Genomic DNA, 72,089 nt, shown 5'->3' on the forward strand with positions numbered 1-72,089 from the left:
CCATCCTGTGCCCATCCTTATGTAGAGTTCATTTTCAGTGAAACACTTTTGATCCTGGAATGTGTTTCATGGGAGAAAATGTGGACTAGAACAACCACACACACACACACATCAAGGAAAGGAAACATATATCCAGAAAGATAAAAAAAACAACAACAACGTGTTCCTGAACATTTTTTAAAGGAGAGAAGTTCCTCTAAGATTTTTTTGAAATCCCTTTGGCTCAAAGCAAAAAGCTATGGTTGCTGCTATAGTCCTTCCACCAAAACAAGGAAATTTATCTCTTCCACGGGGTATATCAATATATCTATATCTAGACATGGGAATATCGAAGTACCTTCTTGTATTTTAATTTGTATCCTAAGTAAGAACAAAAGGGTGCTCCAGTCTTCGATTCTCTAAAGAGAACACAAATCTGGTTTAAAGCCAGAATTCAAGTAGTTGGGCTGTACCTCTAAAAAGCAGAACTGTAATTCTTTGTTTATTTCATTTTTAAGGAAACAATAAATAATGTCACCAAATTTCTTCTTGCTTTTAGTAAATGGTGACTACAGTACTTTATATACATTTTAGAGTCCATGTTATTACATTTTAGTTCTTTTCTATTGGCTTTAGAATTTCTATAGGATTTTATAGTGTGTTTTACTTGTTTTAGCGTTATTTTGTGTTATTTTGAAATGGCCTAAGGGCTAATCAATAAACATTTCCTTCCTAATAAATGGTGGAGTACTTATTTCATGCAAAATTCATATGTGTGTTTTGTTTTCTTTGGAGAAAAGAGTATTATCTGTGCATGCAAGATCATTTTTGCATAAAATAATATTTATATTCAGATAATATTGTGAGCATAGAAAATTACGTTTTCTGTCCAAAAACACACTGTGAAAATTTTGTACAAAATAATACACAAACTGTGAAAATTCTCATTAGTCCAGAATTTTCACTGTGAGGATTTTACAACAATTGAAGTCTTTTTTTCTTTTTACTATTTTTGAATATTTTAAAATACTTTCCCCATCAGGCAAGAAAAGTTAGACTATATATTACCCCCATAAATAAATTTTAATATAATGATATGGTCCTGGTTTCCGGAAGCTCCTATTCAAATAAAAATAAGAGGTTTCCCAATCTCAGACCATTACAATTTGACATCAAATAACTGGAGGGCATGTGATTATTTTCTTCCTAGGCTGCATCTGCACTGCAGGAATAATCCAGAGCCTTCTCTGTCAGAGAGCTCCAGTGCCACAAGAAACTACAAATCTCAGGGTCCCATAGCATTAAGCCATAGCAGTTAATGCAGTGTCAAACTGTATTATTTCTGTAGTAAAGATTCAGCCCTAGAGTTAGATTTTTATGGGTAGAGTGAATGAGAGTGGAAAATGTTAACAACAGGAATGTGTAGAACAGATATTTAGGAGGGAACTTTTTAATGGAAGCACATAAATCTATGTGCAAGTTATATAATATTTGCAAATGAAATGTTACATAACTGACTTTCCCTTGGACAAACACATTAAATGTATTAAAACTAATTACTGTATACACAGGCTCTTTTTAATGGTCTAATGGTTGTTTTTTATGTCAACATCTTCAGTGCCCATGTTTTATATTCCACCACTGCATTATGTAAGGAATTCAATGTCTTGCGAGATTATGTATAGTATTAACATGTGCTAGAAGCTAAGATACATTATGTTAAGATATATTATATATAAGGCTGGATACGTGTTCCTATGTTTTAATATATGGTAGAAGGATATATGATTGTAAATATCAACTGAAAGAGAAATCCAAATCTTATCTCATATGGCAAAATGGTTGAACTCTGATAAAATCATATTGTCAAAGTATCATCTATATAATCTCGTCATTTTCTGTTTTAATCAGTATAATAACAAATTGCCTTGAATAAACATTTGCATTAAAAACATGTTTTCCCCAAAACTACATTACCATCTTCTTCCAATTATCTTTTTAACATTGAATATATTTTAATGTTTTACTCATTTATAAGTATGTGGAGATTTCATTTTAAAGTTTCCACATTCACTCACATACACACAACCCATAAGCATTAGTGGCAAGCAACAATTTTCTGATTGTAGTCTGTACTAATGGGATAAATAGTTCAACATAATATATATCTTTCAGTAAGTAGCAGTCTAGTTGTCTTCCAGTTTTCTCATTAACCTTTTCATTTCATCCTTTTTCAAAAATGAACTCTTTAGCTCCATCTAGCACTTGTTGTTAGATGACTTGTCAAATATTTTTAATAAAGTGAATTTCTGTGCACAGACTGGCATGGCACACACATGACAGAGAGAGGGAGTCTGTACATATCCTTGCATAGTGTTATGGTTTCCAAGATAAACAAAAACAGATGTTGTTGTTTTTTAAAAACAACAACTACACCCTCCTTCACACATTGATACTTTGAACCTAAAAAGTACAATGTCTTCCACATTGATGAGCCTTCAAAAATTGATTAAAAGATAGAGGTATGTAAACAGGTTTAGACCTAAAAGAGAAAAGCAGTGGTGTGGCAGGTCTTCCCAACAGGTGTGTAAATCCTTGCTTATACTGTTCTCATGTATGGGAATTTTGTGGAATCAAATTTCAAGAAAAATTCCACCTGAACTTTAGCAAGAACTTTACTTTAAGAACTGTTGAACAGTGAAATAGACTGCCTTGGAAGATTGTTATTGATGTTGTTTGCCTTCAAGTCATTCCCGACTTATAGAGACTCTAAGACAAACCTTCCATTGGGTTTTTTTGGCAAGATTTGTTCAGAGGTTTGCCATTGCTTTCCCCTGAGGCTCAAAGAGTGTGATTTACCCAAGGTCAACCCGTGGGTTCCCATGGCTGAGCAAGTGTCACATCCTGGTCTCCAGAGTCACAGTCTGATACTCAAGCTACTACATCATACTGGCTCTCTGAGCCTCTCCTTTTTTTAGAAGTCTTTAAAAAAAGGTTAGGATGGATATCTTTTGGGAGTGCTCTAGTGGAGCAGGACACTGAACTACATGACCCATGTGGTCCCTTCTACCTCTATGATTCTAAGTTCCTCACAGAGGCTAGTAATTTCTTGGCAAACTGTCTCACGACAGCTACTTTCTTTGAGAAGAAGAAATTGTGCAAATATCCCCCCCCCCCCACACACACACATACATTTTCTTACTTCCCAACTTAATTCCAATGCTTCTTCAATTATGGAAACTTGTCAATGGTATAGCCATTTGTGCTTTGGACCCATGATGCAGATGATCCATACAGCATTGCTTTCAATATAATCCCCATTAAAAAATGTTTTCTCTGACCACCAATTCTGTGGTGTGTGTACACTCAGGAGGAACTGTTCACAGTGCTTTCCTGCCTTGGAGGAGCACATGCTTGTCCAGGGCTGGGTCTATAGTTTTGTGATAGCTGGCACATCTGCTTCTCACAATACCCCTGCCCCCCAGATCTCAGCTGAGATCTTAGCAAAGATCTCGTGGGATTAACTCAGTCTTGGAAGGCTTTGGCAGGCCTCATATAGACATGTCAGGTCCAAAGCTCAACAATTTTGGCTGGGTAGTTGTCACGCCAAGCCTGGAGGCATGCCCGGCTGAGAGAGGTGGAGGAAACTGACCCTCAGCCTGGTCCCAGTTCTGCCTTGACTGTGCCAGCAGAGACTGCTGCCAAAGAGGATGGTCAATTTGGTCATTGAGGAAGAGGAAGAGGCCAATTTACGCATGCCGTCTTACAGCCAGGGTAGAGCAGAAAGGTCAGGGCTGTCGATCTCAGAGGCTTTATACAAAATGCAATGCAATTAAGGAGCAGCTCTAAGGACCTTGCTTTGTTCACAGTGAACTGGACTTGTTTGACTCAGACTCTGTGTCTTGGTTGCAACTCTATCTGGTAACTATGGCCCAGTACAGACCACCCAAAAAGGGCAGTCTGCCAATGCCCTGGTTTGCTCCGTGAGGAAGCCGCAGCAGACAAACTGCACAGCTTCCTTGCAGAGCAAAAAGAACCGGCAAAAAGCGGGTTCTTTTTGCGGCGCCATAATGATGCCACAGTGTGCCAATGGCACATTCGCAATGTCATTATGGCACCGTGATGTGTGGACACTAGGTGTCTGTCGCGTCAAAATGGTGGCACCTATCTGTACAGGGCACCACCATTTTGACGTACGGAAGACGTGCTAGGGTTGTGGGGCATCTGTAAGCAACGCCCCAAGGCAACCCCAGCACGTCATCAAGACATGCCATGAGGCCTGTGTGTACCGGGCCTAAGACTGTTGCATTTGGCTGCTGATTGCAACCCACAGTCTCCCATAATTTATATAATTTATGGGTCACCAACAGGGGCCAGAAAGGATTTGTGGTTTGTTTTCTTGCCTTCCCTGGTATTTTCCCATCCCTGAATGTATTGATTTTGTGTGCTACTAGAAATGTAGGGTATTATTTTTCATTTGCTATTGTTGCTTTGTTCCTGGAGGGTAAGGGAGTGAGAGGAAATAGCTGGAAGGTCCATAAAGTGGCTATTCATGGCAGAAGCAGAAAGGCAGGCTGGGGTTGACATGCCTGGGAAACCATGGGATTTGGCCTACCTCAGATTGACTGACCATACTAGGCGGGGACTGGCAACTTCCTGCCCAGCACAATGCCCATTATAATCTGGGCTCCTTGCCTAAATTACAGTGGCATAGTGTTAAACTAATTTGCAGATGGGTTCTCCTCTTTCCCCCTGGTACAATGTGGAGTGATGTTATCCATGTCTCAGTTTTAATTTTGATGCACATCTAATTTTATACCAGATGTTCCTCATACTATAAATTATATCCAAGATCCTAATGTGGCATTGCATGCTATCTATTAATCTAGCGCAATGATTTCCAAGGTGGATATTACTGTCCCCTGGTGGCAGTGGAAATATCCAGGGAGGCAGTGAGAAAAAGGGGACAGCAGAAGGCTATTAGGAAGGTATCGGAACTAAGTAAGTTTTCGTTTGTATGTTTTTTTTAACAAATTGTATATTTGTTACAAACTCTCAGTGGCTCCCATGTGGCTTCCCTCGAGGGGCCCTAGAAGATGTCTTCCTGGACCCAGTAAAAGAACAAGGGGGAAAGAAGGAGTGAGCATTATTTTACTGCTTGGCATCTTGCAGCAAAATGACTTGGGCCAGGCCAGCTGGGTTTCTGCCTTCCTCTGCCCAACACAGAGTAGAGCCAGACATTCAGTTGTGGCCAGTAAAAGCCCCATAACTGCCGAAGTGCTCCATCCTCTCCCTATGTTTGCTCATGTCTCTTCAGTGGCTGAAGCAGCAACAAAATAAAATAAAATAAACAAAAAACCCAAAAACAAAAAAACAAAACCCAAACTCCAAACCATTCCTCTTGGGGTCTTTCCCTCTTCATGCAGGAAGGGAAGGACAGGGAGGTCAAGCCTCCTCCTGCAACCCCCCACTGCTGGGAGAACCAAGCATTTCTCTCACCTACAGCATGGGCCCTTTGCTCAGGGGTGCCCTGGTCAATCCATCATGCCACTGGCAACTTTCTTCCATTGGGATCTAAGACTTGTTTTTACTGCCTTCCAGCCTGATGTTGAAAAACTAATATCCCTGGACCAACCTCAACAATCCCATTGAAATGAAAAAGACAATTTTTTACAGATGAGATGTACATTTATTTTTTCATATTGATAAAAACATTAAATTGTATTACAAAGTTAAGTTTTGTTGGTAACATACATATATGTGTTTTGAATTTGCAGTAGAACAGTAGACCTAATACCAAGAAAAGGGCAAGGGAGGGGGTCAGGGTTTTCTCCCAAGATGAAAGGGGGCATTGACTGGAAAAAGGTTGAGGAGCTCTGATCTAGTGGTTTGAGTTTCACCACATTCACACAGAGAGGCAGCAGCATTGGAAGGAGAGGGTTGATTGCTCCATGCCACTTGTGTTTTGAATGCTTGACATCAGAAGTTGGAAAAGATCTACAGAGCTGGCAGCCATCTCTTCCCATCAGCACCACTGTCTTTCCTTTCTTTTCCTTGCTACCATCTTTTATTTCTTCTGTCTACCTTCATGGCTGCCTTCACTTCTGCAGCCTTAGTTATGCCAGCAGCAGAGCCAAGAGAACGCCAGTTTATGAATTCACATTATACACATGACTCCCACACATGCATATAATTACTTGAATAATTGAAAGGAAATCTGTGTTAAGTATTGGGGGAAAGTAAAGACAAAGAAAATGCTTATAATGTATGTCTTTGCTACATCTAGGTGTGGACTTTTCTTGCAAAAATATAACTAATGTTGCACAACTTCCTCTTAAACTTTTTCATGCCTCAACATTTGAAATAATTATTTTAAAGGAAGTCCAATTCCAAGAAGTGTAAATTAAAAAAAAATCCATCCAGGCTGATATCTGCTTCTTCACTTTTGGTATAGCTATATACCAATTTTTTTCCCCAAAAGCTTTTTGCATATATCTTCAGATTTATCCAACTGTCAGCTAAGACTTGTGTTGTTGCTTTTAAAATATTATAATGTGTGTGTGCATAGTTTTTCACATTCTGTACAAAACCTGTCAATTTTATACAAATGCATTTCTACACCATAAAAAACTGCAGAGCATCAACATTTCATTAGCAACCTTATATTCACTGATGAGTGGATGCAGCTCAGCACTACATTTCAATTTGTTTTTGCCCGTGATTTTTATGGGAACAAATTTTATATACTTTTTTATATAAACATGATCCATTTCCCCAGAATCTTTAGGAGTGCTTATTTAAAAAAATCTTAATGCATGCTAAATTGAATAAATTGTACTTGTGATTTTATATAAATTGGAGAAATAGTTTGTGCCCTTGTATTTCAGTGGGAAGCAAACTAGAATTGCCTATGAAGACTGAGTGACAGGTATGAAATGTGTGTAGATTGGGATTATGGGAGTAAATGAAATGGGGTGCTGTTGGAATAAAATGAGAAGACAGGTATGAGGTTTAAGACAGTTTGGGAATAGGGGGGCCCTTTTGCACTATATGATTATAATGCTATGATTCCACTTTAACTCACATGAAAACATCTATGGAAACCTGGGATTTGCAGATTAGCTAGGGGCATTTAGGATTCAATGGGACAAAGCAGACGGATGGGAAGGACCACACTGACCGCACAGCCCATTCTCAAAGTGGGTTGCAGCCACTTCCTCCAACCCACACTGCCAGGAGCCGGATTGTCCCAGCTCCTTTTTGCTGCTGTCCAAAGGACTGCAGTGTGGGATCTGAGTTTCTCCAGGCCACATTGGAAGCATGGATCATTTGAACACCAGGCTTCCAAAACAGACAGAAGCTGCTACTTTTGCCCCATCTGTTCTGGGCCATAGTTAAGGGATATGGCAATCATGTATGTCACTGTGCTGAGTTTGGAAAGGGATGGAATAAAATGTGACATCACCAACTGAATTTTGCCAAAAGATTATTTGTTATTCTTCAACTTCCCCATATGATTTTTAAATCAAATATTGTCTTTGAGGCAAAGGTAAGATGCTACTACTACTACTGCTACTACTAATAATAATAATTATAACATTAATCTATTTTATATGATCTTTATCTAAAGGGAAAGGCAGATAATCAATCAACCAGCATCATCAACTATTATTACTGCTGCTACTACTATTACTACTACACAGGCCAATTAGTGTGTGTGTGTGTGGGGGGGATGCTAGCCTTTGCCTGCAATTGGCCTGACATTCTGAATGTCCCACCAAGCAAAGAAATCACTTTCCAGGCCACCTCTCCAGATCCCCATTCTATTTCTCCATTGCAGACATAATTTTATGAGTTTTTTTTCTTTTACAATCTCTTGTTTCTGAAATCCATGAGATAGCAAGCAGGTTAAAATAATAAATTGATCCAATAAACAATCAAATAACTGCAATGAAGCCTCAAGGGCGGCTGGCACCTCATCTGCCCAGGCATCACCCTCTAAGTTTCGCTCTTTGTTTAAATCACCCTGTATCCTCTCAGGGGAGGGCAGCAAACAGCCTATCCTCATTCCAACTCCTCAGCTGTGGAGGAGGAGGATAGCCAATAAACCAGCCAGTTAATAGCTCTTCTTCCTTCCTCTACTGAGGCATGAGGTGTCTGGCAAACAGAGACAGTGCCACTCCATTTTGCAACCACCTAAACTAACTAATATATTGAAGAATTCTAACCAGCTGAAATAACAAATTAATTAAACTGTTTGAATAAATGCAGTATTATGGAGTACAGTCATGTTAATTTAACAAATCTATTTATTTATTTATTTATTTATTTATTTATTTATTTAGAAAAGCTCTGGGAATGCCTGGGATATTATTCATGGTGGGAGCACCACAGTAATTATTTACAAGATTGATCCCAACAGATCTGATGTTAAAAGAAAGAAAGAAAGAAAGAAAGAGAAACCAACCAGCGTATGGCACCAAGGAAATTTGTTGAGGTAATACTATGAAGTCACAGTGTTCTACATAAAAAAAAAATAGCCAATTTAATTTCCATTTAAAAAAATAAAAAAGAATTATATGGCTAAAAGGGTGGATGGATGGGAAGATTGTCCAAATTTACAATCTGAAGGGGGGAAAGTCTATTACTAAGAGAAGAACTGGTTGTAAGGGAGATAAATCTTACAAGTACAAACCTTGGTGCAATTCTACATGCCAGAAAATCCTCAAATGGAATCCAGACAGTAATATAAAAGGAAAGAGTCTGAAATCTAGCCCATTTCCTCATTAATATCACATTTATCACCAGTTTATTGTTTGTGATGAAACTCTTTGCAGGAGATAACCAAGGTACAAAAGTATAAGCAGATTATATGCATATAAAAGTATTTACAAATGCCATCCACAGTCCTGAAAACAACATTGATTCATACTTCTAAACAATTCAAAGGATTATTTCTAATACAAAGAAATACAGCAAGATGAAATAATTTAAAATTCAGCCCGATAGTTTTTCACAAACTCTCTTGATGTTTCCTTGTTGCAAGGGCAAAGCAAGCCATGTTATAAAAAAGCCTATTGTAAATATCTCTCAGTAAAAATATTAATTTTTTTTCTGCCACACAAGCTCATCCATCAAAACTGTCAAACAGTGAGACAAAAAGTTCTCTTTGGGAAAAATATACACTGGGCAATGGGGGAGATAGTGAAGATTGTGAGGTACTCCATAAGTCCAGCTCCATGCACACATTCTTTTCAGACAACAGGTTTTCTCAAATATCTGCCAGTGAGAACTGTTGATGACATAATCTCAAAATACCATTTGGTAAATGCTTTCTTTATCTGTGGAACAAATGTGAGTGAACCTGTAGTGACATTTGCACCCTATTGATTGCCAGGGTTTATTTGTCTAACATGGCTGGCTAGAAGGGTAATCCCTTTCTCTCACACCATCTATCAATAGTAGAAGACATACAAAAAGTGTCAGACCTAAATTCAAATGTTCATTTTAACTAGAGTATACTGTCCTGAACACAAGTGAAAAAGCAGCAAGAGAAGCAGGTGGTTGGTGTGTCAGAGCTGTCAAATAGTCAGTCCAGTCCAAGTCAATCACAGGTTATCTGAACAAGATAAAGGGAGAAGCAAGAATGTGTTTGTCAGCCAGTCAAATAGCCATTAACAAGTCAGTAATCCAAATGTAAGAGCCAGCAAGAAATAAACAAAGTTGTCAAACCATATCCAGTCCAAGATCAAAGAAACACAAGAGCCAGAGTTCTATCAGTCCCCCAGATAAGCCAGTTGTAAACAACAAAGATGGGGAGGAGCTACTGGGAGATTTTGTCGCTGGCTATCTCAATACCACCTGAGGCCTAATTAATTAGCATCTTAGATTTAACTGTCAGTGGCCTCAACACGTCTCTCTTTGCCATTCAGCAAAGGATAGAGGTTCTCATCTTCAGCATCTGCCATCTCCTACTGGGGTTTCCCCAGCCCCCATCTCCTCATTTTCAGAGACTGCTCCACTATCAACTTCCTGATGCCATCTTTCTTTCCTCCCCCTGTTCCCCCGCCCCCCGTGTATCCAGAGGGTGAGTTATAACATATATCCATTAAAACAATGGGTACTTGATAATCAATTGTTACATAATTTTCTTTATCTCATTGAGTCTTTATTTATTTATTTACTTACTTATAGTTCATCTTTCTCCTATATAAGGAATCAAGGGAATTAAGGTGACTGCATTATTTGGACCTAACAATTAGATTTAGGCCTCAGTGAAGATGCATTATATGAAATTCTGAATAACAGCCTTGAAAAACAGCTTTAGCAGAAAAAAGTAACTACAAACAACTGTCAAAGAATTATAGTTTTGCTTTTGTTGTTTTTGTTGCTGTTGTTAACCACCCTCAAGTCATTCTTGACCCATTGTGACCTTGGATGAAACATCTACAAGACCTCTTGTCCTTTACTATTCTGCTTAGTTCTTGCCACTCTCCCCATTCTTAATCTTCTTCCAATTTCCTAGCTGCAACCCCTGTTCCTATCAATGTTTGATCCCAGGAATGAGAACTCTTTTACTATTTCTACATCTTCATTGTGTAGGTTGAATTTGTGTAGATTCTCCATGGTCATTATTTTTGTTTTCTTTATGTGTTTACTGTACATTTATAGGATGGTGCTCTTTCTTTTATCATTACCTGTCACATTCTAATGTAAATGATAATACAGAGAATCAAAATTATAACAGAAAAGAGTAGAAATACTACATGCAAGCAAAGCTGCCTTCACACATGAATTGTGTCATAAAACATTGTGCACAGAAGGCACTAAGCTTAGAAATGGTTAGAAAGTCCTGTGTCCTAATGTCTATATATTAAACACAGAGGTCTTCAAATTATGTATATGTCCATACCTAGTGTCTAAATATCAATGGCACGGATTCAAAATCCTTAGAAGTACATAGTTCAAATCAATGTCATTTTTCTTTTCTCTTTTTTGGGGAGGGGGTTAGCTATTGTTGCTAAGCTGCTTGGTATCATACCTTATTTTTTTGCTATTTTTTCATTGTGTGGTGTCTTGAGATCACCACACAAATGAACTGTGAGCAGTGTACTTTTCCTGTCAAGATGATCCTGAAGATCTTTCACTTTGCTCTTCAGCCTTCTGTTCTCTCTGTCTAGTTTTTGCTTTTCTGTTTCAAGGGTTTTTTGTCTTCCCGATTTCACTGCACTTTCTAAGTGTAATCTCTGCAACTGGAAAATATAAGTGGTGGAATATATTAAGTAAAGAACTGTTTCTTGGAAAACAAAAATAACTGTTCATCTAAAAGAATAATAACAACATGTCATCCATGTATTCAATATATGACACAGGTAAATTAGGTCTTCACCATACTAATGCTTCTTCACCACATTTTCTAAAGTGGGTAGCCACATCAGTCTGTTGCAGCAACTTAACAACATGCTGGGCTCACAGTTATAAGAGTAGGTTTGCATACAGTTGTGAGGAGGATCAATGACTCCCAAGATGTATTGGGTGCCATTTAGCCATGGAATGCAGAATAGTTTAGAGAACTTGTAATCAGTGTCTTATCTTAGTAACTGATGTGTCTACACATTTCCTAAAGGGGGTAGCCTCATCAGTTGTTGCAGAAAAATGAACATCATGCTTTGGTAGCATTAAAAAAGAAAACAAGTTTTATGTAATGTATGCTTTTGTGAACTATAGACCACTTCCTCTGGTACATAAAATGCTAACCAGAATTTCAGACAGCTATGCAATACATATCGCATATGTGCGGGGTGGAGGGGCTGTAGATTGTGACATAATAGGAAAATTAAATACAAAAGTTTATTGACAGTGACAATTACATTAAGAGGCCATTCACATAGCTCTTGCTGACAGTATAAACATCTTAGAGCTAGTAAGCTAATATAAGTATATCCATCATTTTGAATAACACTCAGAGGCCATAGTGAGTCCATGAAAAACAATGCTATGAGTAATTGATTAGTTGTTAACACTATTAACTTATAGTGTGTATGTATGCATGTGTGCATGCTTGCACATGCCTCATTTCAACATTTCAAGGTGAGGCACCTTTCCCTTCTCAGATCATATGTTGCCTCTTGTCTTTAAAGTGCCACAGATTTTTTTGTCAGTTTGTCCTTTCTTCATATAGACACTCACATTTGTATCTTCTAGAGCAATGCTGCTCAAAGCAATCATCCCTGGACTAGTGTCAGTCCCTGAGCCATTGACTGCTGGTCCCAGGCAAATATGGTGCTGATTCCAGCAAAGACTGAAACAATTGTACTAAGTGGGTACAAATATGGTGCTGATCCCTGGCATATCGCAAACATTTTGGGGAAATTGCCAGTCCTTCACATTAGTCTGAGAAGCACTGTTCTAGAGGAAGCATAAGCACGTTAGACCATTTTCTCTTGCCTTTGTTCATTCTTCTCAAAAATAACTTTGTAAAATTTGAGTCTCTTACGGAATGGATTGAACAGAGTAGTTGTGTTAGTTTATTACACAGAATCTTCAGGGAAAACCCTGAAAGCATTCATGACCATTATTATCTAATTTATTCTGCTCAGGGAAATATGAAGAATGGAGTTAAAATTCAAGTAAATTGTTTCTTGGATTAGCAGTAGTTTTGGAATCGGAATGGACTTTAGAAATATAAATGAAAATATGCTGTCCTTTAATCTTCAGACTTGGCAGGCTTCACAATGTTAATCAGTGTTCTACAGAGAAGAGCAAATAATCAAGAAAATCCCTAATAAGTAACTAACAAAGATGAGTTTTCGGAGTATAAATTCATACAAGAGAAGGTTAAGTCAAGGATGGACCAAATTGTTTTCAAAAATTTGAAAAAAACAAAAACAAAACCCTGGCATGCTCCAAATCGATTGCCTTCTCTGTAGCTGAAATCAGGTAACAGGTAGCTCTTAGATACATTGAAAAGTTTAGAAATGATAAAAAGAAAGCATGTTGTATCAAAACATAGAAAAAGGTGCTTCTTTTTAAATTTGAAAGAAAAAGGAACAATCCACTTGTAAAAATTATATGTACTGATAAAACTGAAAGCTATAATACTCATGTATGATATTGTCCCCCCTGCTCACAAGTTTGAGAATTTTGAACTGGTTACCTCCATGGACCAGAAGAGTCTATCTCAGATTTGGATGAGGACTCTGGGTAAATGTGGGGTGATAATAATCAACCAACCAACCAACCAACCAACCAACCAACCAACCAGCAGCCAGCCAAGCAAAGCTGAATCCCAGTAAAATGGTGGCACTCTGGTCTGGGAATTGGGTAGGTTCCCTGCCCTGGATGGGACTGCACTCCCCCTGAAGGAGAGGATGTATAGTTGTGGAAGTCCTAAAGCCATCTTTTTTGCTGAAGGCCTAGATAGACATGGCTCAGAGTGCCTAGGATCAGATTTGACGGGTTTAGCAGATACAGACTTTCCTGGAAAGCAATAATTTAGCCACAGCAGTCCATGCACTGGTAACTTCCTGATAATACTACTGCAATTCACTCTAAGTCAGGCTGTCCTTGAAGATGCAAAATACATTAGCTAGACTGTTTACTGGAACCACATTCAGTTCTGAAGGAATTACATGGGCTTCCAGTCCAATATGCTTCCGGTCTGAATTCAGGATGATGATGATAATATTAAACTCTAATTGGTTTGGAACCTCAATACATCTATGATTCTATGGAGTTTATCACATGGGGAAGAAATTGTCATGCTCCCATTTTCCCCCCTGTTACCATTGTGCAATTGTGAAGAAGATGATCACACGACGTCGGGATGATCACATTGCCCACAAGTTATCAAAGTGTCATGTTCCTGTCACATTATATTAATGATTTAAATCATTAATAACATCTCAAAAGCGCAATATAAATGTTATTACTTATAAAACATTACAATTGCACAATTGTGCATTTCTGCAATTGTGGTTTCATTTCCAGCTTGCTATTCAAAATAACAGCAATGACAGTGGGGAGGGGGGGAGGGGAGAACCGCCAGGATATCTCTTCTCTGCCTGTGTAGAGACTACAAAAATGGAACCATAATGCTTCAGGTATGTACACTAAAAGCGCTATTCTTCTGCAATTAAAGTGGAACTGCATCATTTTTGGTTTAGGTGTGATCATCTCCCGTTACTGTTTCATTGCTATTGCGCTATTGTGAAACTGCACAATGGTAACAGGGAAAAAACAGGAGCATGATGCTTTCTCCCCCTTGTGATAAACTCCTATGTCTTTTATAGTGGTAGGGCCCAAAAGACAACTTCCTCTCTTAAAGTTTTCAAATATCTGGTAGGCTCATGGCAAGAAGATAAGGTCTTTCAGGAGGTCGAGCCTATCTCAGAAGTGAATTATTTCTCCCTTTTAAAAGAGATCATTCACCTCTTTTGATCCGTTATTTTAAAAGCCCCCCTTTTTAAACAATTATGAGAACACTTCCATGACGAAAACGGAAGCGTTCCCCTTTAATAGCGCCAGGAGCGATCCCACCAGGAGACTCCCATCGCAGATAGATGACGCTGGGGCGATGGGAGCATGGCGGTTCCACTCAGGTATGATACACTCCTATGAAATGGGACTGCACAAGAACAGCCTATGTGCTACATCAACTGCGGCAATAGACTGCATGGGCAGAATATTCCAGGATGCCTGGAGCACAACTCCTTTAGAATCTGTCATGTGCAATTCTGATCAGTTCGTTGTCATGTGATTATGAGGGAAACTGGAATATTTTGAGAGAAGAAATTGGGAGGCTAAGTGAATTATGAATAAATAAAAGGACCAGTTAGTGGAAAACCAAGGAGTGGAGAAATGCAGCCAAATACTGCTCCAGTATTCCTCCCATGCCATCTTTGAAGTCAGAGAATGATAATTTCAGGCCTGCAACTGAGATGTAGGTGTTAGGAGATATTGATTGGAGAGTTGATGAGAGGTACAATAGTTTTGCGAAGAGTCAATTGGCATGTTATATTTCATTGAGTTTAGGTCAGTAGTTAAATTTTATTTTAATTAACTGTTTAAAGAGCTCCTTCCATGCAGCTCAGTAGGAAACTGTCAACTAAGACTTAGGGCCACAGCAGATGGCCTGGAAGGAGCAGCCTTGAAGTGCTCTGGCCCCAATCAGGCTGGGACTGTAGTGACCATATGGCCTGCTCCCAAAGTAGGCCACTGTCACAGTCCCAAACCAGGATTAAATCTGCTCCTAAAAGGGCTGGGTCTAGCCAGCATGGTGCATGGCTTCTGGCATGCATCATATGAATGCCATGCCCCCAAAGAGGCCAGCAGCCACTTTATTTGGTCCATCTTTTTTGGGCCTTCATTAATTTTGATAAATTAGTTTTCTTTCAGTAAGCTAATCTGTGTACTGGGCTTATTAGTGTGTTTGTTACAGCACAATCCCTTTAGTTCTAACCATTTTTATTGCTTTGCATCATACAGAATCTTGAAGCAGACTTCTAGTTGTTACTGATGTACCACTTTTTCTGAAGTATCAATTCTTTCCCTTTGCTGAACCATAGTAAACTATTCAGTTTTAATGTTCTTTTTCTTTATTAATGAACAAGCAACTGTAATGTGTTTTAAAGACAACTCTAGGGGGTTACAAAGCCTTGTTAAAGGCAACAGAAGGATGCCCTAGGCTACCTTGCACAACTACCAGCAGAACAGATGCTTTCAATTAGAAGAGTTCAACAAGGAAAAAATAAAATAAAATCAATGCAAGACTATTAGTGTTCAGAAGAGCAGTGCTGTAACCGCACTGGTTTTAAATGTAAGAAAAGCAATAATATATGGTTTACAATATTATGCTACTCTGAATCTGCATTCAGATGGCACATTGAGCATGAAGCGACAGTAGACTGTATACAGTAAGTAACATGCTCAGATTAATTTCATTTAGCCTTTTGCATCAGAAAAGCACATCTGATAACCCATGTCAGTAGCTGTACTTCACTGTTTCCCTAAATTAAGACTTTTCCACAGCCAACTACACCTTTCCTCTTTTCCATTTTTATTTCCATCCCCCCAAAAAGAATCCTATCTGCTGATCCCATTCCTATTTCCTAGTCCAACAAAATAAATAGAAATAAGCTCTATCCAAGCATTTTTTTTAAAATATGTAATGTCTAAAATTGAGGATGGGGCAGCCTATGCTGGCAACATCCCCAACATTCCTATATATCCTTGATCTTTCATTTCCTGCATTTTAATCTCAATGTGAGTAGATTCCCAAGTGAATTATTTGACTCTCAGTTTTATGAAAAAGGTGGGCGATAACAACAATCAACCAACCAATCAACCAAAGCTGCCATGTCAGAGTTCTGTATGTGAAACAGACTTCCCATATTTGAGCTAATAAGAGTACCAATCTTCTTCAGACCACTCTAAGCAATACAGAATGGTCAAGACCAAAGGAGGCAAGGCCTTATAACACAAAGGGACACTACGGTTTAGTCTACCATTTATGGCTCCATCAATATATTTAGCCCTAATGAATGGGAAGAAATATATGGACTCAGCATTGTACTATTGGACTTCTAAGAGATGAAGTATAGTTGGTGTCTTCATTGCAGTAGCATATTATGTTCTAGATTTTGTCGCAGTTTTACTATTTCATAACTTTCAGTTATTTATTGCTGTCCAACTATTTCATGATTTTTTTTCTGTTGTTGATTTTTAACCCTGACACACAGATGTGGGAATGAACTGAGACAAGTCCAGCCTTTGCAAAGAGCAGACAATGTAAACTCTACTCGGATTTTACACTCTTATAAAATTATCCTCCATACTGTGACTAACAAGATCAATAGGGGCTGTTGGAACTCAGAAGGAGTGGCAAGATTTTCTTATAGTAAGATCTTGAACATAACCCATATTCTATTGATATTACTGCTACAGACTGGCTCCCATCTGTTTACAAAAGAGTTCTAATAACTTAAAGAATACATTATACCTTTTATGTTGTTTAAAATGAAGGACTTTTTTTCATTTTTCAAATATTCCCTGTTAGATATATATCACTTCTAAGGATCTCCTCCCCTATGCCAATGACCTAGAAGTCATGCCTAGGCTTGAAAGTGATTATCTTCCAATTTGACTATAACTAAGCAGCTTCACCCACGAGACACACAGCAAGGACTGTTACCAATTCTCTTTAATACCACTAGGAAGGATTTATCAGCAAGCCAAATGGACCTCTCTCTCTCTCTCTCTCTCTCTCTCTCTCTCTCTCTCTCTCTCTCACACACACACACACAGCTAAACCAAACAATAAGTGAGGTATTGACCTCCGATTGCCTTCGGTGTCTTTGGAATGACCTGATATTAACTGAGTCCTCTGATGAACTTCTGGAAAATTACAACAATCAGGTGGCATACCTTTCAATGAGGTGCTGGAGTACAAGCCATTGGTCTATGGTGGATCGGCTTTTCCTAAAGCCAGTTTGTTCCTCTGAAAGTATGTTTTCTTGTTTCTGTACTGAAACACCAGAAAGCCTTTACTTTGGCACTATGCCATGCCCTTCTCTCTACTGTCCTTGAAGGCCAATATAAGAAGATCCCCTTCTCACACAGATTATTCCCCTCTGACTCTGGCCAAATAGAGACAAAAGAGCATGTATCACTCCAGTGCTCATATTCATACTACAGGGACATCCGCCTTAACCTTATTTCACCTTTATTGTATAAAGATCAAGGACACACCAATCAATTTTACATATTTTTTTTGTTGCTTTAAGATACCAACCCTGATATAAGGTATAATGTTGCCAGATTCTGTGAACTGCAGTTAAAAATTAGTCAGGCAATGACATCTGCAGTAGGCTAGTACCAATCTTGCCCTTCCACACTAAATTTTAAAATGATATTTTAAATACTGTGTTTTTGCCTTGCTTTTACTTTCTCTTGTTTTGTATCCCTTTCTTACCTGTGCTGGTCTACGATCATAATAAAGATGAACTGAACTGAACCTGTTACAGTTTTCTGTGAGCTTGCAACACACTCACTAATTACCTCAAAGAAAACCACTGGAACAGCCAATGTAAATCAAAATGATGCTACCCCACACAACTTGGCATATAGAGCACAATTCTTATCACCACTCCTTCCTAAGCAAACTCTTTGTAAATAACCTTCAAAAGCTATGAATTACCGTATATCATTTAAGATATAGTGGAAAAAGAAGTGTTTTATTCTCCTGCTCCCTCTTCTAAAAAAGAAAAAACTGCTAGATTGAATGGGTTTTTAAAAAGTGTTAGCTGTTGGCTCTTCTGCAGACTACCTACCATGATATATTTTAATAATGGGGAAGCTGCAGGGCAGAGGATTCTACCATATCACTGATGCAGCCAGAGGAGAGGGAGAAGTTTTCTGATACCACCTAACAGAGAAATGACTTTAAACACCCTCAATTCCTCAGTTCAGAAAATACTAAATACTGAAGAACCTCAAAAGGAAGTCATCCCAATGGAACTGGCACTAGAGGAAGGAACTGGCATTAGAGGATTGTGTACTCATACACATCCCATGGTCCGTTGAGCAGCTTACCATTATCCAATATGGATCCCAGAGCTGTAGCTCTGGAATGAATTATAATTTCTGAGGATCAGGTACTTATAACCCCTGCTGAAGTAGCTGTGAATGAATATAGCAACCTCTATAGCAGGGATAGGCAACCTTTTTGATCCGAGGGCCGGGTTGCTGTCACTCAGACAACTGGGGGGGCCAAAGCCAAAAAATAAATAATTAAATAATATAGGACATTTTCAAATGTAGGACACATTTTTAAAAAATGGAGGACATGTGAAAAATTTGACGATTTTTTTAAAAAGTTAATATAAATGCATGTTTGTTAGGCATGATCAAAATGGAGGACATTTGGGCCTCAGAAGCTGGCTGATATCAATATCACCACCACCACCACCATCATCATCACTATCATTGTTAAAGCAGACCTTTTAGCATTAAAAGCACCAAAAATACACAGAAAGCACACTTTGGAAAGTCACACTGTCTCGCCTTCAGAAAGAAGGAGTGCATGCCTCAGAAACTGACTGATATCACCACCACCACCACCACCACCATCATCATCATCATCACGACTATCATTGTTACAGCCGACCTTTTAGCATTAAATGCACCGAAAATACACAGAAAGGCACTTTGGAAAGTCACACTCACCAAACGGAATGGAAATCCTCCTCCTCCTCCTCTTCTGCTTCTTCCTCCTCCTTTTCCTCCTCCTGCTCCTTCCTTCCTCCCTCCCTCCTCCTTCTTCCTGCCTCCTCCTCCTCCTCCTCTTCCTCCTTCCTTCCTTCCTCCCTCCTCCTCCCCTTCCCCCTCCTCCTCCTCCCCCGCCCCCTTCCTTCCCTGCTCGGAGGGAGCCTGGCAGGGCCAAGGAGACCTCGCTGCAGCGGGGCTCCTTGGCCCTGGGCACCTGCCTGCTGGTGGAGGGAGCCAGGCAGGGCCAGGGAGACCTCGCTGCAGCGGGGCTCCTTGGCCCTGGACACCCGCCCGCCGGTGGAGGGAGTCAGGCAGGGCCAAGGAGACCTCACTGCAGCGAGGCTCCTTGGCCCTGCCTGTCCGCTGGCTGAGGGCTGCTCGCATGAGAGGCCAAAGGCCCCGCACCCTTGCGCAAGAGGCCTTTGGCTCTCGTGCGAGGGGTGGAGCCTTTGACCTCTTGCGCAAGGGCGCTGGGCCTTTAACCTCTCGCGTGAGCGGCCAAAGGCCTCACGCGAGAGACCTGGTCCTGCCGCCGATTGCCGCCGGCGCAGGGCCTTTGGCAATCGGCAGCAGGACTGGGCTCGGGCCGGTCCCAAGGTCTCGCCGGGCTGGATGTGGCCCGTGGGCCGGGGGTTGCTGACGCCTGCTCTATAGGATCCTTTTCTTCCCTTAGTCACAAGGCAACCAATTTCCCTATATCTTACTCTCTTACAAGTCACAATAAAAACTGTTTAGACCAAATGCAGGAGGAAGGCAAGCCCATGATATCTGCATATGTACCACCTGAAGCAGCAGTGGAATGTTGTGAGGTGAGTGGAATGGGAATAGTAATTGAAGTCAATCAAAACATAAGATCTGGAAATCCCATATTAGGGGTTTCCCAAACATTTGATTAGCATTCCCTGCACCAGCAAAACTCCCACCTTACTCTTCTTTGTTAGACTATTGCTGGTTGGTGGAACAGATCTTTCTTTCATAACTATGGCCCATTACAGACAGGCAAAATGTGGTGTGGCAGCGGCAGTACTAGGGTTAGGGAGCGTGCACCATGCAGATGCTCCCTAAACCTAGTATGTACTGGTGGCATCAAAATGGCGGCACCCTGTCTACATGGGCGCTGCCATTACGACGTGACGGATGCATAGTGTCCGCATGTCACGTTGCGCTTGTGACATCATGAGTGCGCCATTTGTGCACTTGGGGGTTGCAAGCGTCATGTTTGGCGGCTGAGGCTTCCCTATGGCAGAAATCCAGGTGCCGGCAGGCTGACCTTTTGGGGCGGTCTGTATCCCGCCTATATTGCTAAATTTGATATATTATTGTTTCAAGAGACATGGGCCTGTGAAGACTTAGACTTAAACTATTTTACCACATTCACACTAAAAGCTTGGCTTAATTCAAAGCAGGGGAGGTCTAGAGGTGGTCTATGTATTTATTTCTTCCACATAAGGGTATTGTCATCAGGCTTGATTCCTTATTCCAACTAGTTTTGCATTAGTAATTAGATTTAGATCTACTTGTATTATTATTATTATTATTATTATTATTATTATTGATGTTTATTTGCCCCGTCACTATTCCTTGACTCAAGTGAAGACACACTGGAGTTTTACAGAGTTTAATCATTATAATCACAGAATTCAGAAACAGATAACATACCTCTCCCTGTAACTGCCAGCTCTTCAAATCTTGTGGGGACTTCGCTTCAGTGGCTTTCTCAAAATCTTCCATATTTTTTTCCACCTCAGTCTGATGCAAATTAATACGTATATCGAACTGAAAGATAGGGACTAGCTTTGAAAATAATGGCATATATTGCAACTATTTTAATATTAATACATATTGTCAAGATGACCAAAATATTGTATTGAATAAGCTACAAATGGACTGTCTCTTAAAAGCAGCTGTGGATTTCATTAGGACTTCCTTTGTAAGTCAACTCAACACTGTGGAATCTGTAATATTACTTTAAAAATTATAGTACAATCAAAGGAGAGAAAAACAACAGATGCTTCATTCCCTTTTTGTTAGGGTTGTGTCTACTATTGTTTATGGAGACAAAATGGCGCCACCGTGTACAAGGAAATATTTGGATACAAGCTGTGTTATACATATTTGCAAATGAATAAAATAATAACATATCTTCAGGTGTGGAGAAATAAGCAAGGGACAGAACAAAATGCTCAGTGGAATGATAAATGACTGTAGGTGCAGGGACCAGAAAACCAGGTGAAGGGAAAGAAAAGAGTGGAGAAATGTGGAGGAAGCATAACTGAAGTACAATGCACAGGAGTATTCTACACTGCAGCATTTTGTTGCAGCTCTCACTTGTAGATTACTAATGTGTCAGATTAAAAACATCTGCATGACCTTTAGTACTAACACAGAGATACTTATTACTACATATCTTTATCTGGGCTGGATCCAGACTTTGCCTCCCCCAAACAAAGTTTCTTTTGTCCATAGAAAGCTTCTGGTGCACAATAAAAATTATGTAGAAAGAATGAGGATGAAGGAAATTTTTATGGATTTTCTTTCTCTATGCTACAACAATGTACTTGAGTTTTGGGAACCCAGAAAACAGGGTAGCAGGGATGCTGAAGATCATAGGAGAAGAGGAATCATCTTTCAGGAAAAGGTGTAGCAACCAAACTCTGAATTCAACTCCTTGTTACTTTCTGGCATGATAATATAAATGAGGAATGACAATCATGTGGCTCACCAGATGTTTTAGCATATCTAGCCAGCATAGTCAATGATGATGAATGCTGGGGCATGTAATCTATGCAGATTTGGAGGGTTGTGTGATCCCCACACCTGATGTAAATGAGTACTTAAGAGATAAATACTTCACAGGAACAATTTCAATAGTATACCATGAGAAGAACAAAAAAAAACGTTCTCTGTCCATTTACATTTTCAGAAGGAATGAATGTTAAACTCATTAAAGAAAAAAATATATAAAAAACATATGTACAGTCATGTCAGCTATACTCATAATACAGAATGATTGTGATGAAATGCATCCTATAAATTATAGAGTAAGAGTGGTGCACTTGATCCCTATGCAATCTGTTTTGAAATATAAATGATACAAAAGTGTTTTGCAGTGTTTAAGTGATTAATCATTTTAAATCTCAAATTTTGCCTATGTCATGAAGTTTAGGAAATGGTTTACTGGGAGAATTTCAATTTGTATTGTTAGGTAAACCCAGAGGAAGATAAATTATTGTACATTTTTAAAAAAACAAATCAATTCAGAGAGACAGTTGATAAGATTTAAAACAAAACAACCCACATTGTTCTCCAACTAGATCTAATGGCTAAGAGGGCCAACTTCTTTGACTGATATTCAGCTGAAAAATGCATCCTCCTTATTAGTTCTGAAGAACTCCAGTAACCAAAGATGTAATAAAAGTTTCTGAAGATACCAATTACATTGGAGTGCCTGAAAACAGGAATAATTTACCACTGCAAGCCCAGTTGCCCCACTCTTTACTGGTATTTCAGTAATTGTTCAGCTCTTTAGGTTTTCATGTGCTTTGGTTTGATCATGCTCATTCCTTTTGTGGTTTTATTATCTAGCTACTAATTGCTGGGGAGCCCCATGAAAAAGATGACAGAGCTCTTGTATCTTTATTATTTTTTGTATAGAGGGAGTTAAATTACTGCATTGTATTTTAATGTTTCACTTTATTTATACCCCACGTTTTCCCTAGACATGTGAATTTCTGAAAATTTTGAAGCTATGAAAAGGGGGGGGGGGTATTTTTCCAGTTTAAACAAACACTAGGTTTTTTGTTTGGGGGTATTTTTGTTTTGTTTTTTAGAAAAACTGGAAAGCAATACAATATCAGCACCATTTACTGACTGAAAGTGACTTTGTTACTTTAGGAATATAAAATACGTAGTGCATAACTGTTTGGCATATTAAAAGTACAGTCCCACCCTTGCAGAGGTTATGGGTCCCATCCTATCAGGTGGTAGTTTATCCACAAAGGAACTATAGATCATTCCTCCAAACACAGATCACATTCACTCCACCTACAACAGAAAACAAGGTCCGGAGTGTGGCCGGTAGCATGAGTAGGGCCAGAGATCTTCTAGAGAAGACCTTTCTGTCCCACCACCTTATGGGTTCCTAGAAGAGGGCTTTTCCTATGAGTGTTCTCATGTTCTGGAACTCACTTCCCAGAGAAGTTAGCCTGGCACCCTCCTCTCTGTCTTTCCGCAGGCAGGTGAAGAACTTCTTGCTCTGACAGGTATTTGAGAATGTATTGTTTTAGATTGCAATTGCCTCCTGCATCAAGTTCCAGACTGGGAAAAGATGGGCAACAACAACAACAAGCTTTTCTACCCTATGAAAAAATATACTTTGGATATAGTTAACGTTTTTTCTTGTTTTCTCTTTTCTTTTTGTTTTATTTCACATATACTAAACCTAATTTAAGACTTTGATTAAGTCTTGCTTCTGGAAAAGTCCATTATAACCCATACTAAATCTGGGTTTTGGCTCTGATCTAACAGGTTTTCGGCTCTGAAATTCTAAACGGAAAAACTTAATCACTGAACAGGTAAACCCACAAAACCGTGTATTAACTGAATTCATCTCAACTCCTTTTGAGAACAGACTGATATTCCAAAGCTAAGCATCAGAAAGCTGGAACCCCTGATGTTCAACTCAAATGGGATTTTAAAAATCATTAGCATACTTTTCTATCAGTTGATTGGATTATGACAGACAAAACCAGCAGGAGTGGCAGTAGTAATAGACTATACAAACTGTGTTCAGAACCCTATGTAAATGGTAAAAATTGTTTTAGGCAGAAGGATTATAGCAATTATTTTTCGTAATTTAATTTTAAATCTCCAAAGGGCAGCTGCTTCGGAGCATTCTGAACCAAAAGATCTGAAGTAAAACATGAGCTTTCATCTCTTAATTTGCCTCAATGACATCCTAACTTTGTAGGAAGCGAGAAGAGTGTTCACTAATTCCCGCATGTCTTCAAGGTTTCACAACAAGATATTTGGTTTGCATTTCAAAGGGCAGTGCTGTGCCTCCATCTAACACAGTGCTTTAATGGTACTTGAAACAACAGAATATTACTGAGGCTCATTACCCTTTCTTTACAAATAATGCAGAAGTGACAGATAAAAATGCTTGGCCTTCATCATTTGAAGTTAAACTTGCTTGTTTGTTACTTCAAGAAAGTAACATTTAAACATCTTCTTCTGCCTAACACATGGAGCTTTGACAGTCCTTGGAGAGACTAGTCTGGTTCTTGGAAATCTTTCCTCCTAACAAATGACTTGCAAAATACTATTCCTCCTTTATTATGGGTAACATATTTTTTCATGTATGAAACAGAGTGACAGTCTTGAAGGCAGGAAAAATCTGAGGTTCAGCAACACAAGAATTCCAACAAAGAGATATGGGTGTCTCAGACCAGAAGGAGAAAAACAGAAAAACAATTTTCCAAACACCTTGGGTAATTTCTTATACTTTCAGATCAACAAAATGGAAGACATGGTGCTGGATGACTAGTGACTCAAGTTACTCTGAAAACTGTTTCAATCTTATCCCCCATCTTCTGGTCATCCAATGTATGTTCGCTTTGTTGCTTTTGTGTTTCAGAATAATAGATGCTAAACCTATAAGATTACAAATGTGTAAAACACTCCTCAACCCTCTTATTTATTTATTTATTTATTTATTTATTTATTTATTGGATTTCTATTCTGCCTTTCTCCCAAAATGGGATTCAAGGTGACTTACAATAATTTTGAAAAGATAGAACTAAAATATCAATTAAGGAAGTTTAAAAAACTGAATAATAATTAAATAATACTAATATTATTTCTCTATTTTTATTGAAACTCTTCCGGTATTAATTCCAGTTCTTTGGACTTACATTTGTTTTCAGTGACAACTGCTCAGAACTGAGTGATGTGTTTTTGTTTTGTTTTGTTTTAAAAAACCTTTTGCTTTTCTTTTAAAATATTCAATGGATCACTTGAGGAAAAGGCTCACAAAGTTATTTCAGTTTGCTTATATGCAAAAATTAATAAATAAGATAAAATGACAAGACCTTTAATTTGACCAAACCTCTATTAGTATAGGAATTTGCTATCTGAGCTGCTGTTGTAACTCAGCTCTCTTGGCTGGATGCAATAAGTCTCCTACTATTAGCCTTCCACGGAAAATGAATGGCAGAGGTAGTGATTTTAAAAAATGCCTTATGACAGCAGCACAGACAAATATTTTCATTTCCTGCCAGTGATTTTTCTGACAGAGAAAGCCTCTGCACAGACACATTGTCTACTTCCAGAAAACATCCTTCAAAAGGGAAAGAAAATGCAGTAAGGATATTTCCAAAAGCAAAGTTACTGTTAAATTTAAACAGAAACCAGCAAAAGGTAGACAAAATAAATAAATACATAAATAAATAAGCAGTTGAAAAGAGCTGTAATTCAGTTGCCTGATGAAAAGAAATAAATATCCTGTTTAGATCATCTAGCTGCTTTTGGAGGCCTGAAACACACAGGCAGATGGGGGCAGCTTCCGGCTACCCCAGGAGCATGCTGTTGACATGATGCATACTTCCAGAGCACCCAGAAGCCACCCCAGGGCCATGTGGTGGACACTTTTCCGCTCTATTTGGGGCCATGGGAAGAGGCATCCTCAGGGCCATGGCATGTGTTTGATTTGGCCCAGGGTGACTGGGCTGGGAGCAGCTTCTAGCCACCCCTTCCTGCCCATCTGCTTCACCCCTGACTGTGTCTACACTGTAAAAATAATGTAGTTTGGGACTACTTTAATGGACATGGTTTCATCCTGCAGAATCCTGGGGTTTATAGTTTTGTGAGGCATCAGTACTCTTTAGCACATAATGCTAAATACCTTGTATTTGTATTATCTACAGATCCCAGGATTCCATAGAATGGAGCTATTGCACTTAAAGTCATGTCAAACTGCATGATTTCTATAGTGTAGATGCACCTTCAGTCTCAATCACTTATAAGGCTTAGTCTTGTGTGTCCTTACTTTGTTGACACAAATGGCATGAGGAAATCCTTAAGAGTTGTCAGGACTACTGGATGAAATTTCAGAATACTCCTAAAGGTCTGTAACATCCTGAAAGGAGTAAATACCACAAGAAAACTACTAGGGAGGTCTGCTGACTGCAAATAAGTTAAACTAGCATTCTAAGGAAGGAAGGAAGGAAGGAAGGAAGGAAGGAAGGAAGGAAGGACAATTATGGCCGGCAATGTGGAATTTAGTTTTCACTGATTGAGTTAAACAGTGAACACTACCAATTTTGGAAATTTAAAGATGCTTTAAGAAAGATGGACTGTGGGAAGAAAATATCAAAAAGAATAATTAGGCAAAAACAACATTAATTTTATTGATAGATGATGATAAGTTAATTTACACATGAAATGAGACAGCAGTCAGGGATGTATGGAATGTACTACAAAGGCTTAATTAAAGATTCTTGCAGCTCTTTCCAATCCTAAGAATCTATAGTTCGACGATCCCAAGAATGAAATGAGGGCTACAAGTCCTATGACGAATGATGAAAGGTTCCTTATATAGGACCTTATCACATTACACTCTCAAAACAGGGCTGTGGCTGCCTCCTGTTGCATTCTGGGGCTTGTAGTTTAGGAAGGGGCATTTAGACTATTCAGCCAGAGAGCTCTTAAGCTTCACTGAACTATAAATCCCAAAATGCAACAGGTGGCAGTCAGGGCAAGTGACCTAGTCCCGTTTTAAGAGTGTAATGTGATAAGGTCCATAGGTAGACCTAAACAACAAAGAGAATATCCATCTTGTGGATGGAAGCAACATCAAAAGAGAAGGATTTTTGCATTGCAAAAAGTTGCATGGCAGCACACTATACCAGTAACAAATGTGCTATATATTATGTACAGAAGGAAGGCTAACCCCTGCTCCTTTAGTAGCCATAGAGGGACGGGGGGAGGATAGGGATGTGGGGGATGCCTGGGCCGGGGATAACATCTTGGTGGGCGGAGCTCCAATTGAGGTTGTGTGGGGCAGGGGGAGGTATGGCGGTGGGAGAAGGGACTTGCGTTCCAGGGGAAGGCGTGATAGATGCATCATATCTATCTCGCCTTCCTGTCCCCCTCCCAACCTGAAGGACCTGAGGGTCTCTCCAACCGTGCCACAAACCCTGTCGCTGCTCCTGTGCAATGCCAGGTCTCTTAACAACAAGACCCACATCCTCCAGGATCTGTTGGAGGACTCTAAGTGTGACCTGGCTTGCATTACCGAGACCTGGCTGGGGCCTGAAGGGGATGCTGTGTGGGCTCAGGCCCTGCCTGCTGGGTACTCGGTGAAGGACCAGCGCAGGTTAGGTGGGCGGGGGGGGGGGGAGTGGCCTTGGTACATAGGAACACCGTGTCCCTCTCCAGGAACCACATCCGACAGACCTCCTATATCGAGTGTATTTACCTGACCCTAAAAGCTAGGGACAGTCTAGGGATTCTGTTAGTGTATCGGCCACCCCGTGCGTTAGCGGACTCCCTTAACGAGCTGACACAGCTGGTCGTTGAGCTGATGCTGGAGACACCCAGGCTCCTTGTCCTGGGTGACTTCAACATCTCCCTCATGGCCAGCCATGTTCCATCTGGTGCGGCTCGGGAATTCATGGAGACCATGGCAGCCATGGGCCTGTCCCAGCTGATACAGGGTCCTACGCATTGTGCGGGTAATACTCTCGATTTGGTCTTCTGTTCAGAGGCGGAGAATCCGTGGGCGGAAATAGTCAATGTTTCCCCCCTGTCATGGACGGATCATTTCCTGGTAGAGGTGAAACTCAAGGCCTCTACCCAGATCCCCCCGGGGGTGGTGGACCTGTTAGGATGGTCCACCCTCGAAGGCTGATGGAACCTGAGAGGTTCCAAGAAGCCTTAGAGGGGCTCACGGTTGGAAATGACGGCGACTCTGTTGATGCCCTCACCAGTATTTGGAATATCGGTCTTTCTAGGGCTATACACAGGATCGCTCCCAAGCGCCCTCTCAGGCCCGCTTCCAAACGCAAGCCCTGGTATACGGAAGATCTCCGGGCAAGGAAGCGAGCTCTGCGATGGCTAGAGTACCGTTGGCGGAAACACCTTCGCTTAGATGATAAGACTCTCCTAGACCAACTGTTAGAGGACTATGGAGAGGCAATACGAGCAACAAAGAATTCGTTCTATGGTGCTCGTATTGCGTCCGCTGAGTCGCGTCCGGCAGAGTTGTTCAGGGTGGTTAGGGAGCTAACTCAGCTCCCTCCCGCCCTGAACCAGATCCTTGAACCTTCTAAGGCCTGCTGTGACTTGTTTAATGACTTTTTTGCGGATAAAACTTCTCGTATAAGCGAAAGTCTGGACGCCGACATTAATGCAGAACCTAGGGTAGAAGTGTCCAGAGCCTCCGTGGACTATGTTAAACTGGATCAGTTTGAGTTGGTGAGTACCGAGGATGTGGACAAGATCCTCGGAAGTGTTCGGAAAACAACCTGCTCTCTTGATCCCTGTCCCTCGTGGTTAGCGGCCCAGGGGGGACCGGTGGTAACATCATTGTTACGCCGGATAATTAATTCATCTTTGAGGGATGGGCTATTTCCATCGGATCTTAAATTGGCCATTGTAAAACCGATCCTAAAAAAGCCCTCCCTCGACCCCCTGGTACATAATAATTATCGGCCTGTTTCGCTGCTACCATTTTTGGGAAAGGTGATCGAGAGGGCGGTTGCTGTCCAGCTTCAGGCGGTCTTGGATGAAACGGATTATCTGGACCCATTTCAAACTGGCTTCCGGGCGGGTTACGGGGTTGAGACGGCCATGGTCGCCTTGGTCGATGATCTCCGTCTGGGCATCGACAGGGGAAGCGTGTCCCTGCTGGTGCTCTTGGACATCTCAGCGGCTTTCGATACCATAGACCATGGTATCCTTCTGGGACGCCTGGCAGAGGTGGGAATCGGGGGCACTGCACTCCAGTGGTTCCGCTCCTACCTCTCCGGGAGGTCCCAGATGGTGCAGCTGGGAGACGTGTGTTCCGACGAGAGGCCCCTTAAAACGGGGGTCCCTCAAGGAGCCATTCTGTCTCCCATGCTATTTAACATTTACATGAAACCGCTGGGAGAGATCATCCGGAGACATGGGGCGCGGGGTTATCAGTACGCTGATGACACCCAAATCATTTTCTCTATGTCTCCGACTGATGCAGTGACTGGGGATGGTGTCTCTCCTCTCGTGGCCTGTCTAGAGTCAGTAATGGGCTGGATGAGGGAAAACCGACTCAAGCTGAATCCAGAGAAAACGGAGGTACTAGTGATAGGTTCTCCTGGCCCAGGAATGGCGGTGGTTCCACCTGTCCTGAACGGGGTCACGCTCCCTGTGAAGGACTCCGTGCGCAGTCTGGGGGTGCTTCTGGACTCGTCGCTTCACCTGACTGCTCAGGTGAGTGCGACGGTCAAGAGCACCTGTTATCAGCTTCGGCTGATTCGCCAGCTGCGCCCATACCTGGCCCAGAGGGACCTAGAAACGGTTGTACACGCTCTGGTAACTTCGAGATTGGATTTCTGCAATGTACTCTACATGGGGCAACCCTTATACCAAACTCGGAAGCTGCAAATGGTGCAGAACATGGCAGCCCGGCTGGTCACTGGTGCTCCCAGGACCAGCCATATAACACCGGTTCTAAAAGATCTCCATTGGCTGCCCATTCGCTTCCGAGCCCAATATAAGGTGTTGGTAATTACCTATAAAGCCCTAAATGGCTTGGGCCCAGGATACCTAAAGGACCGCCTCTCCCCGTACATTCCACCTTGCACCCTCAGAACGTCTGGGCAGCAGCTGCTGAAGGTGCCTGGGGCTAGGTTGGCCTCCACTACTCGGAGGACGTTCTCCATAGCTGCCCCAGCCCTTTGGAATGCGCTGCCCACAGAGCTCCGCTCGTCTACTACCCTGGCCCAATTTAGGAAGGATCTTAAAACCTTCCTATTCCAACAGGCATTCCCCGAATAAATATCCTGTGGGCCTCCCTCCTCTTCCGTGGCCAAGAGGTTGGGCTATGGGGTTTTTGTTTGTTGTTTGTTTTTAACCATGTAACTATGTATTTTTGTACATTTTATTTTGTTGTAAGCCGCCCTGATCGTAGGAAGGGCGGCATATAAATAAAAATTTTATTATTATTATTATTATTTTGTCAGTCAAGTGTTTGGTAGTCATGGGTCTCACCATTAAATTTCAGGGTGATGAAAATATACTCTGAAAGGGGACAAGATTTACAGCCAGAGCATTCAAGAATGAGCACCAGTGACACTTAAATATTGCATTCACCTGTGCCACCAATGCCTGGTCCCCAGACATCAAGAAAACATTAAGGAACTTCAAATAAAATAGGCTTTAAAATAGCAGCCAACTCCAGGTTCATGAAATGTTTCTGTTGTATGAAAGCCAAAGTCAAAGACCATTAATGTTCCAAGTCAAAACTACAAGTATTTGATAGACTAGAACCTCAATACCACCTGACCACGAGGGTATGTAGTCCAATGAGGGCACTCACATCAAGAGGCAACTGTTGAATGGTGATATTTATGGCTGAGCATTTGAGGTATGGGACGTAAATACCATAAAGTCACCAGATCATGTCTGATCTTGGAAGCTAAGCATGGTCTGCTCTGGTTAGTACTTGGATAAGAGAATACAAGGTGCTATAATTCTTAGGAAGGAACTAGCAAAACTATATCTGAGTATTCCTTACCTTAGAAAAACCCTATGGAATTCACAGGATTGCCATAAATTGACAAACATTAAAGCACACACACATACAAACACACACTTCAGAAGATGCACAATTATGTATCTCATGAAAAGTAAGGAGTAAGTTCTGGAAAAGCTACAGAGCTATGTTTGTAGGGCAAGCCACTTCAGTACAAGTCACTCATACTATGCACTGATAATAAAAGAAAGTTCATAGGGATTGCTGTCCAACTTGAAATAAGAGACCAGACACATATATGGGTTGTAAAATGGGCCACTTTATTGAATTAACCTATTTAACTGTCTTCTTGAAAACCTGTAAAATTTTAAAAGAGCAACCTGGTGCGGGAGCAGCTGTGGCAGGTGGTCTAATCCTCAGACTGCCTCCTCCGCTTCCCCTGGTCGAAACACCTGAGCTCTGTGGGAAAACCCATGACTGGGTCGCTCCCCAGCCAGCTTGCAACTGGAATGCCAAGCTGAGATTTCCTCACTCAACTCACAGGACTTGATTGAGGGTTATATTCCAGATCAGCCCTAAGGAAGGTCGCTTTCCCTCTTTCCTTCGTCACAAGACCTAAAGAAAAGTTTAAGAGGCCTAACCTTCACCCCAAGTGGGTGCCATAGGTGTTTCCCTGACAACTAATCCTCCCCCATCAACAGCCAGTGACCTCCTATTCAAGTCCACACCTAAGTCAATTTTCCAAGTTCCCGAACAACAGTGTGAAGTAGGCGAAAAACCCTTGGAAAGAGAAGAAAATTTCTACCTGGCCTTTAACGCGATCAACACAGCCACACTGAAGTTGAGGCAGGAGGGTGGGACAACAATTACAAAGAGGGATAAGGAAGAGGGATGCTGGCTTAAATAACCTCAGCACCACCCCCAACCCTTCCCTGATGTGCTGTAGAAACACCACATGTAATTGGCTGCTGGCCTCATTCAAGAGGGCAGCAAGTGCATGTCTCCGGACATGGTGGCCTGGGGGACGTGGAAGATATTTATGGGCTTCTTGAAAATCTATAAGATAGAACATCAAAAGATATGTCCATGGTGAACAAAATGGGATAGCTGAAAGACAGAACTTCAGCTAAGATGATCAACATATTAATGTATACTGACACACTCTAAACTATTGGGGGGGGGGGATTCTGTGGTGAGTCAGTAATCACATTTGTTTATTGACAAACTGACTGTATTCCAGTGTAGTGGAGAAAAATCCACATGAGTTTTTCTCCATATGACATGGAGAAAAACTCAATGTTGGGAACAATTTTGTTGTTGCATGGAGATAAATGTACCAGACTACAAAATCTAGCAGTGAAGAGCATTCTTCACAGATACAGTGAGCATATCAAAGAACATGGAACACATACATAGTAAGTGATTAGCAGTAACAGTACAACATGAAGAAAACCAAGATGAAAACATACATAATTTATTACAACCAGGAGAAGAAAAACATGAGGGCATAGACGTTGAGGGAAAAGGAGCCTCTGGACATGCAGTAGATATCAGCATAAAGCCAACTGCAGATCAGGAACATGTGAAACTGCAAATGTTGAAAAGATGGTCAACAGTGAAACCCAAGGCAAATCTACAATTTTGTCATCTTACATGTTTAACTTTTAAAGGCTACCTGAACCACTGTCCTAGTAAGCCATTGTATATACTCCAGAAAGAGAAGCCAATGAATGAAGGCAGGCAGCTGATGAAGGCAGCAGTATAAAGCCAGGCTCAATGTGAAAGGATACTCACAGAAATAAGGATAGGGGTACAATAAAACATTTGTACGAGCAGTCAAACAGAAAACTACTGTAGATCAGGTGATATGCTTTGATCAAATGGGAATGATTGTGAAATTGTTAACAACATGAATTTCACCTTGGATACCAGTTGTCTGAAACAGACTAAAGAGCATAACAAACCATTACCTGACCACCAGAACTAGAGAAAAGCAATTACTAAATTAGTGTATACTGCACAGTTGCAAGGCTAGCTATTGTAACAGAGTAGGCATTTTGCAAGGAAGCACAAAACCAGAAGGATTGGAATCAATGAAAAGGGTCATGATGTGTTATCTGAAGGTAACTTTACACCTCAAGTTGCAGCCTTTGCAACCTTTGGATGTGATCTCAGAAGACAGATTCAGCTGGTGACAATGCGGATAAGGTTGAGGAGGAAATAGACTTCTATTATAATGTAATCTAGAACAAAGGTGCAGAATATGACAGCCACACAAACCAATAAAAAAGTAATATGACTGTAGAAGTTTCAGATCAAGAAATGGATGGATTTATACAAAGTTTGGAAGACAGCAAAGATATATTGCACTTACACAGAGAAAATCAATCCCAGAACCAAGGACATAGATGTGAAGTATCTCTTTTTAAGAGGTTAGTAGGAACAAGGTTTATAGTCCTGCAGTACTCTCCCACAAAATAGATGATAGCATGAGTTTTAGCAAAAGCTTTACCAGGAGAATTTTACAATAAGCGTCTGTGTCCAGAATGGATCCCCGCGTATGCAAAGGGCCCACTTTATCTGGCTAAGAGGCTAGTAAAGGGTAAATGCATGTAGCGGTGAGGAAGGGCAATTTTAGTAAGAGAGGAGTTTATGGAAAGCAGCAATTAAAGAAACATCTTGTTGCTATAAGCTTTTTAGTGTGATATAAATAGGTGTCAGTGTAGATGTTTTATCTGACTTTTTCTATTATTTAAATTTTACCAAAAAAATTGCATCCTATGTCATACAATTCAACAAAATAACAGCAACAATTCCTCCATCCCCATTCTCTCTCTTTATCCTATTAACTGCAATTAATGTGTTATGTTCACAAGGAGAGTTCAAGGCTTATGAATGAATGAATGAATGAATGAATGAATGAATGAATGAATGACTTTATTTTTATACCGCCGTTCCTGCAATCACGGCGGTTTACAACATATGATAAAATACAAGATACATCGCATAAATCCCCAATACAAAACATCATTAAAATCCATCATTCATTCCTAGTAATTAAAAGCAATTAAAATCAATAAACAATCCAAAATACAATCACACAGTCTACACACAGTATACAGGAGAGAATGGCAGTCAGGACATGTGGGGGAAGGCTTGGCGAAATAGGTGAGTCTTAAGGTTTTTCTTGAAAGACTCAAGGGAGGGAGCTGAGCGGAGCTCATCAGGGAGAGAGTTCCAAGACTGCGGGGCAACAGCAGAGAAAGCCCTTTGCTCAGTCGCAACGTATCTCATCTTAGGAACTCTCAAGAGTTTTCTCCCACCTGACATGAGAGTGCGGGGCGGATTATATGGGGAGCGGCGGTCCTCCAAGTACTCTGGGCCCAAGCCATTTAGGGCTTTATAGGTAACGACCAACACCTTGTATTGCGCCCAGAAGCGAATAGGCAGCCAATGCAGATCTTTCAAAATAGCTGTTATGTGGCTGGCCCTGGAGCTACCAGTGACCAGCCTTGCTGCCATATTCTGAACCAACTGTAGCTTCCGGGTTTGGTACAAGGGTTGCCCCATGTAGAGCGCATTACAGAAATCAAGTTGGGAGGTTACCAGTGCATGTACCACTGTTTCAAGGTCCCCCCTGTCCAGGTAGGGTCGCAGCTGGTGTATCAGCCAAAGCTGATAGCAGGCACCTCTGACTGTTGCATCCACCTGAGAAGTCAAGTGAAGCGACGAGTCCAGAAGCACCCCCAGACTGCAAACTGTGTCCTTCACGGGGAGCGTGACCCCGTTTAGGACAGGTGGACAGATTTCCTTCCCGGGACCGGGGGAGCCTATCACAAGTACTTCCGTTTTCTCTGGATTCAGGCTGAGTCTATTTTCCCTCATCCAGCCCATTACCGACTCCAGACAGGCATTGAACAGAGAGATGCCATCCCTAGTCATGTTATGTTATCCCAGTTATGGCCAACTGGTGTTCCTTTTGCTGAGTATGGCTGTACTAAGCCTTGGTTAAAAAGTAGCAGTTAAAGACTTGGATGCAGACATAATAATAAACTGATGCCAACTATATAATAAATTGATACAGACTACAGATATAATTTAAGTATCTTAGGCCTTTCCACTCCGTACATACTAGGGTTGCCCGGGGGCATCTCTTCCAGATGCCCCCAACCCTAGTACGTACACAGTACGTACATAGTGGCAGCACCCATTCTACATGGGCGCCGCCATTAGGACATCATGACCGCACTGCCTCCAAACAGGGCGGCGTGGATGTGATGTCTTGGCACCGCGGAAGGGCACCTGTGGCCGAACCCAAAGGGTGGTCAACAATGGCCCTTTTTTCATCCTGGAGAGAAGTGACTAGTGGGGTCCCACAGAGTTCTGTCCTGGGGCCAGTGCTGTTCAACATCTTTATCAATGACTTGGATTATAGAATTGGGGGCATACTCATCAAATTCACAGATGACACCAAATTAGGAGGAATAGCTAATACTCCAGAGGACAGGATCAAAATTCAAAATGACCTGAATAGACTAGAAAGCTGGGCCAAAACTAACAAAATGAAATTCAACACAGAGAAACTGTACTTAGGGCAGAAAAATGAAATGCACAGATACATGACGGGGGACACCTGGCTGAACAAGACTACCTATGAAAGGGATCTAGGAGTCCAAGTAGACCACAAGTTGAACATGAGTAAAGAATGTGATGCAGCAGCTAAAAATGCCAATGCAAATTTAGGCTGCATCAATAAAAGTATAGTGGCTAGATCAAGAGAAGTAATAGTGCCACTATATTCTGCTTTGGTCGGGCCCCACCTGGAATATTGTGTCCAGTTCTGGGTGCCACAATTCAAAAAGGACATTGAGAAACTAGAGCGTGTCCAAAGGAGGGCGACTAAAATGGTGAAGGGTCTGGAAACCATGTCCTATGAGGAACGACTTAGGGAGCTGGGGATGTTTAGCCTGGAAAAAAGAAGGTTAAGAGGTGATGTGATAGCCCTGTTTAAACATTTGAAGGGATGTCATATTGAGGAGGGAGCAAGCTTGTTTTCTGCAGCTCCACAGAACAGGACCTGGAGCAATGGCTGCAAGCTGCAGGAAAAGAGATTCTACCTCAGCATTAGGAGGAACTTGTTGACAGTAAGGGCTGTTCGACAGTGGAACACACTCCCTCGGAGTGTAGTGAAGTCTCCTTCTTTGGAGGTCTTTAAGCAGAGCCTGGATGGCCATCTGTTGGGTATGCTTTGATTGGGATTTCCTGCATGGCAGGGGGTTGGACTGGATGGCCCTTGTGGTCTCTTTCAACTCTACGATTCTATGATTCTATGATACTGGTACAATTTCTGTGTTCAAATGAAATCCAGTTACATGGAACTTGTAGAAACTGATTTGGATTTAACAGTTCTAGGTGTGTCACAGCCTTCAAAGTATCTAGCATTTATTTGCTGTGGAATCACTCAATAATTTGATTCCTTTGCCATGTATTATAGAAGGAGAAATCTTCAGTTTATCTCAGATATATATTTCATACATAGTTCTAGCCCTTCAATAAATAAAAACAATGTGGAACTTAATGGTGCAAGATGATGATTGATATTATATAACACCTGAAGACAGGCTAAAGCAGAGTGATAATTACGAGTTGCACTCATATTTCAAATACTTTATGCAATCAAAATACTAACTCAATGCATGTACAGTTTTAGAATGTTTTTAAGAATGATACATTTATCCTTTCATTTGGTTAAAAACTTCAGATTCTGCATGTTTTGGATGGAAGAGCTTCTACCACTCAGAAGGGAAAAAAGGCCATCTATTCTGTCTTTTTTCTGTTAGTGGTATGGTATTTTTCTCAGGTATGAAAAGAGAAGAAGCAGTGGGAAAACATGTGAGGGCTGGAGATGGAAAGTGTCTACGCATTTCATAAAATTCCACGTGACACTGTAATTACTCAGTAAAGGTTTTATCTAGAAATACCCCCCCCCCCACACACACACACACCTGGCTCTCAATTTCTGTTCAATTAGATTTGCCTGTGGAACCTGGCTTTATTTTCCACTAGACTCCCTGGAGGAAAACGTTGTATTTTCCACCAAGTTAATTCCATATATCTGTTATCACAACTAGCTGTATAGTCAAATCATGCAAGAAAGCTTTTTTTTTTTTTTTTTTTAGTAAAGTATCATAATGAACAAATTCATTTTCTGTGGGAATCCATGTCATTTGCAAGTCTATACTGCACACCAGTGGTCAGCAAGAGAACATACATATTTCTGTTGAGTACCACAACAATAATATTTCAACAACTCTTTTTTATGGAACATCAGAAAGCAACACAAAGATCTGACAGCTGTATCTTTCTATATATGTATCAGTTAAGAAGAAAGTCTCAGTGAGCTCAATGACATGTACTCCCAAGTAAATTCATTCAGGATTGCAACAAGGGGGGAGGGTTAAACTTGGCTTTGGATTTTATGACTAATATATAGGTACATTGAGTGTCAAAACTCAGCCACAAATAGGCAATCCTGAATTAGAGAGAGCAAATGGATTGGGCTTTACTGTCTGATGTTTTCACCTCCAGCAAAGATGAAACAATTTGAATTTTGCTGTCATTTGCACAATATATTTTGTCCCTTTTGTGTGGCTGAATAAAGTTATTAGTGTTACGCGTATTTTGGATTTAGGTATGGTTTGCTGCTTAGCTAACATGGCTATCTCTGGACACATAACCTGAACAATTTTCCTGGATTTTGTTTGAATCTAAACAATGTTCTTTTCACCTCAACTTATCTGATCAGGTCTCTTTCTGGGTTTGTGTTAGTTAATTGGCTTTTAAATAGGCTAGATATAAATGTGCCTTGAGCAAGTGGCAATATACTTTTGGTTGTTCAAGGACAACTCTCTCCCCAGTTCTAACTGTCCCTGTATCCTGCTGGTATTTGGAACGAGGCATCCAGGAGCTTTCATGAAAAGGAGGTCAAGAAAGACCTCTTCACTGAATAGAGTCACACTTTTCTAGATACAAGCCTAAGGGCATTAATTCTGCTGCAAATATTGCTAGCTGCTATTATGCTGAGCTGCTATGCATCTTCATCTGTACACAGTTAGATCCAAATGCTTTTTACACACCTTTTTTCTCTATACATGCAGGTATCCTAGATAAGGATGAACAGAAACGGACAGACATGAAGCCACTGAATAGTGACATTTCAAACAGATAATTATAGTATTACTGTTGGGTATTATCTATTAGAAACCTGGTGGTGTAAATGCAAGTCAGAAATAAGTAATAAAAACAAAGTAATTGGGAGTTTATCCTCCATTCTACTTAAACACAATCAGTGGGCATGCCTGTATTTTTTTTTACACAAAAACTAAAACAGGAGGTGTATCCATGCATTTTTCCATTACCCATGACAATTTCTTTTTGTAAGATACCTGCTTTTCCTGCTTGTTCTTTTGTAACTCCTCATATTTCCATTTCCACAGAGATCTCTCTGACTTTACCTTCTCTATTTCTTTTTCCAGAGATGAGCGGATCCTACAGTGCAACAAAAACAGGATTTCAGAAGATTACATTGTCTCTAGAACTATATTGTTTGACCTGTCCTACTGCTATAGTTGCATTAGCACAGAAAGAGTAAGATTTCCAAATGCAATGGGCAGCCCAGTCCTGAATCTTAGTAAGCCAAAGCATATGTAGTTTTGCTAATACTGTTCTAATGGTGTCTGTTGGATTATATCTGGGACTGAAGCACATGACAATAAATTATTCACAATGTTGTGCAAGATTAATTTAAAGGAGTTTAATCCTATGCTACTTTCACAATACATAAATAAAGAACGAGGCCAGTTACACTGGGTAAAGCTAGAGGGTTAGACTAATGTACCTTCCCTAAAATTAACCTTCCTACAGTCAGAGGTATATGCATCAACAATGCGACTTGCAAAGGAGGCCCATGTTTACCTCCAAATGACCCGTCACAAAATATGTTAAATGTAAGGTGGTGCTGTTGTTGTTGTGTATCTTCAAGTCATCTATGGTAACCCTAAAGCAACCCTAAAATGGGGTTTTCTGTGGCTGAGAATGTATGACTTGCCCAAGGTGGGTCTCCATGGCCAAGTGGGTAATCAAACTCTGATCTCCAGAGTCTCCAGAGTTGAAGTCCACTGCTCAAAACACTATACTACATAGGTGATGAAAACACTGAGGAGGGTGGGTAGGGGATCAAGGCCTTCCCAGACTACGCAGAGTGAGATGAGCCCCTTCTAAAATGGTCAGGTAGACTTGGACCACTAAGATGCCTAAGAATTAAAGCCCCTTTAGGAATTATCAATCAGAAGTACAGAAAATGACCACTATTTTGCTACTGGTTTCATGGTACTCATATTACCGATTTCAGATGATGAAGATGATGCTGCTGACTACAATGAAGATTATTGTTTTAATGCAATGTATTGGGTTTCCCTGTTTTGTAAAACATGACAATAATGTATCCTATTCTACTGTAAAAACAGTTCTGAGGCCCTGAAATAGTCACATTGGTGGGTTATAGACCGCCGCTTTGAGGCGGTCTGCCGCCGCCGCCGTTTGCTCCGTAAGGGAGCCGTCGCAGCCACACCGCGTGGCTCCCTTGCGGAGCAAAAAAGAAGCTCCAAAATGGAGCTTCTTTCTGCGGCGCCCTAATGACGTCGCAAGGCGCCACTGGTGCACTCGCGACGTCATTAGCACCGCAACACGTTCGGACGCACAGCGTCCGATATGTAAAGATGGCGCCGGCTGTGTGGAACGGCCGGCGCCATATTGTACGGACAAAGTCCGTATTAGAGCCAGGGGCATCTAGAAGAGACGCCCCCTTTTTAAAATGGGACGTCCTGCGGACGTCCCAAGTGCTGGTCTGTAACCGGCCCTAGTATAGCAAACGGAGATCTTTCACCATTTGGAAGAGCACTTCTGGGCAAGAAAGCATGATAAAATTAGAATGTATTTTGACACATTGTTCCTTCCCATATAAATTTTGCCCAAATTTTGTTCATTTGGAAAGGACCATATCAATGGGTCTGTTTTTCTAATTCCTCCTAGTATGGTATGAAGGGGGGGGGGGGAACCATACTGTCAGGTACTGTGGAATGATTTTTGATGAACTGTGAAATGGAATGCAAATAACTCCAGGTGAGGAACAATAAAATTTACAAATATGAAACTTGAATACTATCCCTATGTAACTGAAATAAGTGCTCTTGAAAATTACGTATAACATTTTGTGAAATTTATTGTTTGCCTTTTCATATATAATTGAATATGCTGGACATGAACAACACAGTGATATCAAGGGGACTTAAATGTGTATCACTTTGACTGGATCATTCCCTCGAATAGTGTCAAGACACATAATGGTCTATTTACAAAGAGGCTGATATAGAATACAAAGATCTCAAAATAATAATCTCATAACATTAAATAAGGAATCATTACAACCAGTAATGAATATCTACATTATTTCTCCATGAGAAATAACTGCTCCTATAGTTTCCTAGCGTTTCCTGTCACCCATACTTTTTTAATTTTAAAAATAGAATCATTATTTCCCCCCTATATTAATCTACTTCCCCAATACAAATCTACACTTAAAGAACTGTAATTATTCATTTTTATTATAAGCAATATAATCATATGACTCCTAACCAAATAAGCATCATGCAGATTCTTTAATATCTAGTCATTATACTGGAGAGGGGGAAATGTTTTCCCAGAAGTCATTTAATGGAAATTTTTCATCTTCTCTGTATTTTAATATAGCTTCCTGGTCATTCTTCAGTTAAAATCTTCAGTTTGCTCATCCAAATGGCTATCTGTTGTGGGTGCTTTGATTCTGTGTTCCTGCATGGCTGGGGGTTGGACTGGAAGGCCCTTGTGCTCTCTTCCAACTTAATGATCCTATGGCATGCAGTATGTAAATATAAGAGCCAGTGTGGTATTGTGAGACTAGGACTCTTGAAGACCAGGGTTTGGATACCCACTTATCCATGGAGATCCACTGAATGATCTTGAGTAAGCCACACTCTTTCAGCTTTAGAGGAAGCCAGTGCAAACCTCCTCTGTATAAATCTTGCCAAGAAAGCCACATGATAGGGTCAATATGCATCGAAGTTCACTTGAATAGCCATGTATGCATTAAATCACAGTTTATTATGGAACTATTTCTGTATGCATGTGCCTAAATTCATATTTTGGGGAAAATGAAATCAGTCCACTGGGTATTGGTGTTGTACTCCTGCACTGCCCCTTAAAATAATATTCTGTCTGGGCATAAATCTTTCTTGTGTTTTGTCTAGCTACTTACTGTATATATTCAGGTATAAGTCTAGAAACTTTGGTCAATAAACTAACCCTAAAAGCCTGGGTCGACTTATTCATGGGTCAATGTAAGTACTGTACTTCAACTCTTATTTTAAAAAAGGAACCGTCCCCTTATAAAAGGCAAGAACGTAATCTATAATGGAAGCACTGATCCCCACCCCCTCTATTCTCTCGTTCATCCAATCTTTAGTATGAACAGTTATTCCTGCCTGAATTTTCTGTTCTTTGGCATTGTTATCCTTTTCTTCATCCTTTAGATCCTTTGTTACATGCCCCTAAATTTTACCCTCGACTTGACCGTGGGTCATATCAAAATCCATAATTTTGGCCCCAAAACCTGCCCTTGACTTATATATGAAGCTGACTTATAGTTGAGTATATACGGTGCACACTTTTGGCAGCTAATACATATTTAGTATTGTTAGCAACAGTTGCTACCAGTAAATTAGATAATAAATTATATTCAGTGCTACTCTCCTCTGTCAATAGGATGTTTTTAAAATGTTGCAAGAGAAACCCTAAAGCACAACGATAACCAATCAGAGAACTTGTACAGACATTTTAGAAAGACATGTCACAATTTTCCTAGTTTGTTCTCAAACACCCATTGCAGACATAACAAGACTGATATATCTAAGAGTAAAATATGAACCATGTCATGGGGAATTTGACACTGGGCCTAGCCTTTCCATCATTGCAATGTATTTTCTAATTTAATTCCAAAATGGACTGGAAGGAGGTCCATATTAAAATATTTCTTGGAAAAAACATTCCAAAGAAAGGAAATAGATTTTTACGTACTTTTGCTCCTTCTGTAAGATTTTCTGTGATTCATGGAGTTGCAGATGCAACACTGATACATGTACTGTTTCATCATTCTGACAATGTATTGGGTCATCTTTGCTTCTGTTAGAATTTTCCTGAAACACTGGAATGTATTTGTCTCCAGAATCAAGAATTTCAAGATTAATTCTCATATCCTGATGATCTCTTAAAGGATGTCCACTTGCATAAACTTCCTGAAATGAAAGGTGCACTTATTAACAAAAACTAACTTGTATAGGTTTTGTAGCATACTTTCACAACACTGAAATGATGTGGGGACAATGTATTGAACTGAAAATATTGCACCATTGAATATTCAATAACAAGGCAGAGCTACCATGGTGTAGTGGTCTGAATATTGGATTCCAACTCTAGAGACCAGTGTTCAAATCTGTTCAGCCATTGAAAACTGGTGACTTTGGACATGCCACACTCTCTCAGGCTTAGAGGAAGGCAAAGGCAAATCTTGCCAAGAAAACTCTGTGATAGTTTGAAAGTTGAAAATGACTTGATGGCACACAACAGCAAGAACAATATTTTAATGGAAGGGAAGGGGTAAAGGCTACAAATATGGAGATATAGGGGTGGAGTCTGGTCTTCTGACAAACATACACATCAGAAATATTAGAAACAACACTATACCATAACGTTATACAGTGGGTCCTCTGTTTACGTGGGGGATTCGTTCTGGATCCCCCCGCGCAAGGGAAAATCCACCTATGCTTGAGCCCCATATTATTTATTATTATTATTAACCTTTATTTATGAAGCACTGTAAATTTACACAGCGCTGTACATACAATCTTTTAGTTAGACGATTCCCTGCCCTCAGGCTTACAATCTAAAAAGACAAGACACAGAAGGAGAAGGGAGTGGTGGAGGGAAAGGGTAAGAGGTCCAGCAGTTCCTCTCTACCTCCAAGGCCTGGACCAAGGGAGATGGACTGGAGGGAGGGTGAGGCTTCATAATGGATGGTTAATCATTTTCCAGGGAAAATACATACTCTCAAGTAGGATAAAACATATACAGTACATAGCAATACAGGAAATGGTTCAATAAACAGGCACCACAAGAACATCAAATAGTAAGCGACAATTATGCAATGCCTGGGAAGGCTTCTCTGAACAGGATGGTTTTCAACTCCGTTTTGAAGCTGGTTAAAGAAGTGATGGCTCTTGCTTGTGGGGGAAGAAGGTTCCAGGAGTGAGGGGCAGCGAGTGAAAAGGGGCGAATCCGGGATGGGGCAGAGGAAATCCTGGGCTGAGACAGCAGACCTTGACTACCAGAACGGAGGGCCCTGGTGGGAAGGTGAGGAGAAAGAAGGTCTGATAAGTAGGGAGGGGCCAGTCCATGGAGGGCTTTAAACGTGGACAGCAGGAGCTTATACTGAATGCGGAAAGGGAGGGGGAGCCAGTGAAGGGATGCCAACACAGGAGAGATGTGGTCAGAGCGGTGGGTGGAAGTGATAATGCGTGCAGCTGAATGCTGAACAGAGATTAAAGGACGGAGGTGAGAAAGAGGAAGCCCAGCCAGGAGGACGTTACAGTAATCCAGTCGTGAGATCACTAGGGCATGGACCAGGATCTTGGCAGTAGAGGCGGAGAGATATGGTCGGATTTTGGCAATATTGTATAAAAAGAATCTACAAGCCATGGCTGTGGTCTGGATCTGAGGGATACATGACAGAGAAGAGTCAAAGATAAAACCAAGACTGCGGGCTTGCCGGACTGGTTGAATAGAAATGTTGTCCACAGAGACAGAAAAGGAGTATTGAAGGGTGGGCTTAGGAGGAAAGACAAGAAGCTCCGTCTTGGACATGTTGAGCTTCAAACGCCGATGGCACATCCACTGCGAGACAGCTGTGAGGCAGGACGAAACTTGCTGTTCAAGCCTTGGAGAAAGGTCAGGGGCGGAAAGATACAGCTGGGTGTCATCGGCATACAGATGGTAGGAAAAGCCAAAAGAGCTGATGAGTTTTCCTAAGTTCAGTGTGTAGAGAGAAAACAGAAGGGGACCCAGAACAGAGCCCTGGGGAACTCCAACAGATAAGGGAACAGGAGATGAAGTCTGACCTCCTGCAACCACTGCAAAGGATCTGCCATAGGAAATAATGTGGTGTGTGTATGTGGTGGCATGGCATGGTGTGTGCATGCCACAGGTGCGCACACCATTGTTTTATTCCCCACGCAGTTTTCGCGTAAGCTGGAAGCTGCATAAAATGTGTCCACGCATGTCCCGGGCGCACTGTGTCTACTCAGAAGATAGCTAGGCTTGGATTTAGTGGGATTTTCCGCCTGGTATGTAGGTATGGGATTCCATATTTGGTGTGTTTAAAACTGTGGATATTTATTTTTACTTATTTTTAGTTTGGATATTTATTTATTTAAATAACTCACATATTTACTTACCTGGCAGATACTTTCTAATTCAAAAATCTTTTTGTTCTGGAGAAGTTTAACAGAATCTTTCTCCAAAGGTTCTAAACAATCATTTTTCCTCCAACACATTTCAGAAGAACTAAAGCTATTTTTCCAAATGTTTTGAGCTCCCATTTCCTCCTTTTCAGCAAGTAAAGCTTCATTTATTTTTTTCAGGGCACTTAGCTGTTTTATTGACTCTTCCAGCTTAAGCTTCAGTTGCCTCCCCTCCTCACGAGCTTTATTTCTTTCTACTCTTACTTTGCTCCATTTCTCCCGCCAGTTGGCAGTGCAGTCTGACCACCAACGCATGGTCTTCTCCATTTGGGCTGCCCTGGCTTTGGCTTCTTCAAGTTCTTGAAGTCTTAGCTCCTGGGAAACTTCCCAGTCATTGCCACCATAAATATCCATACATGGTGGATAGGACAAAGGAGGAAAGACTCTTGGAGATATTAAATTTGAACTGCAGTTACTACATGTCCTTGCATAATCTCTTTTTTCCTCTTCATAAGGCTCCTTAGCTTGGTTTTGGAGAAATTGCTTCTTTTCCATTATGTTGCACGCAGAGTCAGAATTCATGCCTCAGAATACTACATTCCACACCTAAAGCAAAGAGAGCTGAAATTAAAACATTCTAAGCAAATATTTTGAAAACAATTTTAAACAAATGTAAACATTTTAATCAGCCTACAGGGTCATTAAGAGACACAATTCAATGCCAAGTCTCTGATTTATTTCACTGCATCTAAGACTAGACTCATCCATAGCTTGACTTATATAATTAAAGTTAATTTGACTTTTATTGTTATCCACAGTCACACTGATTTTTGCATACCATGATCTGTGTGGTAGTTACAAAGTCACATACTTTTGCATGTGAATTTTGACATGGGATGTCAAAGTCCTATTTTGGGGATAATATGTTTTTTACCTAATAGTGGAAACTAGATATGTCTGGGTTCATACCAAATTCAGCACTTACAAAAATGGACTGCTTTTAGTTTGACTGATTTAGAGCCAGTCTGCTTTGACTGAGGTCCTGAACCTGAGAAGATGTGGAAATCCAAAGATATGTGCCTCCCAGCCTATAACTGGCAATGCAAAAATTTCTATAACTATTTTTCCCCAGAACTTCATGAAATTGGCTGGCTTAGTATCCCCTTAGGAAGGGTTCTGCTTTCACATTTTAGAAAAATATTCATTCATTATTTATTTATATATTAATGGATGTGTTATTGTTTTGCAAGAACTTTTCATTTCAGAAGATATCAAGAAAGGATGCACACAGTCTCCTTCAGCTGCTTGTGTTTATTATAAAAGATTGTACATGACTGAGGCATCACTATTAAGCTTTCAAGGTTGCATAAGAATAGATGCAGCATGTGGGAGGGGAATTTTTATTTTTTATTTTTTATTTATTTATTTTGGGAAAGGGGATGATTTGCTTTTTCACTCTTGCTCCTGATTTTAGGACAATTTACTTGGAAATGGCACATAACATAGAAGTGTCCCGGGTGAGAAAGCTGCAAAATTTCAGGAGGATAGGTTCAGGGCCTAGGGAGTTATGAAGCATGAAATCTAATCTGAGGCTTTTAAAAAAATTAAAAATGTGAATTATGTGTGAATAATAAGGAAGCACTACTCAAGTTAAAAGAAAACCACAGGCATGCTCACCCAAACACAAATTCAAATGAAAATTATTTCTTTTCTTCTTATGAAAGTGAAAATAAAGTTACTACTTAATAAATGTATCATATACATACCTGAGAACCAGTGTGGTGCTGTGGTTTGAGCATTGGCCTATGACTCTGGAGGCCAGGGTTCAAATCCCTGCTCAGCCAAGGAACCCCATTGGGTGACTTTGGGAAAATCACACTCTCTCAGCCTCAGAGGATGGCTATGGCAAACCCCCTGTAAAGACATTTACCAAGAAAAATCAATGATAGGTTTGCCTTAGGGTCAACATGAGTTGAAAATTACTTGAAGGCACAACTACAACAAACACACCTGGAACTAAATTGCAGCAAATTTAAACCTCTGATGAAAAAATGTGAAATTCCTTTCTTTCTTGAATGATTCATTGAAATAGAGCAAGACAGAGAAACAAAGAAGAAGCCATCCTACTTTGAATACTAAGTGGGGGGGGGGGGGAGTCTCACCATGACATAGCAATTTAAAAAGCTGAGAGAAAATAGGGCACTTCTTGATTTTTTAAAATAACTAAAATTACTTTCCCAAACCAAAGTGATCATTGACCATCCGGTAACACATGTAGTGTTGCCATATTTTCATAACAGCAATAAGTGATAGTCAAAGTTCAAGATATGCTCATATGGACTTGACTATCAGGAAGCAGCTACAGATATTAACAAATTTATATCTAAATACTACATGATATTATTAATTTTAGTTAACCTAGTATGTATTTCTCTTTAAAATTTTGTGCAGTTCATAAATGATGTAGGCATTTCTGCTTTTAAGGTCTCATTCCCCAAAATAGAGGATTGTTGGCATTCTGTTGAGCCCATATAAAAAGAGAAGCCCTCAAATAGGGGGAATTCCTTACAATAAGGGATACTTGCCAAAACTAAAAGAGACGTGCTTTCTGGCCCTCAAAGGCGGGATATCCCTGGGACACTTGGAAACATATGCCCAAGGATTTGAAGGTGAACCTTTCAGTTACCCTACACCACTCTCTTCTTTTCCCTTGGATATTTTTACATAGAAAGGATATTTTTGTTGCCAGATTCTAGCTTTCCAGCACTGAAATTCCCTCAAGGTTTTCTCTGGACCAAGGTTTGCTTCCATTAGCAACTCAGGAAGCACCTGAACTGTTCTGAAGGACCTATCCATTCCTGGAGTATGGACCTAACTGAATCTGATTGAATCCCTATCAGAGGCCATATAGGTGGAAATCATCAAAATGATGATCTAACACAAAATTCCACCCTGATATTTCTTCTTCTTCTGTACTCTCAGTTTATAAATTAAGGCAAATACATGATAATCTCATCTAAAGTGATTTATGTTTCCCTTTAAAGTGTCCATGTTATAATTTAAAGCCCATGTTTTGCTTTATTTATTAAGACAAAATTGTTTCCAAGTTATAAGATAAAACCAAAACATAAAGGAAACAAGATCTCATTCATTATCTCCAACACCACCAATTCCAAATCCAGAACATAAATAAAACTAATCTGTACTGCTTGGTTCTTCCACAGAAACTGATGGATTCCACAGCTGAGTTTAGTTGACAATATTCCCAGCCTGAAGGCCACACAGATGAATTATGAGTGCTTTGAAGAATCAGATGCTCTGAAATGTTTCTGCTTGAGACTGTTGAGGTGTGGTAGTTATATGTCCATATATATTTTCTTATATTGTACATCACAGTGTGCGTGCTTAGATAAACTTGTGTAACATGGCATTTACATATAGGCAGCTGTTAAGGACAATATTTAATGGCAGACAATGTCATAATAAAAAATAACTTGTTCTCTATCAGCACAGCATATGCATCACATCAAAAACACTTAATTTTAATGCAAACTTCTGCCTGAGAGCCCTAATTTCCATGTCTGTTTGTTCTCTCTCTCATCCACTCTTACACCAATTTGTGGTTGTGCTCTAAGAGAAGTGAAAGAAAGAAAGAGAGAGAGAGAGAGAGAGAGAGAGAGAAGACAAAATCTCAAAAGAAAACTTTAATTAGAGATATAAAATGCATTATACATTTCAGATTGTATTTTCTCAGGGGTACAAGAATAAAGCTTGTGGAAATTTATTTACTACTTTTTATAGTCCATCTAATCTACCATGGAACTCATAGCTCTCTCTATATATATATGGGTTCCAAGTAATCTGCCAGCCACACAAGTGACCCCAAATCTGCTTAGCTTCAATAACGTGGCTAGATTGTGGTGCCTTCTGGCCATTTCCTTACTCCCAGTACATTGCTCAAAAGATTGGGATTGAAATATATTGAGCCTATTATATTCTGTTTTTCCTCTACTCTGGTGTTGCCTGTGCCCCCTCCACCCAATTTTTACTTAGCTGCCATACTGCCACTTTGCCCTAACATCACTTGCCATCTTTGCTACCAGTGAGATGCCCAGTAGGTACAATTGATTAAGCTATTATTTATGCCTTCAGGGAGGGATCATGATCTTTTTAAATAGGGGCATTAGAAATGATGAAGATGGTTCTTAAAGCAAATATTTGGTGGATGAATCTTATTGTTGTTATTAAAGGCTCTTGAGTTGACTTCAACTGATAGTGACCTTGTGGATGAATCTAAACCAAGCCACATGGATGAGATGTATTAGCTTCTGTAAGTTTTCCATTAGGAATTGTTTGTGATACCCTTAATGGAAGAGAACATCTTAGTTTTTGGCCTGTTATTCTAGTGTACTTGAGAATATCTTATCTCTAGCATCACTGTCCAAACTGGGTTCAGGAAAATGAAAGGCACTAGAGTTCATATTGCAGCACACATGGTATTGTAGAGGGCACCAAAAAAATTCAGAAGAAGATCAACCTGTGCTTTATAGATAATAACAAAGCCTTTGTTAGTGTTGATCATGAAAAACATTGGACGGCTTTTGAAGAAATGGATGTGTCATAACATTTGATTGTCCTGATTTGATTCTCTTGTACTCAGGACAAGAAGCTACCGTCAAGACAGAATATGGAGAAATGGAATGGTTTCCAATTGGTAAGGGAGGGGGGTCAAGTATGGCTGCATTTTATCATCCTATCTGTTTAACTTGGAGGAAGGAGGCATGAAAATTAAAGGAAGACACTTTAATAATTTAAGACGTGCAATGACATCATACTGCTAGTAGCAGAGACTTGGAACAATTATTGAAATAAGTCAAGGAAGAAAGTGCAAAGGCAGATTTACAGTTGAGCTTTAGGAAAACAAAATAAAGACCACAGATGATTTCTATAAACTTAAAGTTGGCAATGAAATGTTATTATGGTGGGATACATACCTCCATTTTGTAGTGTGCTGGTGGCGATACTAGGGTTAGGGAGCACGCACCATTCAGACGCTCCCTAACCCAAGTACTTACTCTGTATGTCAAAATGGTGGTGCCCTGTACACATGGGCACCGCCATTTTGACATGACAGACGCTTAGCGTCCGCACATCCTGGAGCATTTGTGATGCCGTAAGTACACCATTGGCACATTGCGGCATCACAAAGGCACCGCAAGAAGAACCTGGTTTTTAAGGGTTCTTTTTGTTCTGCGATGGAGCCGTGCAGTTTGTCTGCTGCAGCTCCCTCGTGGAGCCAACCAGGATGGTGGGAGATCACCCTTTTTGGGCGGTCTGTATCCCACCATTTTTAATTATTTAAAGCATTTCAGTATTACCTCCCAGTTCCTAAGGGCTCCCAACATCTAAGGTGACGAACAAATAAAAACCAATTAAAACAATATAAAGATAAAACATTTTAAAACATTTTAAAATGCTCTTTAAAAACTTTTAAAAAGCAGTCTAAAAATAATCCTAGAATCCACCTTTGAAACAGTAAAAACAGTAATTTTAAACATTAAATGATATGTGGAACAGCACTGTTTTGGTTGCCTGCTAGAAGCTGAAAAGAGATGAGGCCTGCCAAAATCCCTTGGGTAGGGAGTTCTACAGTCAGGGTGCTGCTACAGAGAAAGCTCTTCTATTTTCACAAGGTGTTGGGACACACAACAGGCCACTGAAATATGAATTTTCCATCCCTTGATTCAGTCATTAATCAGAATGGGGAATGCAACTGTAAAATCAAAAGAAAACAAGGACTTGGAAAGGCAGCTATGAAAGAACTAGATTAGATTGTAAAGTGTAAAGATACAGTTGGACCTTTGTATTCATAGGGGGTCTGTTCTGGACCCACCCCCTGGCAGATATGAAAAATGTGGGACCACATGTCCCATTGTCCTTAATGGCTGCACAATATACACACACCTGTGTGCGCCACCATGAGGTACAATGGGGCTTGCTATCTGCAGATGTTCAAATCCATGGATAGTATGCCTGCAGATGGCCAGGTCCTACTGTGTATCATTGAACATTAAATTCAAGATTGTCCATACAATCATATTTCCAAATTCTTTGTGTGGCTGTGAAAGCTGGACAGTGAACAAAGCTGATAGGAAGATTTGAAATTTGATACCACAGACTATTAAAAAAACAAATAAATGGGTGTTAGAGGAAATCAAGCCTGAGTTCTGCATAGAAGCCAAGATGACTAACCTGAGACTGTCATATTTTGGGCATATCATGAGAAGACATGGATCACTAGAAAAGACAATAATGCTTGGTAAAGTAAATGGTAGGAAAAATGGAAGGCAGCATTCCAGATGGATAGACTCAATCAAGGAAGCCATAGCCCTGAGTCTACAAGACCTAAGCAGGGCTATTGATAACAGGGCGACTTGGAGGTCTCTCATTCATAGTGTTCCCATATGTGGAAGTTGACAACAGAATAATAACAATCACCAACTGCTGTGATTCATCTTCTCTTGATTCCTGTCTTGTATGTACTTATAAAATAGGTAACAGAATACAGCAGAAACAGTATCTTAAGTCATATCTTGGCTGCTGCTGCTGAGGCTTATTCATAATACAAGTGTCTTGGTTAGCCAATATCTACAGGACAATAATAAATAGGTGGTTTATAATATATAGAGTTTCTCTGCAATAGTTTTTGTTTTCTAAGGATAATCTGTAGAAATCAACAAGAAAAGTACTTTCATGTGCATCAGTTCAGCTGATTGGCATGGACTGACTCCCTCACAGCCTGTTTATCCAGTGTCAGGATAACTAGAACTTCAAAGTATTGGAGAGAAAAACACTTAAAGAAAGGCCAGAATACAGGAAAAAAGACAAAATCTGGAGACAATTTTTATAACATAAATTACAACTGACTTCAGAGGTAATTATTTACATTCTTTAATCTCTTCAGGTGTTCAGCCAATAAACCTGTGTTTACTAATAATGCATGTTTTTCTTACTATATTCTTTACTATGTATTTAAAAAATCTCTGGTACATGGGCTTTGAAGACAGGTTTGGCACATTCTGTAGCAAATGACTGCCACAGATCATCCATCAGTTATACTGTTGCTTTTATATATTTCATATTAAAGAGAGTAAGAAAAACAACACAAAAGATTTTTCCGTACAGTGCAAGCCATAAGATTTCTTTACAGTAAAGATCAATTAATGAATTCTAAGAGGATAGAATTAGTTGTCAAATAATGGATAATTCAATAACCCTTTTAGAACCTAAGTCTAAATCTAATTTTTAGTTCCAAAAATAGTACGGTATACCCATTGAACCAATTGAAACTAAATACTTTCTGTGCCATTGATTTGATACACCTATTCCTGTTGGAAGTTAACATTTTAAATTCAGGAGCTAAATTTGAGGATAAGAGGATTTATTGCTGTTTAAAAGCAATATGCTGCTAATTTATTTTTATATGATTTCTGCTAATACTACTGATTACTATGGTACTTTGGAATACTGAACTATACTGGAATTTGTACCACAGAATTTGTTTTGTTGTAAATTGTTTGAAGTGTGGAGGCCATGAGGCCTTTGCATGTTAGCCCTCTAGTTCAACTTGATAACTACAAAACATGATGGTTCTTTGGGGGAAACACTTATGCTTTCTTTTGGCGAGAAAGAGCAACTTATACTATGGATTTTATACATAGCCAACATAATTTGAAAGTATAAAGATTTATTCTTCTTATGGATCAACAAACCAGATGGATTGCAAACAGGAAAGAGATTCTCGTTATTCAGGCCTTCTCAGTAATGAGCTACAAGATTACAGGCTGTTGCTTGTCTTTCATTTTTTCCTTTCAAATCAGGCATATAATTGTAATTACTTCCAGGACGCTTGGAAATTGTAATAGAGATGGCTTCTTGGATCAAATCTATTTCACATATACAAATACTTTCTCTATTTATATAGTCATCACATGCAAATAAGTGACTTTAAGAAATTATGCACTAGTCACAATCTTCTTAATTTTTCATTAATTTACCCATAGACTGTTTTTCCTGTTAAGATGATATCAGAAGATGTTAAAAACTTCTGTTTATTGTCTTTTTAGATAACTATTATTAATTTGTATATATCTTCCCAATAAAAGCAGAAAACTCAGATCTTTCAAAACCATACCACGTTAAACACACTCAATCTTTTCTTGTTTTGGAAACTAAAGATGGTTGGACTTGGCCAATACCAGGCAGGGAGACTACAAGGGACATCTAGGAAACAATTTCCACTGAAATCCTGGAGAGCCTCTGTCAATCCGTCAACAATACTGGGTTCAATGGGCCAAAGGTTGAGCCCATTTCTCAAAATGAGAAAGCTTCATATATTCCTCCCTTTTCTTCATTTGCATCAGCAATGGTAACTTGAATGAACAACTAAAATGTGATGCTACTTGAGTTAGAATTCCTACACTTTCAGTATGAGAAAGCTGAAAAGAAAAATAAGGCATTATTTCCATTACAAATAGCCTAATACGTCTTTGCCCTCCCATCTGTCTTGGGAAAGGGGAATAAGGTAGGGTTGCATTAGCAGAAAGTATGGCCCATTCCGCACGGGCAAAAAGTACGTGTTCGGCACATACTAGGGTTAGAAAGGGGCGTCCTTTCTGGACGTCCCTAAACCTAGTACACACCGAGCACTTACAAAACGGCGGAGCCCATTCTACATGCGTCCGCTTAGCGTCTGCACGTCTCAGTGCCATTATGACACCGCAAGTGGGCCATTGCCACTTTGCGCCATCATAATGGGGCCCAAAAAGAAGCCACTTTTTGAGGCTTCTTTTTGCAGTGCGGAGCAGTCGCGTGGTTTGTCCGCTGAGGCTGCTCCACGCAGCAAATGAGGGCGCCCTTTTGGGCAGTCTGGAAAGCGCCAATGTTAGACTACTGATTGATGACTGGAAGATTTTCAACAGATCAGCAATGTTCCTAACAATACTTTAACAGTGTAGGAAAAGCCTTTTTTGTCCTACTAAATTAGGCTTCTTAATTATGAATGTTGGGTGGGTGGAGGGTGAAAAGAATAGAATATTTTTAAAATGAAAATCTATGTATCCACTTTTAGTATGAAGATCCACTTTTAGTACTGAATGGTTGAGCAACGGCTCAGAGACATCCAGTATGTTAATTCAGTGACCCACCTCCCCTCTTGAACCATCTTTTTGTTATCTGGAAATGCTTATAAAATTAATTCGTAAAACATGACTACATCAGTGCTAACATCTGAATGCTGAATGTATTGTGTACAAGGTTGGATCTCCTTTCAAAAGAAGCCACTTGAGATTGGCAGTATGTTTTGGGAAAAAAGAAAAAAAAGGAAGTATTACTTTCATGCTACATGCTTATAAATGTAGATAATATACAGATGGTATGAGGTAAACTGCTTATGGTCATCCAACAAGCATGTTATTGAATTAAAATAATTCTGATGTTATCTGAAATCAGGAACATATAAGCATTAAAAAGGAACATCTGCTAAGCCATGAGGACTTTAAATTTTTTTATCTATTACACATCTAGTACAGAATTAATATGCAATTCATTTTGTTTCTTTCGATTAGGCCACAAACTAGTTTGTGCTGACTTAGAATTATTTCATCTCTTGTTGATACAACTATTGATGTGTTACATATGTATAATAGAAGAATGTTGGGGTTGGTATTTTTGTTAAGCAAACATGTTTATCCATTTAACTTGATGAATGTGTTCTTATTGGTAGAATTCTAGGAAAACTCACTCACTCCTTGTGTAGACTTAATTTACAAAGGCTTCATCTGCAGTACAGAAATGATGCAGTTTAATACTGCTTTTGCTGCCATGACTCAATGCTATGGAATGCTGGGATTTATAGTTATGTGAGCTATTTAGGTGTGTTACAAACGGCCATAAGCCGAATACATCCTGAGGACGTACAAGATGGCGGCACCCCATCTACATGGGGGGCGCCATGATGGCGTCACGAACGTGCCGCCTACAAACGAGGCGGCGCGGATGTGACGCCATCACTCTGTGCGAGGGCGCTTAATGCGCCCTTTGTGCGGAGCAGGAAGGAGCTCCGTTTCAGAGCTCCTTCCTGGTTTGCGTCGCTGAGCGCAGCCTTCAGGCGGCTGTGCCAGCGACGCAGAGGAGAAAGGGGCCAAGCAGCCCCTTTCTCCTCCTCCCCACCGCCGTGGAGTGTCCTTGGGGCTTGAAGCCCCAAGGACACCCCTTTCCAGGCTGCGGGGAAGCGGCCTTTTGCCGCTTCCCCGCGGCCCGGAAAGCGGCGGATCAGGGCCTCAGCGGCTGCCGTTCTGACCGCTAAAGCCCCGATACACTGGGGAAAGGGGCGGGTGCAGGCCGCCACTTTTCGGTGGTCTGTAACCCACCTTAGTCTTCTCTGTCAGAGAGCTCTGGTGCCACAACAAACTACAAATCCCAGGATTGCATAGCACTGAGCCATGGCAGTTAACCTGCATTATTTCTGCAATGCACATACAGCCCAAGTCAAAGATGTAAGTGGAAGTCCTATTGGTTCTGAGTCTCATTAGATAGAGTAAGCAGTTTTATTTTGAAGGAAGATTCAAAAAAATCTTGACTCAGTGGACAGACTGACAGTATGGATAAATAATCTGGACATTAAACCAAACAAGTAGCAATTAAAATAGATGTATACAATACAATCACGTCTCAGTCATTTTAATTAAATTCAATATCTACATCACGAGTGGGAAAGGTTTGGCTCACAGGCCACCAACAGGTTTGTTTTTGTGTCCCTTCCATGCTTAAAAACAGTTCACCTGTATCCCCTTTTCCCCTTTAAACACAGCCTAGCAAGTGCTGAGAAGGGTTGCCAGCATGAAAACGGGAGAGGGCTCCTGTACTTTAATGTGTAGAAGAGGCAAATTAAGGAGGTGCAGCTTGTTACACAACCATGGAACAAGCAACACCTGCTGAAATGCCCTCTTCTATACAACCATTAGTGTTTAGGTCTCCAGTTTTCATTCTGGCAATCCTAGGTGGAGGGCAATTTCACTATGTTTTGGACTTCCCATAGAAATTGATATAGGGCCAATCTATCTGAGACTGAAAGAGCAACTCCTTTTGCTTTTTAAATGAGTGTGGCCTTTCTTAACCAGCTGGTTGTGAGCAGTTGTTCTGGCTTGTACTGTGAGTTGTTCTTGTTGACTGTTTCTTTTGTCATATATTAAAGAAGGTTTAGCACTCAACACTGGCCTTAGGATAGGGTGGATATAACCAGTTTCAGAAACTGAGCATCTTCCTCTAAATCCAAAGTGGTTGGAAAGCAAACACTACATTTCTTCCTTAACTTTACAGGACTTCAGGTGGCTTTGGTTTTCTGCTAAGACAACGAATTTTCACACCTCTGTTTGCATGGCCCATCAAACTTTCCAATGTTCTGATTTCTGCTTAGAGGCTCCTGCCTTAAATATGACTTGTTTTACCTTTGCCTGACTTTTGAACTTTGACTCTTCAAAGATATGTTGATTCATTTATGACTCACAAAACTGGAGAGTCAGGATGCTGTGAGTCCCACATCATCATGCAGTGCCATTCAAAGCACATTTTCAATTCCTTCCTTTCACTCCAAACTCTCCTGTTCTACCATGTAGACACTCTTTCTATCAGCCATATCAGCTAAACAGAAGATACCTTGTCCAAACCAGTGGAACTCAGAATACTAGAATCTGAACAACAAAATAATATTCTTCTACCATTCTGCTTGTAACATATCCAAATACATTTGGCTGGCCACTGCTGGAAAAGGAATGCTGGAACAGAGGAGACAAGTATATTGCCAAGGACCATATAGTGAATCTACAGCAACTCATGAAACTGGACACTTATTCCATCCTGCAAATCATTTCCATTCCCACAATCTTCAGCAGTGTTATGATATGCCATGCTTGGAATCACTTGTCCTTCTGTATCCCATCTTTTATCCCCTCTTTCAGTATTTCCTGCTGCCTTTAAGTTTTTGTAGGGCTTGCACAGGTCTGAAAATTATTCCTGAGGAAGTGTTGCATGACCAGGCAAGCCCCCAGACATTGCCAGAGATGCAGAACAAAAGTAATTAAGTTCTGCATCAAAAGAGGTAGGCTTTGGTGAAGAGGGTGTTCTTCACATAGCAGCTACCCATATCAGCTGTCCACTATCTTACAGGGGAATGTCCTCACCCCATAAAAAATTAATGCATATTCATTGTACTGTCTGTCATTGCCTTTATAATGGTGGTTCTGCATGCTGTATGTCCTGAATAAGGAGCCAAGATTGCCTTTTGAAATGGTAATCTGCTAGAAAGACAGAGCAGCTGTGTTCCAGATCCTGCTGTGCCTTCCAATATTTGTCTTGGCATAAGCTAATGTTCCCATTTAAACATATATTTATTTCAAACATATCAGAAAGATTTTCTCTTCATCCAAGAACCACTGTACCATTCTCTGAGGACAGGATGATAGTATTTGTTTATTACATTTGAAAGGAGACAACATGAGATGTGTTCTCTGCAGCTGTTTCAAAATATTGTGACTTTTCTCCCCGAATGCTTGCAAAATCTAATTGCAATGTAGGAACTTTTAAAATGGGCTGTTATCAGACCCTCATAGGAAAGGGTTCAAGGCTTACTGTAAAGAATCAATGCAATGTTGTATTACCTTAACATCTGTGTAAATTACAAATTATTTATCAGCCTTGCCTTTTGGAATGGGGTATGTTTGGCTCAGGAAAGTCAAATCAACTTACAATATGGCCTACATTGTAGATGGATAAAGGGAAACATATGGGAGGGCATGAATGTTACCAGAAGGAATTTCCTGGTCAAATTTGCATTTACACCAGAAACAGATGTATCTATATCTATCTTAGACCAAAATCTTGCTATTGCTTGATTTAACTAAGATATTTCTTTGAATGTGAGCAGGCCCAAGCTCTACAAACCTTTCAGTGTGCACCTTTGTGTTTGCAGTTTCCCCCCCAATAGTTATCATTTGAAATAATACCTAAATCAGGCCAGACCCATGCTGTTGCTGTAAGGCATTTGTGGTACCTATCACTACATCTTGTTTGCTTGGTCGATAAACAATTTCTTTCCAAATACCCAAAACAAAACTACTGCTCATCCTGCTCTCATTCTTGTGAGGTGGCTTATTTATTTGTGTTGAACAGGATAGGAATCTTTTAAAAAGTACATTAAAAACAATGGCAACCAAAAACAGCCTGAGATTTAATTTTTAGATTACAGCGCCCACCTACAGTAATATTTCCCCCCAAAAGGGCATCAGGGCTTTTATCTATTACAAACTACATTTTAAGCTAAAAACCATCTGTTGCTCTGTTCTTCTAACATTGGTGCTACATGCCCAAGAGATAAAAATATGAATTATACTGAATATAGACAATGAATTAATTTTTCTACATATGAAAGATTTTTCCCACTTATAGATTTTGACAGGCAAGTTAGAAAAATGCTGAGTAAAATCAGCATGTTTAATATTTGGAAAGTTGAAAAGAATGTAATTAACAGAGAAAGGTGAAACAGAAAATAGATGAACTATAGTTAAATCCAATGTAATAGTATACTTGAAATCCTGTCTCTCATATGCACAACATGATCTTCTATTCAGTCCTCATGCAAACACCAACATAAGGTTTTTTGTTTGCTGTTTTTTAAATACACACACACACACATAAATACAAACTCTCCTTACCTTGTAGGTCTGTGAGGCTGGTCTTGCTTCTCAGTCCTACAGACATGTGTAAACAAGAGAATTCCCTGCATCTTTTTCTCATCTGCACAGCTCTGGGGGCTGGCCAACAGGCTTAATTCCAGCATTAAAGCCACTCCACACACTACATGGAAAAGAAACTCCCATTGGCCAGCCTTTATCAAAACTAATATCATGATACTTTTTCAATACAATGCCATTGAGCCAATGTAAAACATATGTAATCCAAAGATTTACTATTTTTGCTTCACCCTCCTTTATGCAAAGTATTATTAAATCTTTTCACAGACAACAATCTGATAACTGGGAGTAGAGGCTGTTCTAAACCACTACTCATTCATCATTCATTTCCCTCACAAACATAAGATGGATTCACACAAACACTATTCCTGTTTGATAATGAAAACTGGGATGTAAATGCAGAAAAATAACCTTGCACTGTAAAGTATGAAGCAAGAAACATTTGTTTACATTTACAAACATTTGTAAATATGGACGGAGATCATAGAAAATCATGGTGGAGAAAGTCTGTTTGCCTTCAGCTCTATCTAAGGCAGTATAGTAGCTGGGATAGACAGATAAAGCTACTAGCTACACCAAGTTGCCTTTGCAGGTAGATATTCATAAATCTATTCTGTATTAGTTCTATATTAGTCTGTTTTTTTCCTTCTAAACTGCAAAAAAAAAGGCTTTGTTTCTAATATGTTTTTGACAATATATGCTTTTTGCATGTATTTCATCATACAATGTGCATTTTCACTATGCATTTGGACACTTTTTGATCAATCACTACATCTGCATTTGGAACATGCTATTGCAAAATTGCAAAATTCAGAGAAGGGTTCTTATCTTCAGATGAATCTTTAATCTAATTAACATTATTGCATGCAGCTCTCTCTCCATTTTGTGTTCACTAAAGACAAACATATGTGACTTGTAACTGGTGTGTTTGTACCAAAGTGTTTCATATATTATAGCAGATGCTATTCTGTCCCCGATGTTATTTAACATCTATATGAAGCCGCTGGGCAAGATCATTCAGAGTTATGGAGCTGGGTGTTATCAGTACGCTGATGACGCCCAAATCTATTTCTCCATGTCTCGTTCGTTGGCCTTGAATTCTGATGGCATCTCCTCTCTCAATGAATGTCTTCGAGAAGCAATGGGCTGGATGAGGAAAAACAGATTGAGGCTGAATCCAGACAAAACGGAAGTGCTCACGGTAGCGGCCCCGAAACCAAGAATTGGGTTGCAACCTCCAGTCCTGGACGGGGTCACACTCTCCGTCAAGGATTGTGTTCGCAGTCTGGGGGTGCTCCTTGACTCGTCGCTTCTGATGTCGAACCAGGTAAATGCAACAGTCAGGAGCGCCTGTTATCAGCTTTGGCTGATACGCCAGCTGCGCCCTTTTCTGGAAGTAAGGGATCTTGAGACTGTTGTGCATGTGCTGGTAACCTCATGTCTAGACTTCTGTAATGCACTCTACATGGGGCTACCCTCGTGCTTGGTCCAGAAACTGCAACTAATTCAGAATATGGCAGCCAGAGTAATTTCTGGAACATCCAGGAGGGACCATATTACCCCGGTTCTAAAGTCCCTCCACTGGCTGCCCATTAGCTTCCGGACCCAGTACAAGGTGTTGGTTATCACCTTTAAAGCCCTAAATGGCTTGGGTCCAAACTATCTTCAGGACTGCCTTCTCCCCTACAATCCTCTGGGAAAGGCCTACTTCAGCCACAAAAACCTAGGCTCTTGGCTACCTCCCAGAGGGCATTTTCCATGGTTGCCCCCAGATTATGGAATGGCCTGCCAGATGAGATCCATCTATTTACATCCTTAGACAGCTTTAAAAAGACTGTTAAGACAGATCTCTTCCGGCAGGCCTTCCCAGAATAGAGAACACAGCCTCAGAAAAACGTCTGGGAATAAGATACTGCTGCTCCCATTGATTGTTTTGCTGATGTGATGTTGTTGACCTTCTGGTCAGTTTTTAACTTGTATGTTGTGTTGTTTTTTTATTATTATTATTTTCTAAATTCTGCATTGGATTTAAACTCACATTTCTAATTCATAGTCTAGTCCTGTGCATGCACAGGTTTCAGACAACTGTGGGGAGAGACCATCTTTGCTGGTGGAATGTAGGCCAATTGAGTAGAAATCACATTATGGTGCTGGCATTGTGATATGTAACCACAAGGATGAATCTTTGAAAATAATGTCCCCATTACTTTCCCATTGATCTCATACCATCCAACTGTCATAATCTCACAGCAATGGCCCTGATTAATCCTCTGTTGTCGTATTTTTTTCAGCTACTTTTAATACACCCCAGTTTTTCTGTCCTCTATCCATTTCCCCCTCTGTCCCCAGTTTACTTGAAACTCAGAGGCTGTGCAGGCTGCCCCAGATCAGAACTGCGGCAATCACATGCTGCAGCCCTGATCTGGCCTTTCCAGGTCACAAAAAGGAGCCTCAAAAAGTGGCTCCTTAAATTGTCTTACTATTTTGCCCAGATAACTGTCTGAAGTTAGAAAATCAGTTGCTCTCCAAACCACCTCTTTCACATTGAACTTTGCACATCTCTTAGATCTATCCAAGGCTAAAACATAAAACACACTGTCAAGATTTGTACAGTTTGGCTTATGCAATACAATACCACACAGTTATGTAAACCATTAGTAGACAAGTCGAAGTTAAAAGAAATAGTGTGTCTTGACATGCCAAGAGTTGTACAACATGCATATTAAATTCTCTACAATAGAGATTTTGTTCCAAGCAATTATCATTATAGATACTGGTGAAAAGGGGGTGGGGACTAATAGAGATATATGCATTCAATACTTTTCTTAAAATTCCATAGAACTGAAAAATTTTGTTCTTGATTCCACGAACATCCATTTGCCTAGGAAGACAGCTGGGTCTTTGCTTTAGAAAGAATCACCAGTCAACCAGATGACTGGAATATAATTTGATTGTTTCAACTGCATGTTTGATGGATAGATATTTTAACCACATACTGCTCATCTCCTCACTAAGACAGGATGGATTTCCCTCTGTTCTGGTACATTTCATAACTGGCTATGTGCCAGAGAGATTTTTTCAAGGCAGCTCATATTATCAGAGCCTCTGTGGGAGCATTAAAAGGAAGCAGGAGAAAAACTCTGGAGTCCCTTATTGCTGAGATCCAGCTCTAGGCCAGAAACAAGAGGGAAAAAATAATCAAAAAAACACAGAAGGGGAAAAAAGTACTTTGTTTGCCTCAGAGAATTGAGCTGAGTTAAAACATGCTTAAAACAGCAGAAGACAGCATTTCTAAATTCGATGCAAATCTGTTGTCATCTTTTAAAAAAGTATTGTTCCTTATATTCAAAACAAAGACATGCTAGATTAAAGCATGGTATGCTAAAAGTAATGTCATGGTCCAATGGCAATCATGCATTTTAAGTCTCATTCATTTCAGTGAGAGAAAGTTAAGGACATTCTTCAGTTGAAGGCAATACAGTTTGCATACGATAAGAATTTAAAGTATTACAATTTTAAAAAACTACATAACATTCATTGCATTGTGTCTCATGTGTTTTAACTAAGGATGAAAATCAGGGACGAGCAACTGTGGAAGACTTGGGAAGTGTATTACCCCACAGGAGATGTGGGTGTTCTATAAAACTATAAAGGTATTTTCAATAGGTTTTTAGGCTTTTCTTGGCCAGAAATGCTTTTTTAACTATAGGAAATGAGCATAAGATACTTCCAATTTACTTCTTTCTTTCTTTTTTAAAAAAAGGCCTGCCCTGGGAATAAATTGGCCCTGCGGGGGAGAGGGTAAAGACATGGTAAAGATGCCATCATGTTCTCAGAGGGGAAAAAAAGAAGCCCCCTCAGGCAAAAAAATACCCCCCCACAATATTTGGCAACATTTGGTGTGAATCTTGGCTTCTTTGTGTTTAGATGGAAGAACTAAAAAATTCAATTTTTCTCCCATCTTGGAAACATTGCATTAATCTTCACATCATTTTCAGTTTTTTCCCTCCTTTCAGATCTCTTGGGAAATATTTTTACAAATGTTTCACATGTGTTTTTGTGCAAGATACATTTTGTGCAACTTTAAGGGGGGTACAAAAGCCTTGCGTTTCTCAATGTTTTCTGCACACACACAAAAATATCATTCAAAATCTTTTTTTGGGAGAAAACTCTGATATGTTAAAAAAAAAGAAAAGTCAGATAATTAAACCCCCCCTGCCAATGGAGTGCCTCAACTCATAAGGACACCCCTTCCATTTTTAACAGTGGATGAGTATATTTACAATATGTTTATACCCTTAATTTAAATAATTGGGAAAGATGTTCTAGAAAGCTATAGGTAAATAGGTTATCCATTCAAATCAGTGGCAACCAAAATCAAAACATATTTTGCTTAATTGCAGCAGCAACTCCAATATATTAACTTCTGGATACTGGAAACTATGGATTGCATTTATGCTTACTGATTCATTCCAGCACACAGGATATAACTATACAAATGACTTTTTCCAAAATGCAGTCTTGAAATTATCTTGCTTGCATTACTAATCCCTTTACATGATACAGTTTAAGGGAAGCTAGTTGGCTCATAAGATTAATGTAACTTCTAATTTTGCACAATTGTGGGATTATTTGGTAACAGCTGAGTAATTACAATCATATGGTGTCCTCCCACACAGACAAAGTATAAAACAGGGAATATTCATGCTAAACCAGATGGTCTAAGAAGCTGCACACAGAGCACATCAACAACTGAACATCTTTTCAGCTTGTGTCCAGTTGCGTCATTAGCCACAGTGCTACTCATAGTTGTCCTCTGCTCCACCCCAGTAGCTCACTGAGTACCATCTGACCTGGGAGTTACATCTTCTGGCACTATCTCTTGTTTCATTTTGTTTCATCATATGGGTTTCATGGTAAAAGATCTTCAGAAAGAGGTTTGCTGTGCCTCTTTCTGCATAGTACTAAAAATCTTAGCTATGGCATCACTGCCATTGTCTTGGAGAGATCTTCTGCTAGTGTTACACTCTGCTATGGCTGCTACCCAGTTGCTGTTTGGTACATATAATCTGGTCCCTCAGCAAAAGCATGTCTGACATGAAAGACCATACTAGAATCACTGCTATTATCAGCATAGTTTCTTGCCTCAAAGGACATGCAATTCTGTAATCACAGAAAGGTAATGCCATGGTGGGAGTATAATAATAGTCAGCCTAAATACCCTAAAGGCACCAGATCCTGTTTCATCTTGGAAGCTAAGCAGGGTTCATACTTGGATAGGAGACTACCAACAAATACCAGGTGCTGTAGGCTATATTTCAGGGGAAGGAATTGTTAAACCACTTCTGAGTATTTCTTGCCTTAGAAAACCCTATGAAATTAATGAGTTCACCTTGAGTCAATAGGCATCTTGAAGGCACATACTTGCAGTGTAATAATGTAACCTAAGCTTTCCTAGATGTGAATTATGTACTGTACTATTGTCTTAGTGTACTAATTATGAAATAATCACTAAGCAAGAAAAACAAATCATGGGCCTCATCCACTAACATATTCCCAATTGTGTATGCTGTTGGAATGGAAAACCAAACCTACATGTACATCCTTACTGAAACATTATACGATGATTTGGCCAGCACATTCATGATCCCCCTGTGACCTATACTGTACCAAAATTCTGTACGCTACAAGAAAGAAATCGGAGTGGGAATAGTCCCAGTGAGCTCATATGTTTTAGTAAAAGCTGAAAGATATCAGTTTATATCTAACTGTTCTAGAGATCTAAGAAGCTGAACAAAACTGTTTTAAAGTGAATACTAACATCTTTTCATGTTTAGGAGAATAATTGGAACTTAATAGCTAAAAGCCAAGTCCATCATAATGTAGGACAGATACTATGGGCTGACCATGCTGTCTGGGGGGTCCTGGGAGTTGTAGTCAAAAGATACATTTCCCAATCTCTAATTAAAAATGATAAAAAGTGATACAAAATCTAAATTAAACTATCAAAAGTTACTTGCAAAAGAATTTGAACTTTGGATATAGTGCTCTTTTCACAATAAGAAAAAAGTACTCAGATTAACAAAAAATACTAATCTATTGTTTATATTGCAGCTGCACTAACAGGGAAGTGTTCTTCTTGTGTGATAAAAATTATGGATGACATTATCTGCTTTACAGTTTCCTTTATTGAACTTTAGTTTTTCATTGTGTGTATACATGAGTATGTGCCTCCAAGTTGACATATGATGATCCCATGAATTTCATGTCCATTTCTATGCAAATGAATAGAGACATGAAAAGAAACGTGAAGATTTACATCTTTGGAATATGGTAAACTGTGTGTGTTGTGTGTTTGGGACACATTGTCATATTGTTGGGAGTATTTTCTGTTGCCAAGTGAAGAATGGCTTCTTCCATGCCCAATTGATGTGGGTGTCACCAGCATACCATTTTGTGGTTATGTGGCTAGACACTGTTGTGATGTTTTACTGCTTTTGTTTTCTTGTCAGCATTTGTAGTAAGTGTTCACAGGCTCTTAATGATGTTACACTGACATGGAATCAGCATTTAATCACTGGTGGGCAGGTGCATAAAAGTTTCTTTTAATTTGCTAAATTGTGTCCTAGCAGTAGTGTTGGTGGACAAATTTGTTTGGTCAAAACTCACCATATCCACATTTTCTTAACTAATTCATGAATTAAAATACTGTGAAATTCACATTCTCATTATTTTTCCCCCAGTGCCGTTCTCCACTGAAATAATGCATACAAAAATTAATATGCTTGGGGAAAATACTATAAAATGCACATATTCGGAGAAATGGCTAGCAGAAATGTGTACATTAGAATTGTACATGCAAAAGTGTGAGTATTTGGAGAAATCACAATATACATATCTTTTTTGTGCCACTTTAAAAAAAAAAGCAGATTGATATGGAAACGTGACAAAATGAACTTAAAGTTGAGAAAATGTGAATATGGGCAAAACTGAACTTGACTGACTTATGCACCCTTTGAAGGGCCAATTTAAACATGGAAGCAGGCTGCTAACAAAATGCAGAAGGGGGATTATTTTAATGTAACTCATATCTTTCCAAAATAGGATTGCCTTTTCTCTCTGCTTATGCTAGCATTCCAGGGATCTGTGGCATCTTCTGTATGTGCAACCAATGTGTTTGGCACAAAGTGGCTGAGGGAAAGATATAAAAAATGTGCCATATCAAGAAATTGTCATAACACAGTTAGTGACATTTAAATCCTATAAATTTTAATGGGTCTTAAATATGTGCAAATGGACTGTAGCCTAGGTTTGAGCAGACTTTGCTTTAGAAAAAAATGCTGCTTTTCAGCTGTCTGGGTTTATGAATGTATATTCATATAGGCATAAACCTGGACACATTCAGGAATCTTTTAAAAATATTGCTGTATCTACTGCTGGTAAAACAAAACAAAACAATCTCCTGAAATCATCAACATCTATTTACATTCTTATTGAAACAGTTTCTTTGTTGTGTCCATGGATTTCCTCCCTTATGCCTAGAAAAATACTCCAGCTGCTTGAAAATAACATTCTTAATAGTAGAGGGGTAAATAATACAGCTGTGAAGCCAGCTGAGTTAAATAATATCAGTAAAATGGTTTTCATAAATTTCTACCAAATATTTATTTACCAGCTGCAGACCTTAGGAATCCCCATCCAAAGAAAGTAACTGAACAGACCAGCCTAGTCTCCATTCTACATTACTGTGTAAATCCATTGTTATTGTTACACTAACTTGGTTTCGGGGGGAGAGGGGTAAAATAATTCTTTTCTACTTGCTTGTTCTTGTTGTTGTATGCCTTTAAGTCATTTGCAGCTTATGGCAATCCTAATATCATGGGGTTTTCTTGGCAAAGTTTGTTCAGAAGGATTTACCATTGCCTTCCTCTGAGGCTGAGAGCGTGACAAAGTCACCAGTGGGTTTCCACCACTGGACAGGGATTTGAACACTGATCTCACTGAGTAAAACACTCAAACAACAACAGAACAATGGCTTTCTGGTTACAGGCTAGCCAAGTACAATGGGTAAACATTTGGCTCTCCATATCCATGGATTCTACACCCACAAATTCATCCATTTCAGGCTTGAAAATATTCTCCATCCCCAAAACATTCCAAAAGCAAACCTTGATGTTCTCATTTTATATAATGGCATTTTGCTTCACCATTGTATGTAACAGGACATGAGCATCCATGAATTGTGATATCCATGGGAGGGCCTGGAACCAAACCTCAGTGGATACCAAAGGCCCACTGCATATCAAATGGTATATGAATAAAGCTGGGTGAATCTATAATAACAAAAGATAATGATACCTTTAATGATACCTTATCATTGGTTGGATGTTATTGCATTTGCAATATGGCCAACATGGCTACCTCTACATGTTTTCTTAAAATAAGATAACGTTATTCACTGCTTTATTCAATCCATGGAAAGAGGTGGGTATGAAATAATAATAATAATAATAATAATAATAATAATAATAATAATTCTTGAGAACTGGGTTTTATACTTTTTGTGCTTCTTAGGGCTAAAGAAATTGTGATCTCAGTTCTTTCAAATTTAGTTATTAGTTGGTTTTGTTTTTACTGTAGTGCTGAACTGAGTAATTCCCTTTGAAAATACCTTGGACACAAATGAAATAAAAGGTTTTAGCTCATAATTCATTATTGTTTTTTTAATGGCTCCAGGTGATTTCTGTATTATTCCTACAGGAAACAACTAGTCCAGGAGGAACTGAAAACTGGTATTTATTCACCTCATGAACTATGAAGGTCACTAAATCCAAATCCCTTTGCAAAAACATTTGATCATGTTTACCATTAAAGTATAGGCCCCTGGAGATACCATATTTTATCCATATGGTGAAACAGAAACAATAGACAGACTGCAGCTGGAAAGATTATTTTGCTATGTAACTGTTTTCATTTTTGTAATTGTTTTTGTAGCCCATTGTCCCCACCGTCTGGATGTAACAATAAAGCTGACTGCAGCAGTCTCTTGCTGAAACAAGTTTAAATCCTTTACTTTAAAAAACAAATATCATATCATCACAATAACTGCTTTTCCATTTTTAAAGAATGCACAAAGTAAGTATCAGCTGGGTATATTTTAACTCTTATCTAGGCAGACAAAAACAGTGACATCTAATCTCATGGGTATAAAAAGTCTCTTGGCCATCAGAGTTTTTGGAGGAAGAGTGGTAAAATCAAGCGAGTTTAAATTTCAAGAGACAGAAAATGCAAATAAACACGTTCATATGAGAAGGAACATTTACTTCCAGGAGTTGTCAGCCTTCCATTTTTGCCCCCCCCCCCACAAAGGGGGGGGGAGGAAAAAAGGAAAAGTAACCAACATACTTACTTTGTCTAAAAGATGTTATTACAGCTATTTCCAATGGGGAAGAATATAAAAAACTAGACGTTTGTCTGTTAGAGCCATATAGAAATGGATAAAATCCAATCAGATATTGGGCCAATCAGATATAGAGAGATGATGTGCTAGGAACAGATAAGGATAGAAAGTATGAGGGGGAGACTTGGTGTGACTGGGAGTGTGGAAAGCTGTGAAATGTTAACTGTTTCAAAATAATGCATTTCATCATAATATCAGACTATATCAGAGGTCCCCACACTTTCCTGTTTCACAGTGAGCTTAGTGTATCTGTATTTTTTTCCACTGTGCCCCTTGATGTCCCCTCCCCAGCACAACCTTGCCTTGGATGTGCTCAGTAAATCCTAGACCAGCGTCTATCCAGGAGTAAGCCCCACTGAGTTGAAGGCAACTCACTTATAGACAACAACTGGTGGGAATTATTTCTGGGGTGATGATGGTGGGCTATATTGTCTCCCAGAGACTCTTCTCCAAGTCAGTATGTTGGTTGTCAGAGAGAGATTCTGGGAGTTGTAGTCAAAAAGTAACTATCCTGAGCTTTTCTGCTTCTAGTGGAAGAGGTTAATAAGATTGTATGGGACAAATGGAACAAGTTTCCTTATTTCTAATGTTTACCTCTTTGCTAGGTAATGGAACCCCATTGATTATCTTTAATTCTGCCACCATGTCTGGGGTCCCACTGCCAACCTTCCCAATTTGTCATCTTGGGAAATGCATTCCTTCACCTCTCAAATAAAGAGGAAGATGAGCCTGTCAGCACGCAACATCTCAGGGGGCACGGTACGTAACTGGGTAGAAAAGGATGCTTGTTGCTGAGTGGGATATTTAATAGTTAACATTTTTGAACAGTTTTAAAAAAGTGGGAGGTGATTTAAATATCTTTCAGTGCTCCTGTGAGTTTCCTGAACTGAGGAATGGTGGCACACAGTTTAGGAACCACTGAGCTAAAAGTTTACATTGCTTGCTATATCATAAATCTTTATTGTTTTTATTTTCTATACAACTTTCTGGATTTTTTAAATGTAAAACTTAATAAGAAGAATCAGTCACACATCTTGACATCTAATCCATCGGCCAACACATCCACTTGTAACAGATGTCACCTTGGGAACCAGAGAGCAAGATGAGTGAAAGGAGCCCAAGGGTTGGAATAGTAGGACCAACCCGGATAGATGATCCATCACAGGGACCAAATGAGAAAGAAAATAGAGCCAAGGATGAGATTAGGAAGGGGATGGGTAGAAAAGAGGTAAGATGATGAGACAGGGAAGATGGCAGAATCTGATAACTATAGCTTGGTCGTCAACCATGCCTTTATGTGACAAATGCTTTGAAGAGAGAATCAGTCTTCAGTTTCTGAGTGTGTTTCAAGGTACTCTGAAGAATATGTTCCTGAACTTCCTCTGAAGTACATCTTCCTTGAATTACAGTTGCAGGCTTCAGAAGACAAAAGGGGAAAAACAGCCATGGCCAGGCATACTGAGTAGCTACTTTTTCCCATCCCCATTTTTGTCATTGCAGAGTGACTTTGCTCACTTAATCTGCTGAGAAGCAATCATAATTACTTATTGTGATGTCACATTTACACTGTTACAACTCTTTAGGTGACTTGGGAGCTTATCACATTGTATTTAAACTGACTTATCCCTGATGGGATACAGTTGCGTTTCATTTTAAAAGCGGGCGTTATTGTACACAGCCACAGCTGGGTGAGTGCAATCTGTATGCAGCCCGGATCCCAGCCATGCATATCCAGCAGCTTTTTAAAAATGGGAGCTTACTGTTTTTGAAAAACAGCGGGATAAGGACGGCTGGGATCTGGGCTGCCTACAGGTTTCATTCACCCAGCCATGGCTGCATACGATAACACTTGCTTTTAAAGTTAAATTGTATCCTGTTGGGGATAAGTCACTTTAAATACAATGCAATAAGCTCCAATATCATAAAATGTATTTTTTCTAAGTCTATTTCTGTGTCACTTCTGCAACCAAAACAGAATTTAGAATACTAAAATATTCTGTCCAACTGGATGAGTGACAATTTTAAAAGTGTTTGCAATAAGTGGTAGAAAGACATCATTACTCAACTGTAACATAGGATCTAAATGTGAATATTTTGTTCAATAATAGTGTATAAGTTACTAATTTGGTGACTGTGATCCAACCACTTTTCTTAATGTTTAAAATTGTTATTTATGTTCTTAATGGAGCTAAGGAGCTAAGCAGGATTGATAAGGCAACATGTAAAAGTGCACTTGTAAATGGTATGACACAATTCTCAAGCATTCTATATTTTTATTTTATACTAACATTGCCATAATGTGAACCTAGACATCAGATCTCAAACTATTGCAGATATAAACCAAAGAAACTTGACTAGCTAAACTAAATGTTCCTGCGATGTGACACTGGTATGGATATAGCAAACACCATTTCCACATTAAACATGATTGCTGTTGTTGAGTTGCTGTGTGCCTCCAAGTCATTTTTCACTTATGGCAACCTTAAGGTGAATCCAGCATAGCATTTTCTTGGTAGTTTTCTTCAGAGAGGATTTTCCATGGCCATCCTCTGAGGCTGAGAGAGTGTGACTTGCCCAAACTCACCCACTTGTTTTTTATGTTTGTGCCAGGAATTGAGATCTCCAGAGTCATAGCCCAGTGCTCAAACCACTAAACCATACTGGTTTTATAAAACATGATGCTGGTCCTGAATTATTTAGGCTACCATTGGCCCCATACAGACAGGCCAAAATAAAGCTGCTTAGAGTCACTTTGGAGGTATGCTGTTTCAACGGTGCATGTGTACTAAGAGTCTGGAAGCTGTGCCAAACCTGTGCTCTAGTCCTTACTGGATCATGGCTTTGGCGCAGCTTCCGGACTGTTAGTACTCATCCATCATTTAAACAGCAGACCTCTAAACTGACCCGAAGCAGCTTTATTTTGGCCTGTCTGTATGGGGCCATTATACACAGGCTTACATGAGAGGATATCCAGTTAACTCATTTGGGATTGCATCTCAATGGAAATACTGGCGATTGCCCTACTTGCCCATATTTCCCTTGCCATCTCCCAGTTGGGAATGCTACCAAAAATTTCCTTGCTTGGATTTCCTAGAATTTTGTAATTGACGAGTTAACTGGTGCTGTTTACAAAAGGATGCTGTGTTTTTGAAATATGATTTTTAAGCTTCTATTAAACATTATGAACATGTATATGTGTGTGGCTGAAAAGCTTACTAGTTCAGATGCAATTGTACCAAGACTATGACTAGGATTCAGTTGTGTACTTCCAAAGAAGTCTACCACATCAAAATAATCAAGGCATCTTTTCTCCTGCAACACCCCCACCCTAAATAACTGGAAGGCTAGAAAATCCCTTGCAACATGTTTTTGCCACCTCAGAGGGCCAAAGCATAAGGAGACAAATGTTCTAGTTTTTTTGCCACTGGATGCAAAAAAACATAATGGGCTCTTCCAACCCATGAGACTCTTTCCAAATCTGATGTAATGTCTGCTATTGCAGAAAGGCCAACTCACAAGCTGATAAGACTGCAAGACATCAGAGACAAGATTTATTCCTTTCACAAACTCAAGCCAAGCATTCTAGGCAAGGTCTGGCAAACACAGGACCCTCAATCCACTAAATACTACACAGCTGGAACAAAGGCACAGTCACCTTAAAGAGACATTACACCACACCTATGGTTCTATTACGCTGTGACTGTATGTAAAGAGACAGCGGGGAATGCATACATGAGCTGAGAGACCTGGTAGTGAACCAGGAATATGATTTTGGCAAAACATTGCCTCTTTGAAGGGTAAAATAGCCCTCACACACACAAAGATAATTTTATTTAAAATCAGTACATAGTGTGATATCTTGCTCTCTCTTTTGCTAGGAACTGTGTAAGAAAAGGAAGAGGAGAAGACTGCTTTTAAATTTGCTACTGATGGCTTTACGGTTTTAATGAACTATGGTTCCCAATTCATGTATGGCTTGAAACACTGTCAGAATTATGATCCTGTTTCATAGAAGATATACTGTTTCATGAAGTTCTGTCCCATGGTGGCTCAGTACTAATGTAACAACTATAGGTACACACTGAAAGTGCAGCTGAGTGTTTTGGTCACTGGTTAGTAGTTTTTATACATGTGCGTCTTAAACTTTTTCTATCTCCTTCTAGGCATCCCAGCTAATAGCGGTAACTAGAAACCTGGCAAAGAGCCTGGCTATTCCCCCTACAGCTTTCCTAAACTCC

General features: G+C 39.8%; 1 protein-coding gene across 1 annotated transcript; it reads right to left on the reverse strand.

The window, feature by feature from the left end:
• Positions 1-11,021: 11,021 nt before the first annotated feature.
• LOC149317164 (coiled-coil domain-containing protein 102B-like) lies at positions 11,022-46,428 on the reverse strand. Its single transcript, XM_089518833.1, has 7 exons — positions 46,350-46,428; positions 44,578-45,189; positions 42,843-42,856; positions 42,146-42,316; positions 38,422-38,524; positions 20,905-21,021; positions 11,022-11,231 (listed from the first exon to the last, which is right to left on the reverse strand). Exons 2-7 carry the CDS (start codon positions 45,163-45,165, stop codon positions 11,022-11,024), a joined length of 1,203 nt encoding a protein of 400 aa, XP_089374959.1. The 5' UTR covers positions 45,166-45,189; positions 46,350-46,428.
• Positions 46,429-72,089: the final 25,661 nt, after the last annotated feature.

This window comes from Sceloporus occidentalis, unplaced genomic scaffold (assembly GCF_023333645.1).
Source record: "Sceloporus occidentalis isolate IW3139 unplaced genomic scaffold, rSceOcc1.0.p SCAF_3, whole genome shotgun sequence".
NCBI lineage: Eukaryota > Metazoa > Chordata > Lepidosauria > Squamata > Phrynosomatidae > Sceloporus > Sceloporus occidentalis.

What these genes read in the sequence shown, in the direction of transcription:
- LOC149317164 (XM_089518833.1), bottom strand. Translation starts at nt 45,165, where the DNA reads ATGAATTCTGACTCTGCGTGCAACATAATGGAAAAGAAGCAATTTCTC. An exon ending in ATCTTACAGAAGGAGCAAAA is followed by an intron (nt 38,525 to 42,145) that starts GTACGTAAAAAT and finishes GTTGCACTGTAG; the next exon opens with GATCCGCTCATCTCTGGAAA. An exon ending in GCTGGCAGTTACAGGGAGAG is followed by an intron (nt 11,232 to 20,904) that starts GTATGTTATCTG and finishes TATATTTTCCAG; the next exon opens with TTGCAGAGATTACACTTAGA.